General features: G+C 34.8%; 3 protein-coding genes across 5 annotated transcripts; 2 read left to right on the forward strand and 1 right to left on the reverse strand.

Annotated features, from left to right (window-relative positions):
- The first annotated feature begins 7,833 nt into the window (after positions 1-7,833).
- Positions 7,834-14,484, forward strand: LOC122296401 (branched-chain-amino-acid aminotransferase 2, chloroplastic). 3 transcript variants are annotated; one of them, XM_043106065.1, is made up of 10 exons: positions 7,834-8,084; positions 11,239-11,312; positions 11,564-11,735; positions 11,924-12,100; positions 12,241-12,372; positions 12,461-12,559; positions 12,649-12,765; positions 12,983-13,078; positions 13,942-14,054; positions 14,185-14,484. In XM_043106065.1, exons 1-10 carry the CDS (start codon positions 7,992-7,994, stop codon positions 14,297-14,299), a joined length of 1,188 nt encoding a protein of 395 aa, XP_042961999.1. In that variant the 5' UTR covers positions 7,834-7,991; the 3' UTR covers positions 14,300-14,484. The 3 variants fall into 3 exon arrangements, with proteins under 3 accessions (XP_042961999.1, XP_042962000.1, XP_042962001.1); XM_043106066.1 differs by lacking the exon at positions 7,834-8,084 and adding an exon at positions 10,129-10,386; XM_043106067.1 differs by lacking the exon at positions 7,834-8,084 and adding an exon at positions 10,957-11,026.
- Positions 14,485-14,582: 98 nt separating this feature from the next.
- Positions 14,583-19,697, forward strand: LOC122296400 (protein DETOXIFICATION 27-like). Its single transcript, XM_043106064.1, has 8 exons — positions 14,583-15,629; positions 15,734-16,275; positions 16,361-16,447; positions 16,556-16,612; positions 18,108-18,346; positions 18,428-18,546; positions 18,793-18,879; positions 18,975-19,697. The coding sequence occupies exons 1-8, from the start codon at positions 15,327-15,329 to the stop codon at positions 19,023-19,025; spliced, it is 1,485 nt and encodes a 494-aa protein (XP_042961998.1). The 5' UTR covers positions 14,583-15,326; the 3' UTR covers positions 19,026-19,697.
- Positions 19,698-29,052: 9,355 nt separating this feature from the next.
- Positions 29,053-30,100, reverse strand: LOC122297302 (protein DETOXIFICATION 27-like). The gene has a single exon (XM_043107325.1). The coding sequence runs from the start codon at positions 30,077-30,079 to the stop codon at positions 29,525-29,527; it is 555 nt and encodes a 184-aa protein (XP_042963259.1). The 5' UTR covers positions 30,080-30,100; the 3' UTR covers positions 29,053-29,524.
- Positions 30,101-72,089: the final 41,989 nt, after the last annotated feature.

A 72,089-nucleotide genomic window follows, 5' to 3' on the forward strand; every position in this document is an offset into this window, starting at 1 on the left:
AGGAGAGATCGAGACATCTAACCTCCTTACGATATTGCCATCTTGCTTAGACAATCTCAAATGTTTCATAGACACTTTTATGATATGACAAATCCAAAATATAATACTACTCCAGGCCGACTCAGGTGTGTTCGTCTTCCCATCAAACCTAGCTTTGCAATGTCTATCTCATAACTTCCAAGAAACGATAGATGGAATAAGGCCAAAAATGGTCCGAATATAAGAGGAGTTGCCAGCACGGTGAAAACAAAAGTTGACCTGCTCCTACCAAGTACGAAAAGAACCCATGTGCACACCTAAATGGACTACAGCCAAGGGCCAAATTTGTCTAGCAAGATCGCTTGTACACAAAATATGATTAAGATCCTTAAGATGACCCACGGAACAACAATTACATTTAGAGACCATGGGCATACCAGCCAACCTGATCTTTTCATCCACACTCAAACAATTATTAGTAGCTTTCCACATCAAAACATGAATTTTTTTGGGAGAGTAGCATGCCAAATCCATTAAGCCCAAGGTAAAGCAGGCGCTCTAACCCTTATACAATCCCAAGCATACTTAGTGTTAAACTTGCCATCTGTATCATTTTTTCAAATAAGGACATCTGCCCCTCCTTACGAGAAGTGAAGAAATGCACCAACTCCATAGCTTTCTGATGACCCACAAGCATTTCCAATAAAGGAATATCCTACCCATTATCAATATGACACTTTTTAATCTTCAGAAAAAGCTTAACAATTACCGAGTAATGATCATGGAAAGGGCATCTTCATCCCAAATTATCATACCAGAAGGAAATATTACCATCTCTCACCAGACACTGAGAATTAGTTAAAACAGTCGGGATACTTTTAACAATCACCTTCCAAAACCGTGTACCTTTATTAGAATCCACAAGAGACAAATGCTTACCTCGAACATATTTACCTCTGAAAAAGTCCGCCCATAAAGAATTTCCCAAGAGCAATTTTCAGGTGAATTTCATATCTAAAGCTTTCTGTATATCACCAAAATCACGAATACCAATCTCACATTTTTCAATAGTTTTACAAATATGTCTCCAAGATACCCATTTTTTCTTACCCTTACCCGCAGTATCACCCCAAAAGAAAGAACTCAGGAGTCTATTCAATGCCAACAAGACCACATTAGGAACATGTAAAACAACAAGTAGATGAGTGGCCATACTCGACAGAACATGCCTCAAAAGTATAGTTCTACCACCAGATGAAAGCAGTTTCATTTTCCACCCAGCAATTTTCCTTTTAACTTTCCCAAGTAAATCATCTCAATCACTTGTGGGGAGCTGTAATGCGTTTAGAAAAGTAGATAGCACTTTTTCCCTTACTAGGGGCTTGGCCCGACCAATCCTCATAAAGCTTCAACACTTGAGCCAAACCTCTTATAGACCTTTTGCACCATTTGCAAAAATAGCATTATCATCAACATACATGAGATGAGAAACAAGAGGAGTACCCCTAGCTTGAGAGAACTGCTCAATTTTACCATGATCAAAGTAGCATTGAAGAAGACGCGAAAGCACCTCCTGCATAATGATAAACAAATAAGGTGATAAAGAATCTTCCTACCGAAGACCATGATAATCTTTGAAAAACTCCAAGGGGGTGCCATTAATCATGACAGAGTACCAAGGCAGGGAAATGCATGCCTTAATCAAATCATAGACCTGAGGAGAAAAGCCAATTGCATCCATAACCTAATAAAAAATTCCAATCCACTCTATCATATGCCTAGGACTAATCCAATTTGATAACCACATTACCCCCATTGGATATTTTATTAATAGAGTGGATCATCTCTTGGGTTAAACTAATATTATCAAAAATACTACGACAAGGAATCAACGTCCCTTGCTCCTGAGAAGTCATTTTAAAAAGCAAACTCGTCAAGCGGGCCACAATAATTTTAGAGCAGACCTTATAAATAACTGAACAGAGACTAATGGGCCGAAATTTATCAAAATCAGAAGGCTTATCCACCTTAGGAATGAGAATAATATACGAAACCGTGTAGAACCTGGGAAAAGATTTAGTATGAAAGAACTCATTAATGGCTTCCAACAACTCATCCTTAATAAATTCCCAACAAACACGATAAAATTCAGAACCAAAACCATCAGAGTCAGGACTACTATCAATAGGAATACTAAAGCTAGCATTTTTAATCTCCTCCATCGAGGGATCCTGACAAAGAGAAAAATTGTCACCAGCAGCAATCACAGAGGTGACAAGATCACTTAAATCTGGTAAATTAACTCTGCGATTGTCGCCCAAAAATTATTGAAAGTAATCTACGGCAGCCTTACGAATCTGAAGGGGAGATTGTAAACAAGTACCATCCGCAAGACACATGTCACTAATCCTTTTATGTTGTTTAGACTTTAAGATAGCATGAGAAAATTTAGAATTTTGATCCCCATCTTTTGACCAAGTCTTTTTAGCCATATGAGAAAGCCTCATCCCTTCTCGCTTCTTCCAAGTAGAAAGTTCCAAATTAGAGACCATGAGATCATAATCATCCTCAACATTGAAACAATCCTGAAGTGATTATCTAACCTCTCAATGCGAGATTCAATATCTTTTATGATAACAGTAGTTCGTCCTAACACACGCTGATTCCACTCCTTTAAAGCCACCTTGACCCTTTTCAGTTTAGAAGAAAACTTTTGTAGCCCAAAACCAAACCCTGCTTGATTCCATACCTCCTTCACATAACTCGTAAAATCCTTGTGATCAGTCCACATATATTGAAAACGAAAAGGACTAGGGCCATAATTAAAAGGGTCTTCCCCCATATTGATCACCAGGGGGGAATGATCTGAAGTAGAACGATTGAAAACATGATAATAAACATTTGGAAACATGATAATAAACATTTGGAAACAAGTTAATAAAATTTGAATCAATGAAGCACCTATCTAATCTAGCCCAACTCTAAGCTAGACCACCTTGGCCATTGCACCAAGTCATCAAATGACCCTTAAAACACACATCCATCATGCCACAATTATGAAGACAAAGGTTAGACCACAATTATGATTTGAATCTTCTTTAGAGCATTATAAATTATATTAGAGTCGATTCTAATAAGAAACATAGAATTTGACCCGTGCCACCTATAATAGAATGATCTAATAAAGACTTTGAAAATTTAAAGTGGTAGATTGTGATTTCTATATTGAGTGTAAGCAATGAATGAGATTCCATATCACTTAGAAGGTATAATTTTTTGTTCTTTATGATGAATTTAATTATACTATTAATTTATGTCTTTATAATATAGAGTAATACTAAATACAGTTTTAGAATGTGTAAATCTCTCATATTTCCTTTGAAAAATAATGAAATTCACCATTAAAAAGTGAATTTTTTTACGTGGGTCTATAATATTTACTTAGTTTTTTGTGAAGGGAGTATATGAAACTTGTAAGGGTTTAATACTGTACAAAGTAAGCTCCAATATGACACAAATTATTGTTGAAACAAATTTGAGCAGATTCAGTAATTTGAAATAATAAATACGACTTTAAGGCATGTAGAACATTATCTTTAAGGTGATAATTACCCCCACTAAAAAGAGTTTGCTATCTGGTTATTCCCTTACAGAATACAACAAAGTCATTAACTGCAGATAACAATTCTAAAATTTTTCTTTTAAAGTTCCACTACAAAATTGTGTAAATAACTGAAAAAATGAGAGGATAGAATGATCAAATTCGTGGGTCTCATCCTCTATTTATAGAGAATAAAATGACACAATGTGAAATATCATGACTATTCACTTATAACATTTCAGCTGGCAACTACTGATTTAAAGGTCATGGTATTTTACTTAAAAACCAAGAGTCATGCCTAGCCTAGGTTTGGCGCCTCCTTAGGGTAGTGAGGGCAAGAGCCTCCTCAAGTGGTTTTTAGTTAAATTGATTTTCGAAGCATTGCACAAATTCAAAGTGTTTGTTCGGTCCATGTGAAAGGCCTTGGCCGATCTAGGTATTGTGTCTGTCCAAATCTAATACTTCACTTATTTCATAAAATAAATCAAAGTGTACTTATAAAATTTATGTTGAAGAATAATTTTGATTGAATAATTTCTGCTTGTTCCATATCGATCAGTGCAGCACAGTTTATTTATAAATAACAATTACATATTATTGTTTAACCAGGAATCCATGACTAAAGGTACACTAGAATAAAAGTAGTTTCACTAGGATTCCACAATTACACTCGTAGTACTGGAAGGGATCGACAAACACAATTCTAGAGCTACTCAATGTCTTCAGCACTTGGAACTCTTGGTTCAGTCTTGTTAATTGTGTTTGATGATGTTTCTGCTTCTCTAGGCTGATCTTGATCACTTTGAGAGCTAGGTTATTTCCTGGTTGACAACATTTCTCTTAACAGTTTCATACTTCTACCCTTTCATTGGAAGCAATAGATCTTTATCATTGAACCAATGCATTTTTTTTTGTAATAATGGTTCATAAAAATAAAAAATAACTCATATTCAATAAATTCACACATTTAATATCACAATTTATAATAACAATTATTTCTCTATAATGTCAGCTCTGATATGACTGACTCAAGTCGTGAAAGCTCGGCCCATTCGTGTTTTGAAAAATAACAAAATTTATAATTAAAATATAAATTTTTTTTTATGCAAATCTTAATATTTATTTAATTTCTTTTACAGAGAATATATAGAACTTGTAAAATTCTAGTACTGTACAATGTAAAGACAAGTTATTTATTTATAATTTAGGTTGCGTTTGATTCTTCTACCCTTTTCAATTCATCTTATCTAATTATTATATTTTTTTTAACTTTTAAAATAAAATATAATAAATAATTAAATTTTTTTAAATTTTAAAATATTATAATATTAAAAAAATAATATTTTAATAATATTTTATTTAATTTTTAATTTTCATTTCAATTTAATTTAATTAAACTAAACTCAACTCAAAATACACACGTACCCTTAGGCTCCGATATGGTTGACTGGAGTCTTTCTTGAGTAGTCGTGAAAGGGGCATCCATGCTTTTTAAGTACGTTTGAGGCCGTAGGACAAATTGGCATTATAGAAGGCTCGGACTGTTTGTGAGCAATTGGGGGAGGCCAAGTAATTTGTGATGTAACCGGAGTCGTTATATCGATTCGTCAAAGTGCCGTCCATCTTTTTAAAGTGTGCCTTACGATGGACAATTTGTGAGGGATTGCGATAGGCCATATTGTTGCCAACCAGCTGGAGCCCGGAAATTGGCAGAAAGTGCAATCCATCTGCAAGATTAATTGAGTGTTTCGTCAAAGGATTTAAAGTGCAGATGTGACAGAAATTATGATGAAGACAACACTACTCAATACTAATTTCAGGAATTACTCGAGAGCCACGATCAATCATTAGGGAGTACTTAACTGTTTTGTATTAGAAATGAGGAGTATTAAATACAAATTTTTAACGTATAAATTTTGTTTTAGATTATTTTTAGAGCTCGTTTAAATTTAGAGATCATCTCATTTTATTATAAATATTTTAAATTTTTATATAAAATATAAAAAATAATTTAATTTTTGTAAATATTAAAATAATAATAAAATTAAAAAATAATATTTTAATAATATTTTATATAATTTTTAATTTTTATCTAAAACTATCTCATCTCATCTTTAAATTCAAACGAGCATTTAGTAGAAAAATGAGTTATTAAAAAAAACTAATTTTCTATTTTTTTAATGATAAATTTACATTTTTTTTTTAAATTTGTATATTTAAAACTTATATATATATATATATATATATCATTATTCGTTTAAAATCGTAACACTGATTATGCAATGCATCAGCATGCAAAGGCAACATTATTATGTGCACGACTTGTCCATCATTAATTAATACATTTATTTTGGAATTCAGACTTCTTCTAAAATAAAAATAAAAAGGAATTCCCACTTGTTTAATGGAAGCTAGTGAAGTTCATACGGAAAGAATCATAATTAATTTGAAAAATATCAGAATTATAAAGATATTTTTTAATTAAAATATAATTCTATTGCATGTATATATATATCGTTTTCTTAAAGGGTCTATATTTCGTCACTGTCAAAGTTGCAAGTCTCTTTCTTTCTTCCAATTCGTTTGTTCGAAATTATATCCTTTCTCTTTCTGATGAATTAAATCTGTTTTTCCAGATGGTTTGAAGTTGGTCGTCCCAGCTTGAACGTTTGGCTATCTATAGTAAGATGGAATTGATAATTGACGTGACATTTTGTTTTTGGAGATCGATGGGAATCCCTCCCTAATTCTGCTCTACGGGGAAATTTCTTTTTCTTAAAAAACAATCGTGATTTATTAAAAAATAAAACCTAGCTATTTGACAATAATAAAGTTCTGTAGAAAGGTTATAATTCTAGTTATTTAACAAGAATAAACATTTGAAAAAGAACATGAACAAAATTTAGATTTTCAGATCGAAATGCTAAACCCGTCGAAGTTGGGTTCCAATGTAATTATTTTTTATTTAATGATTAAAAAAGTGTTTTTTTAATAATATGGTGATTTTTTTTAAATTTTTTTATAATGTTAAAAAAATGCATATAAAAAAATAAAAAATATGAAATACACTTATCAAGATCCAAATTTTGATCCCGACTGGGTGGCTGTAGCTTTACTCTTAAATTTTAACTAGCTATTTAGTTTTTCTCTTTCTGGATTTAAATTGCATGAAATAATGGATTTACCAATTGTTTAACTAATCTGTTTATGAACATCTCAACTTGAGATAAGGGCATGTTTGGATATTATGTAAGAATATTTGATAATTGTGAGAATTTGTTTGAGATATTATAAGATTATGAGAAAAAAGAAAAAATAATTGAATAAAAATATATATTTTTTACAATAAGTATATATTAAAGTTTATGAAAGTGGATAAAAAAAGAGTTAATAAGTTAATATCGTTCGAACATGATTCGTCTAAAACATAAATTTGATATGATATTATATCGATTATAACGTTACAATATTTTTTACGATAATTTATTTGTTTCCATTATTGGAGCCGCTTGACCAAAGGTCCGCATGGACCATGGTCCATAATTAATATTTGAAAGCACTAAGGAGGAAGGTCTCCGTACGCAACCCTTTTCTCAGCCACCTCAAGATGATTCGGACCTAATTTTGTCCTTAGCCGCATTACTCTGGAATCAAAGTGTGTCTGAGATCCTCTCTTCATCTCTTTCACAACTAATAAACTAATGGCTCTTAGCCTGTTACTAATGGCTAGTTCATGTTTCTGACGTGGAAACACACTGCCAAAATGGGCTAGTTTTGGATGTGCACTGCCACTGTCAGTGCCATGCCAGCTCCTTTCTTCCTATCCGTTCTTTTCTTAGATTGGCTTACTTGCTTCCCCCAATCCCTATCTCTTCCAGCTACTTCCCAATCTTCCTCTCCAAAAAGTTCCCGATTGACATTTATATATATAATAATATCTATCAGTCATAAAGTTTGTAAATTCTGTATATTTATTTAAATAAATATAAAAATTTATATAAAAAACTAATTTTTTAATAATAAATTTTACTGATTTAAAAAAAAAAAATACACAATACATAAGATTATAATTATATTTAATATTACACGTATACTAATAACAAAATATGGCCCTTTTTAAATACTATCATGTCCAGAAAAATTTATTCAAGTTTATGATTTTTGTAAAATAAATTACTAAAATAATGAAAAATCCATTCCTCTTATCTGTTCTTGTCCCTTTATCAACCCAGTTTGAATGCATTCTCCCCATAATTTCTTTCCCTAGCTACTTGGTTTTCTTGTCTGCTCCTGATCTCGATCACTTTTCGTTTATATCCATCATTTTCTTTTAGTTTTTGCATACCATTAATTTCCTCTGAGACCTCGAGCTCTGAATTTTGGTACTGCTGTACGTTTTTCAAGAGCAAAAATGATCCAAAGATGCACACGCTTTGGCAACAAGCTGGTTCAATCCTTTCGATCCGGTTCTTCTTCTCCTTCTCCTTCTTCTTTTTCATCAAAGGTTAATTACTTTTTTATGTAACTTGTCTCTTACATTATTACATCCTGTCACTACTTTTGTCTGCAACCTTTCTGTCAATTATTTATTATGGGTAAGTAATCTTAAATCTGTAAGTAGTTCTGAATAATATATATATGTATATGTGTATGTATATGAATTAATCTTGAACTCAAGATCATGCATGGATCATCTGAATACTAAACTGGCCGGTACGTAACAGTATGGGGTAAAGTGCTCGAGTTTAAAAAAATCAGTATCCGATCTCTATAAGGTCACCGTCCGTTTCCTATCTCCCGACCTTTTTTTTTTTTTTTTGCTTTAAAGCATTAACAGATTAATGATTATGGATATTCCATGTTTTCTCGTATGTGATCCTATCGAGATGTTTTTTTACAAGGAAACTACTGTTCTCCGATCGATTGTGACGTCTGATCTAACTTTTTAACTTTTAGAAAGATCGATGTATTCAATACAAATCTTGTCGAGGATAATATCGTTTTTTTCTTTTGTAAGAAAACATCTTTTTAATAAACAGACAAGGATGCAATAGGATCGAGTTGGAGTTTTCTAACAAAGAAACAATGATATGCAAGTTCTTTAGAGTATTTTTTTAAAAATTGTATCTATTATTATTCTTTTAATATAAAATATTATATTATAATAAAAATAATTCATATAAAAGAAATATATACCGAAACCATAAAGCAAAAAAAAAAAAAAAAAAAACCGAAAGGTTAGTCGATCCTCGACCCAATCTTATATTTTTTTGGACGAGCAAAGAGAGACCAGGCCGGCTTGAGTGATGGTTTTGATACAGTTTGTTAGATGCAGTGAAAATATGTTGGCATGTGTGTGCCATGCTTGCCGATGATTTTGCTGAATTTTTTCGATGAAATACTGCCAGATTTTCGACTTGGGTTGGCAATAGAGTGGCCGCTAACATGCATGTGGTGATCATGAGTACTTCTAGATCGAACATTTTTCTTTCAATAGAAAGAGACGAAAACCAGAGGATTAGGTTTAAAAAAAACCAGAAAAGAAGGGTAATTGCATGGAGAAGACAGACCAGCATATGCTGAGATTTTTTTTTTTTAATATTTTTTTCTTTCTTCTTCATGTTATCGTATTTAATGCGTTTTAAATGCTCTTAATAAAAACCTATATTATTTTTTAAACACGAAATGAAATTATACACATGTTTTTCATTTTTTTTGTCAGTCCATTTCTTAATTAATTAATTTTTTTAAAAAATAGTTAGTAGGTGCATGCATTTATTTGATGTATCGACCAACCCTCGCACGTAACTTATCGGTACGGCTGGTTGCCTGTTTCTAGATTGAAAATAATTAATATTATAATATTAGGATAAATTAATTATCTTGTTTATATCGATACTAATATATTAAGAGAAATAATTCATAGAATATGAATCCTCACTTTTAATTTAAATTATTAAATTCATCTCTTTTCATTGATTTAATTTTTTTAAATATATATATATTTTTTCTTCATTGAGAGATATTACACTTGGACGTTGAGTTGAGTTGAGTTAAGATGAATTGAATTTTTTATGAATAAAAGTGAGTTGATATGATTGAGTGAATTTTATAAAATTCACCTAAGATGAGTTTAGATGTATTTATATAAAGTTGAAATAGATTGTGGGTCTTATGTATTAAGAGATTTTGAATTAAGATGAGTTTAATAATTTGAGAATTATATATTTAAATATTAGATTCAACTTAAAATTAAACTAAACTGAGTTGATTTCAATTGAATCTAAATTTTAAAATGGGCCAAAAGACTCGTTTAGATACAAAAATATATGTAAATAATAATAAAACATTTGAGAATATTTTAGAATAATTACGTTTTCAAACGGTTCTTAAATATCCATGCCTAAGAATTAAGGTATTTTATTGTAACAACAATAATGCTTATTCAAGCCTATCTAAGGTAATAGTAACTGTCAAAATCAGATAATGAAATCTCGGCCAGCTTTCCCTCCTTCCGTTTTGGATAGAAAAAGACTACATCGGTGTTCCATGCTCGACATAGCCTCTGTATATATTTTGGCCCTTTCTACCTCCTCTTTCGCAGAATTCTATTGGCTCTGTTCTTAGATCCTCTGTTTTATATCTTTCTTGCAAACTCTCACCCATTCTTTATCCAACACTACTGCTGTTATCTTTCTGCTCATCAAATCCATCCCTTTTAATTGAATCTGGTTAACATGATTTCAAGGCGTGCATGCTTTCGCAATCTGCTTCAATCTCTTCGAACCAGTTATTCTTCGTCCAAGGTTTTGTTTATTACCTATTGACATCATGTTATGGTTTAAAAGATGCTGTTTTTATGGTTCTGATCTTCTTGACATATTTACAAGATTGTTTTGGGTTTTGTTTTTTTTTTTCCTACGTGTTCTTCATTGTCGTGTTTTGTTTTCTGGGTGAACATGTTTGATATGTGAAGTTAATTTCTTCTGTTTTCTTTTCATTCTTTTCTTGATTCTTCGATCGTGTTGGTGCTTTGTCCTCTTGCTCATTTTCTTTTAGCTCCTTTTCTGTTTCTTTCTTTCTTTCTTTCTTATGGATCTCCTTCTTTTCATTCCCTGTTCTTGGAGGATCGAAGGATGATTATCCAAAACAGGTAGTTATGGGCCAATACGTACCAATGGGCTGGACAATTTGGACATTCTAGGTATATTTATACTACAGGCCATTTGTGGCATCATCTACCTCGGATCATGTGGCGCCGACGTGTTGGTCTTGTCCTATATATCCTGAGATGAATTATGGTCCATATAATACCTTCTGGCTAGGCATCCAGATCTCTTATAAGTTTTTAATTTAAATATTTTCTACAGTTTAAAGAGATATAGACAAAGTTAAATTCTATAAAATTAAATACTAACGGTAAACAGTTTTCTTTCTTATTTCAAGGTTTGTAATTTTCCTCTAAATATCACTTAATGATCATTAATTAATTAGATCAATAAGAAGTAATTCATGCTTCCATCTATAATTCAAGGTTGTTCTTCAATAGTTCTTTAGTTCATTATCTTAGTGTTGTTCCTTGCTTATCGATATCGGTTGGATAACAAAGATTGCTATGAGATTAGGAGGAATTAATGATATATTTGAACATTTTGCAGATAGGAGATTACCATAGATTTGCATCTCAGGCTTCCTCTTCTCTGCAACAAGTATTCCAACCATCTACTTACAGGTAACTCTGCTTTGTACCAAATCAGTACTATTTGGTTCAACTTTACGCAGATGCTTTAGTTTATCTGCGTTTAATACTGTGCATGTTTTTAAATATCGGATCATAAATGAAAGTTTAAACCTTTTTTCAGGATGTTTTGAATGTTTTCTCCCTATTTTGTTTTGTTGGCTTTTTGGAATGGTGTTGTATGTCTCCTTTTATATTTCCTGCTTCTGCTCTCGGCTTGTCTTATTGTGCCCCTGCAATTTCAGCGATGATGAATACTCAGAAGTCGACTGGGATAATCTTGGCTTTTGCATGATGCGTACTGATTACATGTACATGACGAAATGCACTAAAGGAGAGTGTTTTGAACAAGGACAGCTTAGTCGATATGGAAACATTGAGCTGAGCCCTGCTGCTGGAGTTCTAAATTATGGGCAGGTATGCTGCAGTTGATGTTTGCTTCAGAATTTAACTTTATGGAAACAAAGGATGTCTTGTTTGATTGTTTTTCTTTTCAGAAAAAGGGTTTTATTTCATTGAATTTAGGAATGTTTAGTGCAGCTTTGTTTTACCCTGGACTTGTGTAGCCTAAATGAAACTTATAATCAAGTGAAAAATCTGAACAGGGACTGTTTGAAGGCACAAAAGCATACAGGAGTGAAGAGGGACGCCTTCTTCTCTTCCGTCCAGAACAGAATGCAATTCGCATGAAAATGGGGGCTGAAAGAATGTGCATGCCATCACCCTCCATTGATCAATTTGTAGATGCTGTGAAGCAAACTGCCATAGCCAACAAGCGTTGGGTAATCTCTCTCTTTCTTGAAGAAAATGCCCAAGATTTATGCTGCATTGGCACTTCTATTGTTTTCTGAGTTACTTCTGTCAGTGGAAGTTTAAACATATTTTTAAATATATGAATTTGTGGCATTGAATACGAAAACAGGTTCCTCCTGCGGGGAAAGGGTCTCTATATTTGAGGCCTCTGCTCATGGGAAGTGGTGAAATATTGGGTTTGGGTGCAGCACCCGAATACATATTCCTTATTTATGTTTCCCCTGTTGGAAACTATTTCAAGGTGGGGATATATGCACACGTCTTTTTTTTTTTTTTTGGTTTAAATTACTACTGATAGAAGTTTTCAAATGCTCTTGGTTTATAAACAGGAGGGTTTTGCACCCTTGAACTTGTATGTTGAGGAAGAGTTTGATCGCGCCTCTTGCGGTGGAACTGGAGGGATCAAATCAATCACCAACTATGGCCCAGTATGGGGGATTTGTGCTGTGATGAAACCTTGTGTGAATTAGGGTTTAACTGCATTGAAATGTAAAACATCATTTTGCTTGAAATGTAGGGTCTGAAAGCATTGACTAGAGCAAAAAGCAGAGGATTTTCTGATGTCGTATACCTGGACTCTGTGAATAAGAGGTTCATTGAGGAGGTGTCATCTTGTAACATTTTCATTCTTAAGGTATATCTCTTAAATTAATTTTGTTTCACAGTAAATTGTAAAGAAAGACAGCAGCATCAATTGCTGAAACTCATAATCAGTAAATTGAGATGAATGAACAGTAGACATAATTAAACAAAGTGCCAGTCAATTTACCAGAAAGTTTATGCACAATGATGGGTTTGTCATCTTCTTTTTTCTACTATTCTGATTCATGTTACGTATCCTCTGTATTCAGGGCAATGTTATTTCTACTCCTGCAGCAAATGGGACCATTCTTGAAGGAGTTACCCGCAAAAGCATCATTGACATTGCCCGTGGGCATGGTTACCAGGTGCTTTTCTTGCACCACTGAATCACAGCTTGAAACTAATTTTTAACTAAGCTTTGAAAAAATGCTTCTATCAAAGGGCTTTCAATTAAAAAGTTGAAAGGCCACTCCCCCAGTGTAGATGTAATGCTCATGCTTGAGTATGGGATCCCCTCTTTGTATTTTGCTCTTTTTATTTGCTATCATCAACTTACTCTTAACAGGGTGTGAAGGTAGGACTGGCATGGCCTGGCTGGGACCTTTTTGGGAGCCACCTTCAATAAAACGATGAAAATGTTAGGAACAATAAGAGACTAAGTAAAATAAAAAACGAAATCAATCACATACAAACACAAGCTTTATGTGATTTGACAATGTGCCTACGTCTATAGAGTTGCCGACGACTTTAATTAGAATTAAAGTAGAATACAGAGTGCAGCCGTATATGAATGGTGAATATTTATGTGGGAACACTAATTGGTGGCTATAGAAAGGTTTAATACAACATCTGGTAAATCCCTAATTAGAAGATCAGATCAGATTAAGAGCTAAAATGGGTCCAAAATTACTATTGAAAATCCAATTTCCTAATTTTTATCGGTCGGGTTATCAAATCGAGCCGCCATAAAACAAAACTAGGCTCACACAAAAAGTCCAACAGAGAAAAACCAAAAAAGTTTTAGGGAGAAAGGTTAACTTGTACTTCGTTTCAAAATTTTGAAATGGCAGGAATGATCCTCAATAAATTTTTGATCCAAAATTATCTGCAATTCGGATAAAGATACATAGACACAGGCAGTCAGTAGACTCAACAACATTAAATGCTGTCCGGGGCAAAATGCAGAGCATCATTGAAAATTCTAACGTCTGTGCGTAATCTGGGTCAGGTTGAGGAGCGTGTTATTTCCCTTATTGAACTGATTGATGCTGATGAAATTTTCTGCACTGGAACTGCTGTTGGCGTTGCTCCTGTAGGGAGCGTTACATACAAGGGTCAAAGGTAACGCTAACCTATGATTTGCTCAATGCAGAACTCTCTCTCTCTCTCTCTCTCTCTCTCTCTCTCTCTCTTGTTGCAGAATCCATGAAATACTGCACATTTCTAACTCATTCAACCTCTCCATACGCAGGATTCTGTATAAAACAGGCCCTCACACTGTGTCACAGGAACTTCACTCAACCCTTGAAGGGATAAAAAGGGGTCTGATTAAAGATAACAAAGGCTGGATCGTAGAGATTGATTAGATTGAAAAAGCTCTGTACCCACCACCTCATGGACCAAATATCAAATTGTGTAAAAAAGTGTTATTCTCCTGAACATAATATGATCATTTCAGTGACAAATTCACAAATCTAAGCATCCAAAAATGAAATTATATCTCCTCCAAAAAAGGATAAATACACATTATGTATTTGTTGTGGTTTGCAAATCAAGATCTTTTGTAAATTTTTCATAAATTGATACGGTTTCATATGATACGTTAAATCTATTTTATAATAAAAATAATTTTATAATCTTGTATATCATATTGAAGTGTAGATTTATTTTTTTATAAAATGTTTAAAGTATCTTTTTTAAAATTTAATAAAGCTTAAGAATTTCGCTTTCTAACAAGGGATGGTCGAGTCGTGTGAAGGTAGCAGCCGCGAACCAATGGCCACTATAAAAAGCAGCAAGAAGTGCCAACTTGATTTTTCTTGGTCCCACACCGGAAAAGGATACCACTTTCATCTGGCCAAAATACCAGTTATGTTATTTATACGTGGACCGTATCATAAGATTATGAATTTTTAAAATCTATGCTAGGAGAAAGAAAACTTTCATTGCAAAGTAAGATCGATAGATATCCTTAAAAATTACACCAACTCTTTCTGTATTGTGGAATTAAGAAATTTTCATATGTATAATAGCAATTCCCTCGTCTCTATCCCCCCTTATCTGTTTGATTTCTACAGTGGTAAAGTGCCTCATGTTAACATATAACTCAGCTGTTTTGATTATGAGATGATTTTTTATAAAATATTAAAGTTGAATAAAATATTACTAAAATATTTTTTTTAATATTATTATTATTTTAAAATTTAAAAAATTTAAAATATTTATTACATTTTACGTAAAAATTTTAAAAAAAATTATAATAAAAAATGGAGATGAAAACCTTTGCGAAGCCAACGTAATCAAGCTGAACTAGGATATTGGCGACCGTTTCACTTCTTGTTCAGTTCAGTTCCCCGTTGACTTCCTCGGCTAAAGCACGCGCAAAGGCAACTTATGGGAGTGAGAAAAGAAGACGACGAACCTCTGTTAGTGTCAGGCCCACAACAAAATGAACAACAAGAAGAAGAAGAAGAGCAAGAGCGACGTAGAGAAGGAAATGTAGGGGATCTGGTCAGACAAACATGGTTGGAGTCGAGGAAGATGTGGGCGATTGCGGGGCCCTCTATTTTTAGCAGGCTGGCAATGTTCTCCATGACCGTCATAACACAGTCATTCGCCGGCCACCTTAGTGACCTTGACCTCGCCGCAATCTCCATAGCCTCCACCGTCATCATAGCTTTCACTTTCGGCTTCTTGGTTGGTGACAATTTCCCTTATTTTCCCTTTTCGATGTGTATTACGTATCTATTTTTTCTGCAACATTGATAAGAGAATGAAAACTTGTGAGATGGGTGATGTAGCTGGGCATGGCTAGCGCGCTCGAGACGCTCTGTGGCCAAGCTTACGGAGCCAGACAGTACCACATGTTGGGTATCTACCTTCAGCGTTCTTGGATTGTTCTGTTTTTATTTTCGCTTCTGCTACTGCCCATGTTCGTGTTTGCTACGCCCATACTAAAGCTTCTCGGCCAGTCCGATGCGGTGGCGGACGAGTCGGGGGTGGTGGCAATGTGGCTTATTCCGATGCACCTGAGCTTCCCATTTCAGTTCACATTGCAGAGGTTCTTGCAGTGCCAACTAAAGACGGGGGTTATTGCTTGGATCTCAGGGGGGGCTCTTGCAGTCCACGTGTTTGTGAGTTGGCTTTTTGTATATAAACTGAGCGTGGGGATTGTTGGGACTGCTCTTACTCTTGATTTCTCGTGGTGGCTGTCTGTTTTGGGGCTTTTTGGTTACGCTGTATGTGGAGGATGTCCTCATTCTTGGACTGGTTTTTCAGCTCAAGCTTTGAGTGGGATCTCGGAATTTTTTAAGCTCTCTGTGGCTTCTGGGGTTATGCTCGCGTACGTGTTTCCATTCTCTTGCTTACTGTGTCTCCCTCTCATAGCATTGATTGCATTTTGAATGTGTTCGTGTGTGTGTGAACAGGTTGGAAAATTTCTATTACAGAATGTTGATTATAGTGTCGGGGTATTTTCACAAAACTGAGGTTGCAGTTGATGCACTTTCCATCTGGTTAGTTTAGAATTCCGAGAGACATCCTGTCTTTAGCTTCGTTTTCCTTTGTATTTCATATGCTTATTTCAATTTCTTAGTTTTTAACAGTTTATCTCTATTTGGCAGCATAACTATCTTTGCCTGGGAATCTATGATTCCTCTTGGATTTCTGGCTGCAACTGGGTAAGTTACTAGTTGTATCTCTTCCCCACTGTCCAATTGTAAAAAATATGAAGTATGTAAAACAGAAATATGAATTCAACTGGAATTGTGCAAAGGTGATGAGATATGAGAGGCATCATTTGAGATTCGAGAAATGCTGATTGAAGTGCCATAGATGCTAGTGTCGTCATCATTTTACTTGCCCATTACCATTCCTTTTCCCACTAAAATATAGTTGCGATCACCTTTCTATGTTAAGCCTTCTCTTCCCAGGTAAGGACACCAATTATATGGCCACAGTTAAAGGTTGTTATTCTCTCTTCATTTTTAATTTTATATGTCCATTTTAGGTGTGTTTTCAAAGGGACACTTATAAGAGTTGGGACTCATAAAAAAAATTGGAACAAGATTTGGGACTAGAAATACAATTTAGCTTAACTGAATTCCTAGTTGTTGTTTTCTTTTTTTTTTTTTTTTTTTTTTTTCGTGTCTTTTGGACGCACTTATGGAAGAATAAAAACGGCTGCCTAATAATCAAATGGCCTTGGGTTGATGAAAGTTTTCAAGTACTTAATGTCATAGCTTCAATTCCTAGTTCTTCCTCTACTAAAATAGTAGGATTTTGCAGATCATACATTTTTTTACCAAAAAAGGGAAGGTTTTATTGGCCTAATTTTTGTGTCTAATACAATTCCATTTGGACAAGTAGGTTAAATAGTGATTTTTTGTAACAGACGTAATAGTAATAGGATGTTTTTATTTTTATTTTTATTTTTTATTTTTTTGCATTAGTAATCAAGAATTTTAATGATGAAAGCATTAGGCATAGGAAATCCGAGTTTGGTGTTTTTTTTTTGGTTTTTTTTTTTTTTTTTTTTTGGGGGGGGGGGGGGGGAGGTTTCACAGGGATATGCATTTTACTATCATATTGAAGGTCATATATCATTCCAGTAGGGGCATATGAAAATTTAGGTGACTACAATGATAGTCCCTCTGTCCCCAATAAGATGAAATGCTTTTCTCTTTGGCCCATCTCAAATATAACACATTTTTAGTGGAAGCATTTATCTTTATAACTTCCCATATAACTGCTCAATTCGAACCCCTCTGGCATTTATCTGGTCTATTGCTCTTGATGTTTCACAGTCCAGATATAATTAGAAATTTGGCTCAATGTTTGGTACACCTTGTTTTTTTAAAAAAAGTAATGAGAGCCTTTCACTGTACATATATATATATACACATATACATGCAGTTACATCCTTTGCTTAGCTTAAATCCAATTTAGAGTTGCTAAATATGTTTGGCATGAAATAATAAATGAAAAATTCTTGAATAATACTAATGCCTCTTGATATCCTGTTTCACCATCTATTTGTGGGGATAGATGATGATTGAGGTAGAAAGCAGTCCTATCTTCCATACCATTGCCTTTTATTGACACCAAAGGGGAGGGAAAAAAGTCATCTTTCAATATTTTTTATTTTTTGACAATGTTATGTTTTCTTTAAATCAGTGTACGTGTAGCAAATGAGCTTGGTGCAGGCAATGCAAAATGTGCAAAATTTGCAACCACAGTCTCAGTGTTGACCTCCTTAGTTGTTGGACTTCTGTTTTGGTCAATAATCATGGGCTTCCATGAGAAGCTTGTGATGATATTTACCTCCAACCCTTCCGTTATTGCAATGGTCAATGAATTAGCAGTCCTATTGGCATTCACATTACTTGTAAATTGCATTCAACCAGTTCTTTCGGGTAAGATACTGAACAAGTAAGAAGTTCTGGTAGTTGCGAATGCAAACTCATGTTATGATTTAGTGTCGTGTTCCTTTTCAGGGGTAGCTGTTGGAGCTGGTTGGCAAGCTGTAGTGGCTTTCATAAACATAGGTAGCTACTACTTAGTTGGGGTCCCTCTTGCGGTTTTCCTGGGCTGGTTGCTACCTTCTGGGATTACGGTATGGGTTACATTTCACCAACACAATTAACATGTTAGGAGACATTTATTCTACTATCATAAACAAACCACACTTTTAGTTCTTGAATCTTTTATATATGTAGAAGCCTCATGTTGACGTCACCACAAATAAAAAGAGTTAAAAACTGCGAAGTGATGGTGACAGCCTATTCATCACTGCTATATCAAATGATCAGTTCTTCAAATATTATTTCTGTACTTTACATGCTCATAATTGAATGTGCAGAGTATCTGGGCTGGAATGATTTGTGGAACTGTGGTTCAGACATTGATACTAACCGTCATCACCCTGAGATTTGAATGGGAAATAGAGGTAAGAATTGACATAGGGATACTCCAAAAGCATTTTATTTTGTATTTTCTAAAAAATCTAATCAGTTTTCTCTGTTGTAAAATCATCACTCACAGGCACAGAAGGCGCATATTCATATAACAAACGAGGCAGCATCTAACAGCTAACCTCAACTCAACGAATGTGTAACTTATAAAGCCTGAGATGTCGTTCTATTTAAAATGGGAGCATTCTGTTCATCTATATAACACATGTTAAGATATACACTATGAGATCTGGTATTATAAAATAGAACATATTGCATATAACATGGCTCAATCTCACCCAATAACATTGAATCTAGCATAAAGCATCGCTTTAGAGAAGCCGGGAGAGATGAAGTAAGAAAACAGAGTGCTTAAGGTACAAGTGGCAGATAAAGGTCGTTGAAGGGCATTGTGGACAGCCTTGAGTGTGGCTCATGACTCCAGCCGTTTCATGGGCTCCAAGAGCTACCCATAGGCATCATGTTGAAGGATCCCCAGCAATGGCGGGCTGTGGATGGATCTGTTGGTGATGAGTGCATATCATCCCTTCTCATCAATGCCATTCTGGTGTCCATGGTAATCTTTCCTTCTCAACTTTACTTACCGGTATTGAGCGTGTAGGGGAGATATTGTACCATGCCTTACTTAAGATGGCATTGTTCTGGGCGTGATTAGTACTGTTGTTTGAGTTAGCATTGTGTTGTGGAGTTGTGGTTGAGTTGGTGTTCATCTTTGGTTGTGTTGTTTAGCCCTGTTGTAAGATTTGATCTCTTGGATTGAAGAAGTTTTACACGTGTTACGCTTTGTGGTATATTTCTAACCATATTTTTAATTAATACAATTATTTGCTTATCCCAAAAAAAAAAAAAAAATCAATTTTTTACATTTTGGTACATAATCTATTGATGTAGAGTTAGAACTTATATCCGTAGATCAGTCTAGGGGTATAACCGGTTCAGTTCGATCTGGTTTTGGACAAAATTTAGGACCAAACCGGTATATACCGGTTTTGTATTTTTTAAAACCGATTACGCAACGATTATCTTCCTAAACCGGTACTCCGGTTTTATCTATTTCTGGTCTAGTTTGGTTCGGTTTTACCGATTTTAATGTATTATATTATATATTATATAATATAGTATATTATAGTATATATATATTTTATGAAAATATGCTTCATTGCATTCATTCAATAAACGAAGTTACAACTGTGACTTATAAGTTAGGAGAACCAAACTATAAAATCAACTAATACAACTGCTCAGGAGCTTTCCTGCACACAAAGTGACGGATATTGTCTTAAACTTCTAAAACTCTCAAAAGAGAGATTAAACACTCTATATGACCAGAGACTGGATGACCCCTCCAACCTCCAGGGAGGCGGAATGCAGAGACAATTACTACGAATAAACAATCCAATAGCATATACCTATACTAAAATTAAATAAATAGACAACCCACAAAACAAAAACTAACAAAAACAATCCAACCACGAGCACGACATGAGTTCCAACGGTATACCCTCCACAGGTAATCAGCATCACGAGCCTCACAGCATTAGCACCCAGCTTGCGTACAGACCACAACAACCTCTACAGTGAAGACCGGCCGTACAATTACCGGTAGTAGCATCACCTGCCGATCTCAGCTCTTTGCCTCAGATTGAGACCGCTCAACAGCTCATCACCTCACCGTGGACTTTACAAGAAACAAACAAAACACCAAAACAAACAAAAAAATGGCAACAAAGGCCGTGAAAATACAAATAGAGCAAATACCAACAGAACAACGGAGTGAAGGGATGGAAGACACAAAAAACAAAGGCTGTGGTGCAAGAGTTGCTGGAGGAGAGCCGACGGTCAGATTATGCTTTTCCGGAATCCGAAGTCCCAGATAAACCAAATTTAGAATTGGCCGGTGGCTCCCCGGTAGAGCGTGGCAGCCATGCTGTGGAGCGGCCTAGACTTCATCCAGCGCATGTGGGCTACGCGTCACTTCGATTGGCTCTGCGTTCGGTGGACTTGAAGATAGGCAGTTGGTGAACATCCTGGCGGGGCGCGTGTAGGCGGACGATGGTTAGAAAAGCAACCCTGTCGGCACTCCCCCTTATTAGCCTGGAAACACACCTACAAAAGAAAGGAAAAAAAGAAAAACACAAAATATAGCAACAAAGAAAAGAGAAAAGGGAGGGGGAGGGGGAGGGGGAGGGATTAGAAGGATTCGGCTCCCACCTGCCCCCCCCCCCCCCCCCCCCCCCCCCCGGGGTCGAGGATCAGTGTCTAGATTTAGGGTTTTTTAGAGAGAAGAGAGAGAGACTAGAGAGAAGGGGTCCGCAACTTTGCGGCCTAACCTACCATCGAGTTGAGTCAATTCGAACAAGGGTACTCGAGCTTGCTTAACATGTTTATTCATCTAAGCTCAGTTCGAACTCGAGTAAAACTCGAATATCCTTATGCTCGTTAACCATTAATATTGTTCTAATTTGGCTCGAACTCAATAAAAAATAAACAAATGACTCAAATTCATGCTACTCCATTTTTATTTTTTTAAAAAAATTTCATAATCTTAACTTTTGATCAATAAAAAAATTTTAAATCTTACAAAATAACTCTAACCATTTCACTATTCAACCAAATAGTTATGATTAAAAAATTATTATGGTACAACTTTTTACAAAATAACTTATAGTTATAAATTAAAAAAATAATACATAAGATGAATGTAATAAACTAAATTATTTAATACATATAGATAATATAATAAATTAAAAGTTCTAGTTGTATGATATATTATGATACAAATTATTATATACACATTTTGGAAACATAATATATATATATTAAATAAGGTAAATTATAAATAATTTAATACTATATAATTAAGTATATAAAATAACTAAAATGTAATAAATATAACATATACTTGTATAAAACATATTAAGAGCTCGAATGAGTCAAGTTGAGTTTATATGAGTTTTGTTCACAAGTTTAAATTAAGTCAAGTTGAGTTTATACAAATTCTACTTTTTTAATATTTGAACCGATATTAATATTTACGACTATCTCATTTATTAAATTAACCAAGTATACACGAATTGAGCTCAAACATGTTCATGAGATGCTCTATTAATTTGTAGCCCTATATCTATCTATTTTAACGCCTTTGGTGAAGCTCCTATAAAACTCTCTCATTTTATATATTAATGCACTAAATAAGAAGTGATTTAGATTCTCTAGAATTCTTTTTTGGATTCAACTAGTTTGGATTTCAAACTCATTTCATTTAATCATCATAATTTTCTTAAATTTTTATATAAAATATAATAAATAATTTAATTTTTTTAAATCTTAAAATAATAATAATAAAAAATAATATTTTAATAATATATTTTTTTAATTTTTTAATTTTTATATTAACTTAATTTAGCTCAATATTCAAAGGTAAGTCTTAAAGTGGGAGAGAGACGTAAACTAAGTCACACAATATTTAATATTTATTGAGTATTTAATAGCATCTGAGAAATTATTTGCGTAGCCATAAATGTGTGGTCCGTGAGACCCTACCACTCTAGGCAAGAACTTCATAGAATCTAAACCCAAGATGAGAAATGTCACCTTGATTGGACAATGAATTTTGTAGCTTGCGAAATGTTAAGCAAACAATAATTTCTTTATCGTTTAAAATACATCGCATAACCGGTGTAAATTCAATGCTTACAAGTTTTTAACAAGAAGAATATATCTAGCATTAATAGAGAAGAATACATTATTAAAAAGAAGAATATATAATCGTGAAATATATAAATACTGTAGAGTTATTTTAAAAAAAAGTGAAATCTATTATTAAAAATTAATTTTCTTTTATGTGAATCTTATATTTATTTATTTTTTTAAAATGACTACGTGTTGTTTGTACACTTACGATTATAAGTATAATTTTTCTTAAATCTTCTTATATTTTACGAATTTAATACTGTTTTCTGAAATTAATAAACATCTCAAAATTGATAATCAACAGCTAAAAGAGATCCTAGGATAGACCATACGTAGGTTCATATAATAAAAAGTGCCAAAATTCATTGAAACCAAATTGAAGTTATTGTTTGACCTCCGATTCATCATCTTGTAATTGGTTAGGGCTTGACCATTTGTTCACACGCTGCTTGGCTTCCTCAGCCTGGAAATCGACCCACGTACGGATGGATATCCATCCCGAATGAGTAGCTGATTATATATGTTTCTATATGCATGCAAATGATGTTTATAAAGAATTTAATTATAATTAAGGAATTTAATTATAAAGACTACGTACCTGATAAAACAGGTTGAACGCTGTTTAATGGTATAGTGACAGCCAACAACAGAGAAAGCTTATCGACTTCTTGTACCACATCAGTGTTAGAACTGAATATATATGTGATCTTGTCATGGAATATCATGGTTAGCGCACAGAAGAAGACACCAATAATAGATGATTGTGTCACTAAGGCTATTGTTGCGAATTTTGCTGCTTTACCATTCCCAGCTCCAAGCTCATTGGCAACCCTAACTCTGTTTATAATTTAACAAGACATGGCTTTTATCTGAATACCATGTTATGAGTGGAGACAAAACACTAGTGGATTAGTGGGTTGTGCATTAATGAGTGGAGACAACAATGAGTGGAGACATTAGTGGGTTAGTGGGTTATGCAACCCACCCACCATTATCCTCTAGTTTAATCAACCCACTTCCATAGTTTAATCAATCCTCTAGTGCATTAATTGATGCAACCCACGGATTGCTCTCCTATAAATAGGAGAGCTTAATTGTGCAGAAGATATGAAGAAGAGAAGGGTGTGTGCAGAAGAAAGAAGAGTGAATGCAAGTGGGTGAGAAGAGAGAGAGTTTACAGAGAGAGAATTTGTTGTAAAAATCATTTCGTAGTGAAATCACAACAGCTGTGGACATAGGCAATTGCCGAACCACATTAAATTTTGTCTCTCCTTTCATTTAGTTTCATCTCTGTCTCCGACCAGTCCCCAACAACTGGTATCAGAGACACTAGGTTCTGTTTGTGGGGTGGAGTTTTGGTGTGGTAGTGTGGATACGTACAGTCTAAGGAGGTTCTGTCTAGGAGATTGGAAATTTTAAGTGTGTCTATTGTGACCCTCCAATCTTTCCTGGGAACTTACTTAGTGAGGTACTATTCATTTCTACGGTAAAAAATTCAAGTTGCTCAAAATCAATTTTTGACAACTCCAGGGTGTTCCTTGCATCAAGACGAATCCGTTGCCGCAAACGGAATCGGAAACGGAGGTCGGAGGAGCCCACACGCGCCCCGAGAAGATTGGCGCATGCATATACTGCAACTCACGTGTCCCCACGCGCACCCAAGGTTGAGCCGAGCCAAGCCGAGCCGAGCCGAGCCGTTGACTGGAGCCGAGCCGTTTGACTGGAGCCGAGCCGTTGACTGCCACTTGTCGCACTCTGGTTGGCCGAAACTGTTTTGGCCTATTTAAACTCAATTTTGATCCAATTTTGACGATTCCGGACTCGTTTTCAACTAATTCGAGTGTTTCGGACGCAACGGTGATCTTTGTTTATTCAAATTTGAATTCATTTGTAAAGTTATGGCTGGAGAAGAAGCTAAAGGTGCTGGTATCGAGAAATTTGACGGTACAGACTATGGCTACTAGAGAATGCAGATAGAGGATTATCTCTATGGGAAGAAACTACATCTTCCACTCCTAGGAAGAAAGCCAGATGACATGAGCAATGAAGATTGGAGTCTCCTTGATAGACAAGTGTTGGGAGTCATTCGACTAACACTGTCAAGATCAGTTGCACACAATGTGGGAAAGGAAAAGACTACGGCAGACTTGATGAAAGCTCTATCAGACATGTACGAGCAGCCATCAGCCAATAACAAATTGCATTTGATGTACAAGCTATTCTACTTGAGAATGGCAGAAGGAACTCCAGTTATTCAGCATCTGAATGAGTTCAACACCATCATCAATCAATTAGCTTCAGTGGGGATTGAATTTGATGATGAAGTACGTGCACTGATTGCTTTGGCTCAATTGCCAAAAAGCTGGGAGGCCATGAGAACAGCTGTTAGCAATTCTTATGGCAAAACAAAGATGAAGTATCAAGAAATTCGGGACCATATTCTTAGCGAGGAAGTTCGCAGGAGAGATACAGGAGAAGCATCAACTTCCAGTTCTGCCTTAAACCTCGAGACAAGAGGTAGAGGAGCTAGTAGAAGTTCAAATCGGGGCAGGTCAAAGTCCCGAAGAGGCAGAAGTAAATCAAGGTCTGGAAAACAAGTACAGTGCTGGAATTGTGGCAAGATTGGCCACTTCAGAAATAATTGCAAGGAAGCAAAGAAGAAGATTGAGCATGACTCTGCTAATGCCACAACAGAAGATCTCCAAGATGTCTTACTCCTTTCAATCGACAACTAAATTGAATCTTGGGTGTTAGATTCAGGAGCCTCATTCCACACTACAGCACACCGAAAAATCATGCAGAATTATGTCACTGGTGATTTCGGAAAGGTGTACTTAGCAGATGGTGAAGCGTTGGAAATCGAAGGCATGGGAGATGTATAAATCAATCTGCCCAATGGAAGTGCATGGTTGCTACAGAAGGTGCGACATGTTCCCAAGCTCATGAGGAACCTGATTTCTGTAGGACAACTTGATACTGATGGGCACTCGGTACTATTTACTGGTGGCACGTGGAAGATAACAAAAGGAGCTATGGTAGTAGCTCGAGGCACAAAAACAGGTACTCTATACATGACTTCAAGCATTAGAGATACTGTTGCAATTGTTGACGCAAATGCCAACCTATGGCATCAAAGGCTTGGTCACATAAGTGAGAAAGGAATGAAAGTACTATTATCCAAGGGGAAGTTACCAAAGTTGGAATCAACTGATTTCGACATGTGTGAAGGTTGCATTTTTGGGAAACAGAAAAAGGTTAGTTTCTTGAAAAATGGCAGAACTCCAAAATCTACAAAGTTGGAGTTGGTGCACACAGATTTGTGGGGGCCATCCCCAGTCGCTTCTCTTGGAGGATCGCGGTACTATGTTTCTTTTATTGATGACTCAAGCAGGAAAGTATGGGTTTATTTTTTGAAAAATAAATCTGACACATTTGACACTTTCAAGAAGTGGAGAGCCATGGTTGAAAATGAAACAGACTTGAAGTTGAAATGTCTGAGGTCAGACAATGGCGGAGAGTACATCGATGGAGGGTTCAAAGAATTCTGTGCTGCAAATGGGATTAGATTTGAAAAGACTATTCCCGGGACACCGCAGCAGAATGGCGTAGCTGAACGCATGAACAGAACTCTCAACGAGCGTGCCAGAAGCATGAGGCTGAATTCAGGATTGCCTGAATGTTTTTGGGCTGATGCAGTTAACACTGCAGCCTATTTGATTAACCGGGGACCTTCAGTTCCCTTAAAGTTCGATCTACCAGAGGAAGTCTGGAGCGGAAAGAAGGTAAATCTTTCCCATTTGAAAGTTTTTGGCTGTGTATCATATGTTCACATAGATTCTACTGATCGTAACAAGTTAGAAGCCAAATCCAGAAAATGTTTTTTCATCGGTTATGGTGATGAAGAATTTGGCTATCGATTTTGGGATGATAAAAATCGCAAAATCATCAGAAGTAGAAATGTGATTTTCAATGAGCAGATTCTGTACAAAGCTAGGTCACAAGCTGAACCTGAGGAGCAGCCAAAGAAACCTGAGGTTGTTGACTTTGATGTTACTCGAGTCAACACTGATCAGAACGGGGATCAAGAGAATGATGATCCACAGATCGAACAACGTACACCACTCACTGTTATTCGAAGATCTTCAAGGACAATTAGGCCACCACAGCGGTTCTCACCATCTCTATACTACATCTTGCTAACAGATAGTGGTGAACCGGAAAGTTATGATGAAGCTCTACAAATTGAAGATTCGATCAAGTGGGAGAAAGCCATGCAAGATGAAATGGAGTCACTGATGTGAAATCAGACATGGGAGCTAACCAAGCTTCCAAAAGGCAAGAAGGCTTTGCACAATAAATGGGTGTACAGAATTAAAGAAGAGCACAATGGTAGCAAGCGCTACAAAGCCAGAATGGTCGTGAAGGGGTTTCAACAAAAGGAAGGTGTCGACTATACAGATATTTTCTCCCCAGTTGTAAAGTTGACCACGATCAGGCTAGTGTTGGCAATTGTGGCTGCAGAGAATCTACATCTTGAGCAGTTAGATGTGAAGACTGCATTCCTTCATGGTGATTTGGAGGAAGACATCTATATGCACCAGCCACAAGGATTCTCAGTGAAGGGAAAAGAGAATCTAGTTTGCAAACTGAAGAAGAGCTTGTATGGCCTAAAACAAGCTCCGCGACAATGGTACCGAAAGTTTGACAACTTCATGTGCAGTAATGGATTTACAAGACTACAGGCTGACCATTGTTGCTATATGAAGAATTTTGACAACTCTTATATTATCCTACTGTTGTATGTGGATGATATGCTCGTTGCAGGATCAAGCATCGAGGAGATCAATAAACTGAAGAAGCAGTTGTCAAAGCAGTTTGAGATGAAGGATTTGGGTGCTGCAAAACAAATCCTTGGCATGAGAATTATTAGAGACAGGGCTAATGATACTCTGAGGCTCTCGCAGGAGGAGTATGTGAAGAAGGTGCTCAGAAGGTTTAACGTGGACAAGGCGAAACCAGTGAGCATACCCTTAGCTAGTCACTTTCGACTAACTAAGGATCAGTCGCCAAAGACGGAGGAAGAGCAAGAATGCATGAACAGAATTCTCTATGCATCTGCTATTGGTAGTCTTATGTATGCCATGGTCTGTACAAGGCCAGATATTGCACAAGCAGTGGGAGCTGTGAGCAGATACATGAGTAATCCAGGAAAGCAGCATTGGAAAGCAGTCAAGTGGATTTTGAGATATCTACAAGGCTCTTCAGATACGTCACTATGCTTTACGAAAGCAGGTTTAAAGCTACAGGGATATGTAGACGCTGATTTAGCAGGTGACGTTGACAGCAGAAAAAGTACTACTGGATTTGTGTATATGCTGGGTGGTACAGCTGTATCGTGGGCTTCTAAGTTACAGAAGATTGTTGCTCTCTCAACTACAGAAGCGGAATACGTTGCTATAACTGAAGCAGGGAAGGAAATGGTTTGGTTGCAGTCATTCTTGGAGGAATTGGGAAAGAAGAATGAAAAAGACATTCTGCACAGTGATAGTCAGAGTGCTATTTTTCTTGCAAAGAATCCAGTCTTTCATTCCAGAACGAACACATACAGTTGCGATACCATTTTATCCGATCTCTTCTCGATAGTGGACAACTGATACTTGAGAAGATTCGAGGAGCAGAGAACCCAGCAGACATGCTCACAAAAGGAGTTACTGCTGACAAACTGAAGCTGTGTGTAGCTTCAGTTGGCCTCCGTACTTAAAGGCATGACTTGAAGTTGCTGTGATGGTTGCTATGAAGATATGTAGACTCATTTGTCTCCAAGTGGGAGATTGTTATGAGTGGAGACAAAACACTAGTGGATTAGTGGGTTGTGCATTAATGAGTGGAGACAACAATGAGTGGAGACATTAGTGGGTTAGTGGGTTATGCAACCCACCCACCATTATCCTCTAGTTTAATCAACCCACTTCCATAGTTTAATCAATCCTCTAGTGCATTAATTGATGCAACCCACGGATTGCTCTCCTATAAATAGGAGAGCTTAATTGTGCAGAAGATATGAAGAAGAGAAGGGTGTGTGCAGAAGAAAGAAGAGTGAATGCAAGTGGGTGAGAAGAGAGAGTTTACAGAGAGAGAGAATTTGTTGTAAAAATCATTTCGTAGTGAAATCACAGCAGCTGTGGACGTAGGCAATTGCCGAACCACGTTAAATTTTGTCTCTCCTTTCATTTAGTTTCATCTCTGTCTCCGACCAGTCCCCAACTTACCATGCATGCATGCAGTGCATAAATCAACTTAAATATGTTAATTGAAAACGTACTTACACTTCTTTGCAATTTTCACTCTCCATTACATACGCATTTCTTTTATTTTTGCATGTTTTCCTCTTCCGTTGGAAATCAGTATGTGTTTGTGTGTGTGTGTATAATGGTCTTTTTCATTTTAATTCTTGTCGTCTTCACTAACACTTTACCACGCATCACCTTGTGTGATTGAGGATCATGACAATGTTTACGATTAATTAGGTTGAACACTAAAGCAAGGTGTTCTTTAATTTGTACCCGGTACCAAAAAAGAAGGCCAAAGGAACTCTCATCTCCAACGCATTGATCGTCATGCTGCAAAATTGAATCCAAACAAGCAGAGGAAAGGGAGTTATGGAAATTGGCACTTCACATCCAAGAAGCGATATCGATAGTTTACATATAACCAAAAAGAGATGAAAAAACAGGTAAAGAGAATGTCATATAGACCAGATTGACAAGGCATCCACAGCCAGAGTGGAATTCTGCAAGTATCCTGTCATCAGAATCAGTATTCTATAGTACCAATTCTCCAAGCTGCGAGATTGCCAAAAACATCCAGATAATAAAAAAATCAACAAAATTAAATGGAAGGACGTCGAAGAAACTATGGATACAGAGCCTAAGTAGAGAAATACCAAAGCATGACTCCAGAAGCAGCAGAGAGTTTGAGAAACTCCCAAAGTCCAGAAAAAGCTTCCATGGAGAATCCAGACCAAGTCAGAGGACACCCACCACACAGTACAGTATACCCATACAACCCAAAAACCAAAATCCACCAGGCGATGTCCAACGAAAGGGCAGCACCCACAAGCCCAAAATCGAACACATAAATTAAGAGCCAACTCGTTAATACATTAACAAGTAGAGCCGCTAACGAAACCCATGCAGTCACTATGTTTTTCCGTTGGCACTGCAAGAATCTCTGCAATGGAAACACAAACGCAAAGCTAAAGTGCATGGGTATTAGCCAACAAGCGACTACCCCTGTCGACTGCGCCACGTCGTCGGACTGTCCTAGGAGTTTCAGAATCGGAGTGGTGAAAATGTAAACAGGTAATAGCGGGAAACAACAGAGGAAGAGCACAATCCATGACCTTTGCGTGTATATTCCCAGCATATGATACCTCTTGGCCCCAAATGCCTGCCCGCACAGCGTTTCTAATGCGCTTCCCATCCCTAACTGACCTCCAAAATCAATGAGAGAGAGAGAGAGAGAGAGAGAGAGAGAGAGAGAGAGAGAGAAACGATTTGTGCGCGCACACAGATTTTGAGCAGTTACCAAGAGGCCATAATTGAAGCCGACGATTACAGTGTTGGCAATGGAAATGGCAGCGAGTTCAACTTCGCCAAGATGGCCAACGAAGGCTTGGGTGATAACGTTCATGCTGTAGGAAACAAGTGTTGACTTTTGTGACTTTTTTGTAATCCTACACCGGTGGGAAATAAGAAAGAAGCACAATTGTTAGGTTATAAATAAGAGGCTTAGCCTCTTAGTTTAAGTGTACCAATTGAAACCTTATCTAGTAATTTTTGATTTTAGTTAAATTTCTCTATTAGCCTTTTGTAAAAAAGGAAGAGGTGTAAAGTTAAAGTTTTACTAATGGGGTAGCTTTGTAGGTGTGGTGAGGAGAAAAATTGTGTGATTGTAACAATTTTTTACATAGTGAATTTTCTTCTCTGGGTCTGGTGATTTTTTCTCCTGTTTTGAAGTTTTCACGTAAATTTTTTGTGTTGTTATTATTTCTCTATTTTTCTTGTTATTCCTACAAAGGGTAGATCCTAGGGGGGTGAATTTGGAGGTCCAAATTCCCAACAATTGGTATCAGAGCCACTAGGTTTTTTTTGTGGGGTGGAGCTTTGGTGTGGTAGTGTGGATACGTACAGTCTAAGGAGGTTCTGTCTAGGAGATTGGAAATTTTAAGTGTGTCCATTGTGACTCTCCAATCTTTCCTGGGAACTGACTTAGTGAGGTACTATTCATTTCTACAGTAAATTCATCAAAGCAATATTAGTAAGTATGCCTTCAAATCTTGTCAAATTTGAGGTGGAGAAATTTGATGGGAGAATCAATTTTGGCTTGTGGCAAGTACAGGTCAAGGATATCTTGATTCAATTAGGATTACACAAGGCATTGAAGGGCAGACCAACACTTGAAGTCAGCACTGGTACTAGTGTGACTGGTGAAAGGAGCAGATCTAAAATGAGCGATGAAGATTGGGAGAATTTAGATTTGAGAACAACAAGTGCGATACGTCTGTGCCTGGCTAAAAATGTTCTTGCAAATGTGCATGGAATATCTACGGCAAATGAACTCTGGGAAAAACTTGAAGAGTTGTATCAGACAAAGGGCGTCTCAAATCGTGTGTACCTGAAGGAGCAGTTTCATACACTGCGGATGAGTGAAGGTACAACTATTTCAGATCATTTAAGTGTTCTCAATGGCATTATTGCTGAGCTAGAAGCTATTGGAGTTAAAATTGATGATGAAGATCAAGCATTGAGACTCATCTGGTCTCTTCCATCTTCCTATGAGCACATGAAGCCTATTTTGATACATGGGAAGGAGAAAATAATTTTTTCAGAGGTTACCAGCAAAATCTTTTCTGAAGAGAGAAGACTAAGTAGTGGAAGTAATGTTCTACTTGAAAACTTAGTGATGGTAGCAGTTGGAAATAGGAAGATGAAGAACTCCATGAAGAAGAAAGTAGTCTGCTGGGAGTGTGGACAATCTGGGCACGTCAAGAAAAATTGTCCAAGAACTGGAGCAGGTTCGGCAAGTGGCTCCAAGTCAGTAAATGGAGATACTGATATTGATGCTAATATTGTGTCTCTCTCCATGTAAGATTTCGATCTTTAAAAAGAGACATGTACATCCTCATGGCATGCCACTAATTTCCAAAGTTGTCATGATAGAAGATGTGTTAATATTAGCGGGTCTACAAGTTTGCACACAGGCATTGGTTTGGCATTGATGCAGGGTGTGTGGTGAAAATTCATGTCGATGGCTGATGAACTTCCAGGAGAGCCAAACGTGGAAGTTATACCATAATTTTCAGCAAGGTTATTTTCAACATGGGCCGAAGTGAAATGCTTGGAATTGGTTTATTCTAAGTGGGTATGCTTTTATGGTGAAGCATGATAGCAGAAGCTATGAAGATCTTCATTGCGGTGGAGCTTGGCTGTGGGACCAGTCAAAGTCACAAGGTGGAGATTGTTGACTTTTGTGACTTTTTTGTAATCGGTGGGAAATAAGAAAAAAGCACAATTGTTAGGTTATAAATAAGAGGCTTAGCCTCTTAGTTTAAGTGTACCAGTTGAAAGCTTATCTAGTAACTTTTGACTTTAGTTAAATTCCTCTATTAGCCTTTTATAAAAGGGGAAGAGGTGTAAAATTAAAGTTTTACTAATGGGGTAGCTTTGTAGGTGTGGTGAGGAGAAAAATTGTGTGATTGTAACAATTTTTTACATAGTAAATTTTCTTATCTGGGTCTGGTGGTTTTTTCTCCTGTTTTGGAGTTTTCACGTAAATTTTTTGTGTTGTTATTATTTCTCTATTTTTTTTGTTATTCCTACAAAGGATAGATCCTAGAGGGGTGAATTTGGAGGTCCAAATTTCCAACAACAAGGCGGCTGCAGATGGCGGGACCCACGACTTTCCATAGCTTCTTGGTTTCTATCCAGATCCTCGTTGCAAGTTCTTTACTTTCTTCGTCATCTTCGAATGCTACTTTTGATCCATCGTCCGGGGAGGATTCCGGTACTACTGGTGTTGTAATAGCCTCATCATCATCTCTGTTGGCGATGCTTCCCATGACAGAATTGGCAGCAGTACCTTCCTAATGGGCAAAGAGAACGAGAGGCGGATTAGAGAGAAGGGCATGAAAGATATATCGAAGCTGGATTTTTCCAAAACGCTCTTGGGGCAGTAAATTATGGGCTCTTGTGCCACAGATTTATTAATGTCGTCTAGGTCCGTAGGAGTTGGTGCCCCGAAAAAAAAAAAAAAAAAAAAAGAAAGATATTGAAAAGCTAGCTACCATTGACGATGATCGTCAAGAAATCCATTGAATATGAGCGCTGGTGAGAAGCCTGATATGCCTTCGGATTACGCTCATGTATTGTTTAATGTGGCGGGCCATTAATTGATGTGGTATTTAATTAATTTTCTATATATAATATGTTGCGCAACAAAAAAAAATCTACCCGTACATATGCGCGGAGCTCGTGCTACGATTTCGAAAGAAGATCAGATCATAGACATTTAACAGGTCACTCGATCGGGTAGATCGAAATACAAACTTATTTTTCTTCTACATGCTATATTTATATATATATATATATATATATATATATATATGTGTATATGTATATGTGTGTGTGTGTTTTAATACCTTCTATAATTATTTTATACATTTTTTTATAATATATATGGCCATGGTTTTAAGTTTTGAATATTTTACTGCCATTGGCGTCACTATTTCTCTACCATGACTACATGTAGGTGTCCTTTTTCTTTTTTTTTTTCTTTTTTTAAGAAAGTAACTATTCATTATTAATAATAATATAACTATTCATTAATAATAATAGTCATACTACAATACATTAATTATACATAATAAGGTGGGTCTTTCCACTTTGAATCTAGTAAACATTCATTAATAATAATAATAATAATTAATTAAGGGTATGCTTCCAGTTACATTGTTAGATGTTGCCTATTGCATAATTATATGTGCGAATTGATTATGAGATCGATGCATTTTAAAAACATCCCAAGACTCAAAATTGCTCAACATTAGTCTTGTGTCTCTGATGATGCCTTTTGCAATCCAATCTTGAGTTTTTGTTGCTTCCTTTAAAGCTGCTATAGTTTATTAGGAGTCTCCTTCCACTATGATGTTTTTCAATTGTTTGCATTGCGCTTCTTTCACTCCTATGTATGCTACCATGGTTTCCCCTTGGTTTGAGTTGCAGTTCCTTGAGTATTTGACTACTATGAATGAGATATCTATGTTATGAGATTTGCATATTGCAAATGAGGCACTGCCAATTGCCCTTATTGCAACTTCAAAAGTTATTGACACTTTTATTGGGGGAGGAGGAACCCAATTGGTTTTTTGCTCTTGTTCTTTCCAGTCCCATGGACAACAGTGGTCTCTATAAAACTGGTTGACTCTTAAATCAAATTGGCCTATAGAAAGACTTTTGGAATTGTGAACAATCTGGTTTGTATAGAACTAAAGGTTATCCATAGCAATCGCAGCAAATAACTAAAATTTATCGATATCAGCTTCATCAATTTGGAGTTTAGTCTCAAGGTCTACGATACATATAATCCAGTTGTTAACATCTTGTCCTCCGTAGGAAGAGATATTGAGAGGCTAGGGGGATTGTCTCCACATAACTCTAGAGTATTGGCAATCTAAAAAGAGATGAGAAAATGGTTTCTTCTGCAGATTTACAAACAAAAAAAGCTAAAAGCAGCCACAAAATCTACCTTGTTTGTCCAGCTTAATGAATCCACCTTCATTTTTCATCGACGCGTAGAACCTAGGCAAGCCTGTGCCACCCATGCATGCATAATAGTTTAGGACCCTGCTAGCAGGCGGTCCAGCGTTTACGATCGGGAGTATCGCTTGTTAAAATATTTTTAATTTTTGATTTTCTTTTATAGATATTTTTAACATTCTTAATCATTAATAAAAAATTAAAAAAATATATAACTTAATTAATAGTCATTTCTTTAATTGTTAAGTAAGATAATAGAATAAAATAAAATAAATGAACGATAAGATTAAAGAGACAAACTCACATAATTCAATTTGCATTTTCCAGTAGTGTAAGGCTGCCCTAAACACCTACATTGCTATCGAGGTAGTGAAGCTTCTCACTTCTCAGTAACCATGATATATAATATATATATATACAAGTACAACAAATTGTGACATTATTGCGATGCTATCTGATGTCATTTCCTAGTATTGTGACAAACAAAACAAAGTAGGGGTGCTACTCACACCATACGGTGTGGGGTAGATCCCCCCGCCCCCTGCCCCCGCATGGGGTGGATGGGGAAATGTTTTCCCGTCCCCTGCCCTCAGTGTACGGGGGCGGGGTACCCCGTCCCGCATGACGGGGTACGATGTGTGGGGCAATCCGTCCGCCCCCGCTTTCTGGGCCTTGGTCCCAGAAGCAATTTCTGGACCATTTTGGGCCCAGAAATCTCAGCAATAGGCCAAAAATGGCCCACAAGGTTATATTTTTGGCCCAAAAAAAGCTTGTAGACCATTTTCATTTTTTAGCCCATAAAATTATAAGTAAAAAGAAAAAAAAAATTTTAAAAACCAGATTAAAAAAAAAAGTGTTATGAATGGTAATTGATTTTATGGCTAATAAAAGTTACTAATCTAAGAGTCTAATAGGTAATAAACTAATAATAATAACAAAGCTATTACAAAATTGAAAGGCTAAACAATTACAAAATTACAAACATAAAAGTGTCCAAGGGACATTATATCAACATTACAAATCATTGAATATAAAATATGAACAAATAATTAAAAATTGAATATTCTAAAGAGACTTGTCAGCTGTGGCTTGTCTGAGTCAAGGGGTGTGACAGTTGGGGCGACCCGGGCTTGAGCACATTTTTATGTTGCAGAGGTGCTAGACGTCTCATGTGTTACTACAAAAATTAATATTAAAATTAATAACGATGAAATGGAAATGAATATAAATAAATTAAAATAAAAAAATAAAAAAACATTACTAGGTGGTCCAAATCCAACTGATCATCACCCTCATCAGTCTCCTTAAAATCTAAAATATCTAGAACATGAATATCCTTTCCTATCGTCTAATTCTGTGTGCATATCAATGCCTCTACAGTTGTAGGAGACAATGAACTACGAAAAGGGGCCAATATACGACCTCTGGTACTAAAAGTTGACTTTAAGGCAACGGTGCTAATAGGGATGGCCAAAAGACAGCGGGCAATCTCAGAAATGATGGGATATTTCTTTGAGACATTCTTCCACCATCCTAATATATCGAAATTATCATCATCATCTTAGACCATATCCACTAACAAATAGTTGTCTAACTCATAAACGACCTCCGTAGATTGATAGACTAGTGTGGGATTTTGTACGAGAGTCTTAGTCCACGGCATTCTGCGCTTCTTTGTAGGAAGCTCGGTCATGGTGTCTGTAGAAGGCGTTGGGATCGGTGTATGTGTCTTCGATGTAGTACCACCCTTAATTGTATTAAACTCATCATACAATTTTTTCATGGTATCTCGGGCCAATTCACCAATAAGTTCAGTCCATACCTGATCGTAAACAAGTCCCAACCCATATAATAAGCCTGGAACTTTCAGACGGGGATCAAGAATAATAGCCACATATAAGAAAATATCCATTCTAGTCAAATCTCCCCAATACTTGTCATATTTTAACATCATAGTTACTGCCATCCCCCTCATCCTTTCATTGGAACCCTTACGCATATCTTCTAATTTTTCTTTTACCCTACATATTTGTTGACAAAACTCATGGGATTTAGGTACAAAGAACCAAATATATTCAATGTGACATCATAAAATAATCCAAGAAAATCAACGAAAGTAGAAACTACCACCCAATCATCATCATTAGGCTTTCGTGATCCCCCTGTGCTCATCAAAGTATTTGACATATTGGATGTCTTCATCACCCAATAACAAGCCTGGAACTTTCAGACGGGGATCAAGAATAATAGCCACATATAAGAAAATATCCATTCTAGTCAAATCTCCCCAATACTTGTCATATTTTAACATCATGGTCACTACCATCCCCCTCATCCTTTCATTGGAACCCTTACGCATATCTTCTAATTTTTCTTTTACCCTACATATTTGTTGACAAAACTCATGGGATTTAGGTACAAAGAACCAAATATATTCAATGTGACATCATAAAATAATCCAAGAAAATCAACGAAAGTAGAAACTACCACCCAATCATCATCATTAGGCTTTCGTGATCCTCCTATGCTCATCAAAGTATTTGACATATTGGATGTCTTCATCACCCAATAATTGAAAGGTTGCCTTATATTCTTGGCCGCCTCCAACATCAAGAAGGTTGAGTTCCATCTGGTAGGAATATCAGTATAAAGACCTTTCTTCGATGTTATGCCCGCAGCCTTTGCAGCAACATTGAATTCTCCAATCTAGAAAGAGAAGACCTCACCCATTTCACAGACATTCTAACTAGTGCAACCGAGTTATCAAGATCTTTCAACCCCTCAGTCACAATTAAATTCAAAATATGTGCAGCACATCTAACATGCAAGTATTCACCACCCAAGAATGTCTTATTTGCATCTTTAAGATAATTTTTTAAATATCCGAAGGTGACATCATTAGACGATGCATTATCAACTGACACAGACAAAACCTTTTTCAACTCCCACTCCTTTATTGCAGCCTCCAAGGCCTTCCCAATCGTCTCACCCTTATGATCAGTTATTTGATAAAATTTAATAATTTTTTTTGTGCAGAACCCAATCAGCATCAACAAAATGCACAATCAACGATATGTAATTCATATTTTGGATAGAAGTCCAAGTATCGGTAGTGAGGCAAATTACCAAACCCGCCAATTGGCCCCTCAAAACATCTTTATCACGGATGTACATATTCTTAATATCCTTTGCCACAGTGTGACGAGAAGGAAGTATAAATCTCGGTTCTAATTCTTGGACAAATTCTTGGAACCCTTTACCCTCCACAAACTGAAAAGGCAGCTCGTCCATGACAATCATACGAGCTAACTTCCTTCTATATTCATCGGGGTTATACTTCATATACCCCTTCAATGTTGGCCCCCCGGCCCCACTACTCCCATCCGCCATTTTAAAATTTAGTCTAGATTGACCATTTTCTACTAAGGATTTTAAAATTGAACTTTTATTGCATTGTTCATCTAGATGGACCTTCAGCTGGGATGTACCATGTTTTCTATAGTGACATCCATACATTTTCCCACAGTGATTACATTTAGCTTGTGGGTTGTTGGGGTCACCACCCTCTAGTTTTAAAGTGTTGCCAAACTATGGATACAGGTTTCTTACCTTGTGTGGGCTTCGGGGCAGGGCAATGTGTACTCGTTATAGGGGTAGGAGTAGGGTTAGGTTCTGGAGTAGGGGTGGTGGCTGGGGAAGGCGATCTATCACTAAAATCCGAAGACATTCCTGATTCTCCAATAAAAAAAAAATCAAAGTGTAATCCAACACAATCATAAAAAACTGCATACATCATAAAAATAATTGGGTTTCGGATTGGAACCCCAAATAATTTAGGGTTCCAATCCGAAATCCTAAATCAATTTAGGGGTTTCATGGATTGAAACCCCTAATTCAAAAACCGACTAGTATTCAAATCTGTCATCGAAAATATGCTCTAGACATTCTACATGATTATGGTCTACTTGGTTGCAAGCCTACTTCAATTCCTATTGACCCAAACCTCAAACTTTCCAAGGATGAAGGCAATCTACTCCATGATCTAGCTTTATACCGAAAACTTATTGGGAGACTTCTTTATTTAATCATCACCCGACTTTATATCTGCTAATCAATTCATTTGCTTAGTCAGTACGTAACAATCCCTCGTGTTCCTCATCTCCAACCTGCTTACAAAGTACTAAGATACATCAAAAAGTCTCCAGGTTAAGGATTATTTTTTGCCTCTTCTTCATTTTATCAACTCACTACCTATTGTGATTCAGATTGGGCTTCTTGCCCTGACACACAAAGATCCATCACTAGATATTGTGTTTTTCTTGGACACTCTCTTATATCTTGGAAATTCAAGAAACAAATGACTGTTTTAAGAAGCTTTGCTAAAGCCAAATATCTATCTATGGCTGCTACCTCTTGTGAAATACCTTCTTGTTGATCTTACCATTTCTCACTCTCAACTTGCTCTTCTCTATTGTGATAACCAGGATGCTCTACATATTGTAGCCAACCCTGTTTTCCACAAATGTACCAAACATATTGAATTAAATTGTCATCTAATTCATGATAAAATTCAGGAAGGCATTCTCTCGACTGCTTACACTCCGTCCAACTCTCAATTAGTTGACCTTTTTACTAACACTCTTCCCTCGCCTCTATTCTATTCCTTTTTACTCAAGATGAGAGTTTCTGACATATACCCTTCATCTTACGAGGGCATGTTAAAATCTATACAACAGTTGCCAACAAAGTGGCACAAGTTAGCCACTCAATCCACGAGCTCCCATAGCTCACCAAAGACTCATTAGCAGAATCTAGAATCAGAGGAAGCTTCTAGAATGGACCCAAATAGCTAAGTTGTATAGATGAACTATAGTTTTGTTAGAATCAAATTCTTTTCCCATGCATACATGTAATTTAGTATATATATGTAAGTTTTTTTACACTATAAGACACGTAAAATCAATATATAGAAATCGATTCTTCAATTCTTTCATTTTCTCTGTTTTATTAAATTTTATTAGTAGGCTCTGATACCATAATACTCCTTTTTTTAATCTTCCATCGCCTCTAGATATCATTTACCTAGCTAGGACAAACAATCTCAAGCTGCTAGTTTTATCTTGAGTAGTATTGGGACTTGATCATGTTTTTATGCATCCAATATGCACCTTTACAGTGGGCTAGCTCTTAAATATATATATATATATATATATATATATATATATCAATACTGCTCGATCATGTATCAAGTTGGAGCACAAGCTTCTTTTTCTGCTACATAATACTTTATAAAAATGGAGATCGATTTAATCTCATTTGAATAGTGAAAGTATTTCATTTCATCATTACAATTTTTTTAAATTTCTAATCAATAATAATATTAAAAAATTATATTCTAGCAATAGTTATTCAACTTTCATCTCAACCAATTTCCTCTCAACTCACTATCTAAATGCACCTTATAATGTGGATGACATATGTTTTTCTTGTGCGAAGAGTTGCATGTCATTTGTCACAATCAAGTTCGGACATGATCTTGTGATCATCATTAGATGTTTAATTAAAGAGAAGTTAGCAAAAAGGTTTTGCTTCTTTTTAAAGCGACATACATACAAACATACATACATACATACATACATACATACATATCTTTATATTAGTAAGCAGCAATAAGTAGGCAGGAGTCGTATAACTCTTCCTGCCAATTTTCCCCTGTTTGTCATTTTTCTTTCCACTTTTATTCTTGTTTGTCTGGTTCAATTCCCATCTGTTTCAATTTTCTAGTTTTGTCACTCTTCAATTTTCTGGAACATCAATATACAATATTTTATCTTTTTACATTTATGAACTTATCTCTGCTTTTCACTGTCGCCTTCAATTTCTGGAACATTAGCCCACGTTTGAATCACCGCTTCACTTACTTTCTAGCAAACCAACCCCTTTCACCGCCTTCATATTTTTGTCTCAATCAGTTTTTGGACTGAACTTATCTTCTCCCAGTGCTTCTATTCACTTCTTCATCTTTCCAGTATCTTCTACTCAGACCAATTCACTACCTAATCCACTATATATATCCCAACTACCCAACCAAGAAAAATAAAATAGAGGAAAATATTTTCAAGATTAAAACCAAGGAATGGCCACACTAGCGCTCAAAACTTTGTCATAACGAAACTGACTACCACTGATATTGTTCATCAACTTGCTACTGATATACAACACTAGTGGCTTAGATAACCGTACAACACCATCTGCATGCATGAACATAGAGCGATGGAGCCCTTCCCTTTCTTCATGACCACGCCACCTTTTCAAACAGGACTAAACCAAAGAGGACAACAACAACTTCACCTACAACTGCGACAGCCACACCTTCTACTACATCCTCGAAAACAACTTTTGCAGAAGTCATGAAATGAAAGAAAAATTACTTGTTTGGGTAGAGATCTAAAAGCGACGAAGAAAGAAAGGAGATTTGAGAGGCATGTGTAGAGAGCCATAGAGCTTCTGGGAAGTTACATACCCATATACACGAATTTTTTTTTCACAAGCTTTCAGATCATTTCAGGAGAGGAAAAATATTTACAAAACAGAGGAACCAAAAACTGGTTCACTTCCATACAAACAAAAGAACCAAAAAATAAAAAAAAATAAAAAGGAAAAAATTGGAAGAACATCACACAATGATATTGGAACCAAAAAAAAAAAAAAAATACCTTCCAAAGTTAAAATCCCAACCTTTCAGATTCGCAGGATAAACACTATATCACCAAAACAATGATACCCATATACACGAAGTGCCTCAATAGAGATAAGAGATAAGAGATTATAAGTTCTTCAAGTTAGATCTACGTCTAGGTCTAAAAACAAACATGCAAAACTGAAACCCATAAATTTTTTCACAAAACAACCAAGGCAAAAAATAAAAAATAAAAAAAAAAACCACAAAAAAATGAAAAGATTAGAATGAAATAAGAAACTTCATTTCACATATATGAGAGCCTCGGTCCCAAAGTCCATAAAAAAAATTAAAAAAAAAAAACAACAAATCTACCGACGGCAAGCAAGAGTAGAAAAATAGAACCCACAACGTGGCCGTCTGTTGGGAAAGAATCCACAGTGGGGGAGAACCGATGGGGACTAAACCCACGATGAGTGAAAGAGAAGAGAGTGGAGGAAGAAAAATGTAGAAATCCTATGGGAGCTGCTACGGGGTGAGTAAGGGAAGAGAGGGGAGGAGATGCTACTTCAAAAAGAAGAGATAAAAGAAATGAAGAGAGAGAAAATATTAACCGTTGATATAAAAGAATCGATGGCCAAAAAGTATGAGCGGTAAGAAGAGAAAAAAAGCAAAAATAACATTACTTGGCACAGGACCCTAGAATCAAAGTTTAAAATACAAAAGTAAAAAGTTAAAAAAGTAAATTCCTGACACTGATTTCAAAAGTCAAAAACATGTCTACCAATCCATCCCAAATTCCAATGAAAGAAAAAACAGAAAAAAGGATAATTATTTTTAATGAAAAATGATAGGGTTACTATTTCACTACTATTCATTAGGGATGCTACCCCCTAGGGCGGGGCCACCTCCACCCCACCCCCCGCCCCTGCATGGATGGGGGTGGGGTACCCTGTCTGATAACAGGGGTGCGAGGGTGGACCTGCCCCTGTCCGCCCCCCAGCTTTTGTAATTGGGCCCTTGGCCCATTGAGATAATTTGGGCTATTTTGAGCCCAAATAAGTTTTTTGGGCTCAGAATGACCCAGAAACACAATCCAGACCTGTTTTTAGACTAAAAATTTAACTACAACTATATTTATATATTAAAAAAAACTGAAAAAAATTAGGAATACAAATACTAATTACTAAATTTCAAGTTGAAAAACTTCAACGGTCAATCTAATACTATTAGCCAATTAATTACTAAGTAACTAAAGCATGCACTAAGCTATTACAAAATTACAATGATAGAAATTACAAAATCGTGTCAACTAATAAACAATTACAAAATTACAAAGACATAAAAATAATAAATACTACAAATTGCACCATTAATGATTAAGATTACAACTAATTATAAATTAACAAAATCATAACATTAGGAAGTTTAGTCAATTTTGGGTGGCGGTGATTCACTGAAACATTCCATTGTGTTGAGATATGGGCAGAGAAATTTAAGATCATAAATCCTGCAATAATAATAAGTTAAAAATAAAATGAATTAGAATTATCAATATAAAATTTTAACTTATAAATTAAGGGATTAATTGTGCAAACCATGAGCAATGGTGGGTCTAGAGTCTAATATTAAAGAAGTCATACTGCAGCGGAGATAGCTGTAGACGCCATCCCAGGTATCACTACAACAATTAAATTTAAAATTAATACCAATTAATTTTAAATAAATAAATAAAAATAAGATTATTGAATTCAAGTGACATTACCAGATCTAGGTGCATCATCACCCTCCCCCTCGGCATTGACATGATCATAATCAATAACATCCAGAACATGAATTGGACTCCCTGTGATCCAATTTGAGATGCAAATCAAAGCCTTAACAGTAGCAGGATCTAATGAACTCCGGAATAGATTCAATACGCGCCCTCCGGTGCTAAAGGCCGATTCCGAGGCTACGGTGCTAATAGGGATGGCCAAAATATTGCGGGCTATTTGTGCAAGGATGGGATACTTAGGGGCATGTACCTTCCACCAAGTTAAGATATCAAAGTCTCGTACATATGGTTCAAGATATAGCCCAAAGTATCTATCTATCTTTGACTTAGCCTCTATAGTACTCCTCGTTAATGGGTTCTCTTCCATCCTATCAGCCCAGTCCATTCTATGTTTTTTCTCAGCCTTGGCATCTGGAATTGGTGGGGGGATAGGAGAAGGTGCCGTAATATTACCACCCCGCAAGATGGTAAACTCATCAAATAATCTATCAATGTTTCCCTAACCCTTGATGCAATATGCTCCACCCATACTTGCCCGTAGGCAATACCCAATCCATATACCATGCCATCCACATTAAACCAGGAGTCAATAACAACAGCCACATATAACAACATATTAGCCCTATCGAAATCTCCCCCCCCCCCCAAATACTTGTCGTTCACCCTCATCAACAATGCCATCTCCCGCAACCTAGTGTGACCGCTCTCAATAATCTCATCTAATTCTTCTTTTATCTTACATATGTGTTGACAAAAATGATAGGATGTAAGATACAAAGAACTAGATAAAATCGTGGTAATCTCGTAGAAAAGCCTTAGAAAATCTACGAAAGTAGATACAACATCCCAGTCCTCAGTCATAGGCTTCCCTAATCCCGCTTGATCTTTAAAATATTTTACATTTTGGATGTCTTCCTCATCCAATAAGGCAAATGCCAACTTATACTCTTGGGCTGCCTCCAACATTAAAAATGTTGAGTTCCATCGCGTAGTTAAATCAGTACAAAGCCCATTCTTTGATGTTATGCCCGCAGACCGTGCAACAACCTTGAATTTCTCCAATATCGTAGGAGAAGATCTCACCCATCTCAGAGCAGTCCTGACCTGAACAATAGAGTCATGAAGATTTTCTATATCATCACTAATAATAAGATTAAGAATATGTGCGCGCTGCACACCTCACATGCAAATACTCACCACTCAAGATTGTCTTATTTGCCTATATAAGAAAGGTCTTAAGATATCCCAATACGGTATCATTAGACGATACATTATCAACTGTGTATGTCACAACGCGTGTCAACCCCTACTCCTTTATAGCGGCCTCCAAGGCCCTCCCAATCATCTCACCCTTGTGATCGGTAATTTGACAAAATTTGAGAATTTTCTTATGCAATATCCAATTTTCATCAATAAAATGACAAGTCAAAGACATATAATTAAAATTTTAGACCGATGTCCAACAATCAGTGGTGAGGCAAACAAACTGATCCGCCAAGAAACCCCTCAACTTCTCTTTTTCAGATCGATAATATTTTTTTACATCTTTTGCCATTGTGTGACGAGAAGGAAGTTGAAACCTTGGTTCTGTGTAGTGACAAAAAGCTTGGAACTCTTCCCCATCCACAATTTGAAAAGGTAGCTCATCCATGATGACCATACGGGTTAGGTGTATCCTACACTCCTCAGGATCTCACTTCGTGTACCCCATCAACTCAATACCCCCACTACTCCCATCCTCCATTTTTTTAAGTCTAATTTCTAGCCTAAATTGACTCTTCTCTTGTAAAGATTTTAGAATTAGACTTTTTTTACATTGCTCTTCTAAGTGTACCTTTAATTGCAAGATGCCATGTCTCCTATAGTGGCATCCATAAATTTTACCACAATGGTTACATTTGACTTGAGGATTATTAGGATCATGACCCTCTAATTTGGTGAAGTGAGACCAAACTATCGAAGCAGGTTTTTTGTTAGGCTTGGGGGCAGGGCAAGGGGTAGAGGTAGGGGTACCCTCAATTGGGGTAGGTGTAGGGGCAGAGATACCCTCGATGGGGGAGCTCGCACTAGAATCTGTCGGCATTTCCATTAACTCAAGCACACAATAAATCTGAAATTATAGTAAATATGAAAAGTATTAATATCCAACCAAAGAACCAATATTGTTTGATATATTGTTCAAATGTTTAAAATTTTCCCCCATAATAGCTAGCAAAAAGTAGAGCCCTTTTGTCAAAACTAAAATTTTTAATTTTAGCCAAAAAACTCATATACCCAGCTCGAATGGGAATGTTCTAATAGAAAAATAGAAATAAAATATAAATGATTGAATAAATGCAATAAGCTTTAAAATCTTTAGATTATAAAAATCATAAAACTAAACTAAATAGTAAAAATATTATAAAAAAAAGTAAAAGGAAAAGCTGTAAATAAACATAAAAAAAACAAATAAGACTTCAAAACGAAAAAACATCTAGAAATTTAACAAGTAAAGAAACAAAATGAAAAATAAAAAAAATTTAATAACACATAAGAAACTGAAAAATTATATGAGATAGGCATGTCAATTGTCAACACTTATGTTAAGTCTTAAATGGAAATATTATATATGAAAGTACCGAGTACTACTATAAAATATATGTAAATATGAAGATTTACATTTCTTACAATTCAGACAATAACTCTTGGGCCTAAAGATAGACACATTAAATAACCGACCTTATTTTGTAATGAAGAACAGTAATTTAATAAACGTATTGAGTTTGGATTTTGTTGAATAAATCCGGAACAGGTTGTCTTCCAAATCTTTTTGTGCAATACTAGCTGGAAAAATTATAGTACACACACACACACATACACACACACATATATATATATATATATATATATATATCTTCCTCACTCCCACCTCTCCACTAATTTTTATATGTAATAAACAAATAATACCAAGAATTAATTAATTTAAATATACAAACAACCGGCGTGAGGAATATATATAAATTCATAATCACTTGTGTTTGAAGTTTGTAAAATAACTTTCACAACTTCATACACGCAGACATGAATAATTAAAATTTACAATAATTTTTGCCCTAAAAATGCAATTAATAGGGCAAAAAAATTAGACAACCTTCAAATAACAAAATGAACTCAATAATTAAATTAAATTTACAGTAAAATCCAACCACAAAAATCAAACCAAAAGGATTTTATAAAAACAAATTTACACAAAATCAAAACACATTCAATCGGATCCAATTCACACATTTAATCTGATCACTCATCACACACATGCACATTCAATCCTCCACAGCAGACAATTCACAATCCCATCCTCCATCTCCATTAATCTCATCCTCCACTTCATTCCATAAAAATTTAAATTTAAAAAAAAAAGAAAAAAAAAGAGAGAGACATACTTACTGGCCGGCGAGACTCGATGAGGTAGATGCAGTGGCAACGGGGGGGCCGGCCAGATCTGTTTGACTGGGGGGGTTTAGTTTTAGGTTAAAATTAAACCCAAAACGGTGCTGTTTTGGGTTTACTTTCTTTAAAAAAAAAAAGAGAGAGAGAGAGAGAGAAGAAGAAGAAGAAGAAGAAACTCAGGTGCCAAAACGATTCATCTACTAAGGATTGTTTTTAATATATATTATATAATTATATAAATATATATATATATACAGGGCGGGGTGGGGGACCACCCCATACCGCCCTCACCCCCGCCCACAACCCCATATACGAGCCGGGTAAACCCCGCCCCTTTGTTGCCGGACGAGGTAGGCGGGACAGCGTGTAACAGCCCGCTAGAAATTCAATTGTGAAATTTCTATTAACTTTAAGAACCTCATGAAAACCCCATAAGTTTTCACGAATCCATTAATCATATAGGTTTTTGTCTAACTACATAGTTAGTGTTATTATTTACTATGGTATCAGAAGTGTGTTTTTGATTATTGGAGATAGTTAGAAGTGACAAAATGTATTATGGTTTGTGCCATTAGACTCGGAGGGTTATTTAAAGTCTTATGGCGCAATAACATTTTTTCATATTTTCGGTCAAAACGTCTGTTTAAAACTGTAGATATTATTGGATAAAAAGAAATATCTTGAGGTAATTTTCATGAATATTATTGGGTAAAAATATCTTGAGTTGATTTTTGTAGATATTATTAGGTAAGAGAGTCCTACACTCCACTCTCACTCCGGTAAGAGAGTCCTACACTTAACTCTCACTTCGGGTAAGAGAGTTCTACACTTAACTCTCACTCCAGCCTCATCTCTTCCGTATCTTATCCACAAATATCTCCAGCCATCCCTCCCACGAAATTATCTTCATTTATGCTTTCCATTGAAAGAATACCAAACACTCTCTCTCGGACAGCTTTTAGGAGTTCTTTTGCACACCCATTTCGAAGCTTTTATAAGTGTTTTATCATAAAGTCTCCTTCATATAAGTTGTTCCTTTTTGAGTCTAGTTTACATGGATATCTTATTTGCCCCATTTGAAGATCATTTGGTCAGTCAAATATTGTATAAACTATAGAAAGGTCATTCTGGGAGGTAAACTGGAGAATATGTTATAGTTTGGAGTTTTTGACCAAGCTAATGGATAAATATTGGTCCGAAATTTTTATGGAGTATTGTTAACATGTATATATGACTATTGGTTGAGGATTTTTGCATGATTAAAGGTTTTGATGAAAGATTTTCTTAGATTTAGAAACTTAGAAACTGGAAGAGGAAAAACAGTTTCTGTTTTGAGAAAGTTTAACTCTTTGGTGGTCTAAACCTATTCTAATGACTTTGATAATTTTATTGGAGGATCCTAAACATCTTATATACATGTTATATTATTATTTTGAAGATAATTGATGTTAGTTTCAAAGATATGAAATTTTATGCAGAGAGATATTCAGATAAGCCAAAGTGTGGATATTCTTGGCTAAATTTATGTTTTGGTTAATTTCTAACCATGTGATCTTGAATTAGAAGCTTATATATATTTTAGGACATCTTTTTAAACCATGTGATGGTTTGGTTTGAAGATCATATATTTATAAGTCATAGATCAAGAGATTTATCAAAACTAGTTGAGGAAAAAGTTTCTGTTTTTGGACAAGTGTAAAACCAAAAACTCCAAATGTTATTTTGTGATTTTGGTGACTTTAGTTTGATGATTTAAAGCATGGTTGATGTTAGGATGATATTATGAATATGTTAGAAGTAAGATTTGATTTTTGAAATTCTTGGATTTGTTTTGATTTAAGGTCAAAACTTGTGATTCAAGTGCTTGGATCTTTTTACAAAAAAAAAAGTTTGGTGTTAATTATTATCTTTTTCTAAATGGATGTTTTAAGTATGGTTTTGAACTTAGGATTGGAAGATGTTTGTTGCAAAATTTTGGTTTAAGCATGAGTTTTGAAGTTAGAAAGAATTGCAACAAAAATCAAGGGAAATGGCCTATGGATGTTTCGGCCATAGTGTGTTCTTCATAGTTGTGTTTTGTTTTAAATTTTTCTGAGTTGATATTTAAGTTTAGGACAAAATTGACATGAGGAATGTAAATTTTAGAAACTTTTAGAGTTAGTATGCAAAATCCTTAAGTTATGGGTAAAACGGTCATTTTCCCACATGTAGAGAGTAAAATGAAAATTTTACTCTTTAAGTTAGTATTTTCCATATTTCAAATTATTAGTGATTTAGTTCTAACTTTTAGAATCACTAATTACAGTTCCTCGTGGTCGCACTTGAAGTTTTATAAGAAACGCGGAGATCGAGGTAAGTTAGCTTTTAACTTACTAGCAGTCTACTGTGTATGTGTGCTAAGTAAAAGAACTACAGTGTATGTATGTATGTTATCATATGTGTCATGCCATATCAAGTTATTATGTAATTGTCTATTATACAGAATTTATTCTGTCATCAATTTTTATCTGTTACATAATATATTCTGTTATGTATTACTGTACATTACAAGTACGTCATGCTAAGTATGTCATCTATTACATGTAAGTCAAGTCATGTAATATTCATTGTTGCAAGTATGTCATGTTAAATATGTTGTCTATTATATGTTATGCCATGTTACGAAATGTTTCTATCTCAAGTTGGTCATGTATTCTAAGTTATGTTCAAGTCACGTTATGTTACGTCAGGACTTCAGTCCTTTCGTATTCCAGTCACATTTCATCCTGAGTACATTATGATGTGTAGAATACATGTGGCCACAACAATTGTGGAGTATGTATTTTTCATGTTAAGTCAAGTTTGTGTAGAATACATGGGGCCACAACAACTGTGGAGTATGTATTTTTCATGTTAATTCAAGTTTCAGACAAGTTCATGCTAAGTCAAGTCCAGTTCATGTTTCAATTTAAGTTATGTCAATTATGCTATGTTGTACGCTAAGTTATTCTTTAATTACTTATGAATTTGATTATGCATTTATGCTTTTACTGTCATCCATGCATCATTAGTCTGTGTGGAAGTTTTTTGTTAACTTGCTGAGATTTGTAATCAAATCTCACTGTGGTAGTCCCAACTACCATTCCCCCCGAATGGTAGATCTTGTTACAGGACCTGAAGGAGGATCAGGAGCTGACCAACTAGACACAGTCGATTGAACGACGGTGCGTCGTTAATGTTAATATAGTAGTTAAATTACTACTTGTACGATGGAGTTGCATCTCCAGTACTATTGGATCATAACTATTTTGGAATAGTGTTGTGACCTTAGTTATTCAATAAATCTTTATGTATGAAGTATGTTTTAAGTATTGGGATATTTTCAGTTTGGTGCATAGTATTGCTAAAGAAAAAAAAAATTATCCGCTGCGAATATTGCATAATGTTAGATGCATGTTAGGATTATTGCATCTTATATGTCATGAACGGGGGCAAGTAACCTTGTGTTGCATGTCTCGACGCTTCAAATGTCCGTCCGATCCCAAACGGAATTTGGGGGCGTCACACAGCAGGGGCAGGGCCCCACTGCCCACCCCTACTATTCATCTACTATTCTTTTTATATTTGAATTTTTTAATTTTTAATTTTGCTTAATAATTAAAGATGTGGGTATTAGTAAACTTATATATATATATATATTTTTAATTTTTTCTTAATAATTAAGGATATTAAAAAAATACTTAAAAAAATATAAATAAAAAAAAAAAGTGAAATGCACTTAAGTAGTAGATTGGTAGTAACAGGAGAATAACCCTATTACTACCCATTTTTAGGAAAAGCAAAAACGATGGTGATGTGATCATGTGAGAGTGTATGCTTACTACCTACGAAGATTGTCATCATTTCAAATTTTAATTTCATTTAAGATATAATTTCCCAGCAAATCCTTCCTTCAAATAGTATATCACTTTCATCCCAACTAAACTTACAATGATCCCAAAAAGAAAAAACAGTAAAATACAGGAAATGCCTCATTATCAAAATAATACTACAGAACAAATATCCACAAAAGTTATACAGTAAAAAAATTTACTATAATTTTTAAAAAAATAAATTAATAACTTTTATTCTTTTGTCAAAATAATTAATATTAAAAATAATAGTATATTTTATAGAGAAATATTTGTGGTTTAATATTTTTTACAAGCAATATTTGAGAACATGATATAAAGAATAATAAACTATTTGACATCAACTGACTGAATAAATGACTTCAATACATCCAATTTAGGGATAAAAAATTATATGAGAAATATTTAAATATATATATTTATATATATATCATATTTGGAAGCCAAACAAATTTAATAAAAATTTAATATTTTTTTTTGAAAATATATAAATATTTTTTGAAATATATATTTAAATATATGGTCTAAAACATATTTGGTAAATATAGGTAAAAGTTTTTCGATTTTAAAAAAGGCTTTCATTACAATGCCATAAGTGGAAACAGTTTTATTAATTTATTTAAACTATAGTACAAATGAAAATTTTCAAAAATTTTATTATTTTTTTAAAAGAAGTTATTTATTAATTTATTTCATTTCTAAAACACACTATAAGAAATAAAAGAAGTTTAAAACATTAATTAATTTTAGAAACACTTCTGAAAGTAAAATATTAATAATAACATATTATATTTTAAAAGTATTATGAACTTCTAATATAATTCATTCTGAAAAATTTTAATTATACTATCTCACCTATTATTATTACTCTTAATAGTTAAAGTCAAATATGTATGTTGTATGTTACGTATTTATAGAATAAACAAATAACATTAATTTTCAATTTGAAAAATATAACGTTTCAATTTAAAAAAATATAGCGTTTCAATTCATATTTATTATACGATTAATTTTATCCAACAATCAAAAAATTATTTACATTTTGAAACAATGTATTTAAAGAAATTATTAAATCAAAATCTTTAACAAAAACAAAATAATATTTAAGTATTTGCAAATAAAAAAAAATACTAAAATCAACTATCATATGAACTTCATCCCAACCAAACTTGCGATGATCCCAATGAAAAAAAAAAGTAAAATATAGAAAATGCCTCTGTTACAAAAAATAATACTGCATAACAAATATCCACAAACATTATACATCGAAAAAATTTACTATAATTTTTTTTAAAATAAATTAATAACTTTTACTCTTTTCTCTTTTTTAAATAATCTTTTCAGAGTCTTAGCTGTAACAGCCCGTTAGAAATTCAATTGTGAAATTTCTATTAACTTTAGGAACCTCGTGAAAACTCCATAAGTTTTCACGAATCCATTAATCGTATAGGTTTTTGTCTAACTACATAGTTAGTGTTATTATTTACTATGGTATCAGAAGTGTGTTTTCGATTATTGGAGATAGTTAGAAGTGTCAAAATGTATTATGATTTGTGCCATTAGACGCGGAGGGTTATTTAAAGTCTTATGGCGCAATAACATTTTTTCATATTTTCGGATAAAACGTCTGTTCAAAACTGTAGATATTATTGGATAAAAAGAAATATCTTGAGGTAATTTTCGTGAATATTATTGGGTAAAAATATTTTGAATTGATTTTTATAAATATTATTAGATAAAAATATCTTAAGTTGATTTTTTATAGATATTATTGGATAGAATATTATGAGATAATCTTTTATAGATATTTTGGGTAGGAGAAAACTACACTCAACTCTCAACTCCAGCCTTATCACCTCCCTTATCTCGTCCATAAGTATGTCCAGCCAGCACCCAAGAACTTATCTTCAATTATACCTTCCAATAAAAGGTTATCAAACACTCTCTCTCGGACAGCTTTTAGGAGTTCTTTTGTACGCCCATTTCGAAGCTGTTGTAAGTGGTTTATCATAAAGTCTCCTTCATATACATTGTTCCTTTTTTAGTCTAGTTTACATGGATATCTTATTTACCCCATTTGAAAATCATTTGGTCAGTCAAATATTGTGTAAACTATAGAAAGGTCATTCTGGGAGATAAACTGGAGAATATGTTATAGTTTGGAGTTTTTGACCAAGCTAATGGATAGATATTGGTCCGAAATTTTTATGGAGTATTGTTAACATGTATATGTGACTATTGGTTGAGGATTTTTGCATGATTAAAGATTTTGATGAAAGATTTTCTTATATTTAGAAACTTAGAAACTGGAAGAAGAAAAACAGTTTCTGTTTTGATAAAGTTTAACTCTTTGGTGGTCTAAACCTATTCTAATGACTTTAATAATTTTATTGGAGGATCCTAAGTATCTTATATACATGTTATATTATTATTTTGAAGATATTTGATGTTAGTTTCAAAGATATGAAATTTTATGCAAAGAGATATTCAAATAAGCCAAAGTGTGGATATTCTTGGCTAAATTTATGTTTTGGTTAATTTCTAACCATGTGATCTTGAATTAGAAGCTTATATATGTTTTAGGACATCTTTTTAAACCATGTGATGGTTTGGTTTGAAGATCATATATTTATAAGTCGTAGATCAAGAGATTTATCAAAACTAGTTGAGGAAAAAGTTTCTGTTTTTGGACTAAGTGTAAAACCAAAAACTCCAAATGTTATTTTGTAATTTTGGTGACTTTGGTTTGATGATTTAAAGCATGGTTGATGTTAGGATGATATTATGAATATGTTAGAAGTAAGATTTGATTTTTGAAACTCTTGGAGATGTTTTGATTTAAGGTCAAAACTTCTGATTCAAGTGCTTGGATCCTTTTACAAAAAAAAGTTTGGTATTGATTATTAGCTTTTTCTAAATGGATGTTTTAAGTATGGTTTTGAACTTAGGATTGGAAGATGTTTGTTGCAAAATTTTGGTTTAAGCATGAGTTTTGAAGTTGAAAGGAATTGCAACAAAAAAAAAATCAAGGGAAATAGCCTATGGATGTTTCGGCTATAATGTGTTTTCCATAGTTGTGTTTTGTTTTAAATTTTTTTGAGTTGATATTTAAGTTTAGGACAAAATTTACATGAGGAATGTAAATTTTGGAAACTTTTGGAGTTAGTATGCAAAATCCTTAAGTTATGGGTAAAACGGTCATTTTTCCACATGTAGAGAGTAAAATGAAAATTTTACTCTCTAATTTAGTATTTTCCATATTTCAAATTATTAGTGATTTAGTTCTAACTTTTAGAATCACTAATTACAGTTCCTCGTGATCGCACTTGAAGTTTTATAAGAAACGTGGAGATCGAGGTAAGTTAGCTTTTAACTTACTAACAGTCTACTGTGTATGTGTGCTAAGTAAAGGAACTACAGTGTATGTATGTATGTTATCATATATGTCATGCCATGCCAAGTTATCACGTAATTGTCTATTATACAGAATTTATTCTGTCATCAATTTTTATCTGTTACATAATATATTCTGTCATATATTACTGTACATTACAAGTATGTCATGTTAAATATGTTGTCTATTATATGTTATGCCATGTTACGAAATATTTCTATCTCAAGTTGGTCATGTATTTCAAGTTATGTTCAAATCACGTTATGTTACGTCAGGGCTCCAGTCCTTTCGATTTCCAGTCACGTTTCATCTTGAGTACATTCAGTTTGTGTAGAATACATGGGGCCACAACAACTGTGGAGTATGTATTTAACTGCATTGTGATGTGTAGAATACATAGGGCCACAACAACTGTGGAGTATGTATTTTTCATGTTAAGTCAAGTTTGCGTGGAATACATGGAGCCACAACAACTGTGGAGTATGTATTTACACGTAGAATACATGGGGCCACAACAACTGTGGAGTATGTATTTTTCATGTTAATTCAAGTTTCAGAATAAGTTCATACTAAGTCAAGTTTCAGATTAAGTTCATGTCAAGTCAAGTTCAGTTCATGTTTCAATTTAAGTTATGTCAATTATGCTATGTTGTACGCTAAGTTATGCTTTAATTATTTATGAATTTGATTATACATTTATGCTTTTACTGTCATCCATGCATCATTAGCATGTGTGAAAGTTTTTTTGTTAACTTGCTGAGATTTGTAATCAAATCTCACTGTGGTAGTCCCAACTACCTTTCCCCCCGAATGGTAGATCTTGTTACAGGACCTGAAGGAGGATCAGGAGCTGACCAACTAGACACAGTCGATTGAACGACGGTGCGTCGTTAATGTTAATATAGTAGTTAAATTACTACTTGTACGATGGAGTTGCATCTCCAGTACTTTTGGATCATAACTATTTTGGACTAGTGTTGTGATTTTAGTTGTTCAATAGATTTTTATGTATGAAATATGTTTTAAGCATTTGGGATATTTTCAATTTTGTGCATAGTATTGCTAAAGAAAAAAAAAATTATCCGCTGCGAATATTGCATATTGTTAGATGCATGTTAGGAACATTGCATCTTATATGTCATGAACGGGAGCAGGTGATCTTGTGTTGCATGTCTCGACGCTTCAAATTTCCGTTCGATCCCAAACGGAAATTTGGGGGCGTCACATTAGCTTCTCTAGCATATATGTTCATGTACAAATTTTTTAGGTGTTTCAGCCTCTTATTAAATTCAAACGTGATCTTGAGGCCAATATTGCTTTCAACGTTCTTGATCAACTAATGTGCAAGGGTGGATATTTGTTCAATAAGATACCAACAAATTCTTAAGTTGCTGGAGAGTTCAACCATCTAAAAAGGAGCTCTTGAATTTTAAACCTTCTGTAAATAGTAAATTTGATAATTTGGAGTGGCTTTCATAGCTTTATGGTGAACAAAAGAAAAGATGGATAATAACAAGTGATAAAAGGGCATGGGAAAGAAGGCTCCGTAGGATCTGATGTTTTGAACAACTAAGAACTGTATAATCTTGTTTGTCAGAAAGAAACTGGCTTGGCCACTACTCCATGCAAGCTAGAACTCCTCAAGAATGTGCTGGGTGAGAATGAGAGATCCAAATTTTGCAGTAGGTCTATGCAAAATAGGATTTGGAAAGGAGAGGAACCCCAAATTTTCATAAGTTCTTTATTATGTAAAAATATTACTTATTTTTCAATAGAACTCTATGCATGAATTATTTAGAATAGCAATCAACTGTATCTTTTGCGTACTGAAAATAGAGGGTCAATGTAGGGGGCATACTAAGCTTGCTATTATCTTACCAAGTTAAGGTATCATTCCATTTTGCAGCATTAGGCTTAACACCTTTGGCATTCTTAAACGCCTAATTGCTTTCAAAGGATCATGGAGGAATATTGAGCAAATTTGAAAAATTCTATTAATCATCCCCACATACTATACACCACATTTTTTTTTATTTTTTATTTTATTATATTTTTCGTAAACTAATTGAATTCTTCTACTCATCATTTATATACCATATATTTGATAAGAAAAAAAAAATATGGTGTGTGGGGATGATGAGTAGTAAAACTCAAGCAAATTTAGCCTGGATGGCAAGTGCCTAAAGAAGCGCAAGTTTTATGTTTATAACCATTATTTTCTTGCACATTGTTATTGTCGAGATTGTGTCCCCATAGAACTGGCCATTATTTGTCGGAATTGTATTTGCCACCTGGTATGACTACAATGAGAATTTTTTATGTTATAGTTGCAAAAACATGACTATGTCACTACCATGGTAAAAATTTTCTTTCATATTTTGAAATTATAAATTCTCACGTCAAAATTAAAATGTGCTAAATGTAAATACTAACAAATAATAATATCTTTATTAATCTTAGACGTCGAGTATATTTAGAGGTATATGATGATACCGAATCTACCATAGTCGTAGAGTTCAGACCAATAGCAGAAGAGATCATCAATTGCACCATAATGGATCTCTTAGAACATGAAAACGAGGTACAATTGCCTTTATAAATTTGTTTAAAAATTTTTTTACATTACTTATTTATATGTTTCCATCATTACAGGATCACCTTCCATATTTCCAAAATATAGCATCTCAAATTTCAACTAAAGAATGAATGATCATGTTGGGTGCACAAATAAATAAATATGGCGAATTGCGCCAAAACAAACTGAGTGTGCTCTTTGTTAGTGCCATTCCTGAGATAGTAAGTTGAATGTTTTAAATACGTCCTTTGAAACTTATCACTCTTGTAATATAGTTAATGTCGTTCCCAAAACAATAAGTTGAATATTTTAAATACCTCATTTGAAACTTATCGCTCTTGTAATATATACTCTAAAAATACTTGTACATAGTTCTGACTTGGTTGTTGTAAGTCGTTGTATTACAGTTATAAACATTATGCAGGTTGTGTGTATAATATGTGTTGTAAACAGAAAAAAAAAATCTAAAAATATAGACAATATTATGTCCGTTTATAGCTAAAAATTTGAAACATGATTAAATTCAGGAATGTTGGAGTTATGAGACTTAGCAAAAATATCAACTAGGCACATGTGCATAGCACATGCTTGCCATGAATTAAACATTATAATTAGAACATTTTAATTGCTAACATTAACAAATAATAATTTATTCACTACTGTTAGTTATCGAGTTTATTTAAATGCATATGATGACAGCGCATCAACACCAGTGGTCATTTTCAGATCCATAGTAGAACAAATTTTAGATTGTGCAACAATAGATCTCATAGAACATACAAGCAAAGTAAAATCTATACATTTAAATATGTTCAAAAAATTTAAGATGTTACCTCTTTATATGTTTTCATCATTACATAAACATTTACCATATCTAGCTTGAGGATGTTGCAAAATAAAATCCAAGGTAATGAATAGATGATAGTTTTGGGTGCACACATAAATGAATCTGGAAGATTGCACCAAAATAGGCTTAATGTATTGTCTGTCAATAATGTGCCGAAAAGAGTAGGATGACTTTTCAGACGTTTATTTTGAAAACTTTTAGTAATTGTAATGTATAAATACAAAGTATTTATATGTAGTTGTAAATATGTTTGTGGAAGTTTTATGTTATAGTTATGAATATTTACAGATAATACGTATAATGTTTATTATGAGCATAAATAAATTTTAAAATATAGATTAAACTCTACTCGTTTATAGTTAAACTTGAAAATTTTGGATTTATGAAACATAGAAAAAAATATCAACTAGATATACGTGTATCGCCCATGCTGCTTTACTAGTATATATACACCTATGTGTCTGTATACGTATGTATAAGTAGCACACAAAATAATTATTGTCGTTAGCATTTTGCATGCATTAATGCATGGCCGGTGGCACTACCGTGTAATTAAAACATGAAATAACACCAAATCCTAATAAAATATGAGTACTCCTAACTACTGACTAGACATTCGCAAGCAAATCGTAGAAAGGGTCCAAACACATGACTCTTTGCCGTCTGACTTCTCTAAGAAGGGTTCGGCTTGGGTCCTGTTATTTTTAGAACAGGAAATCTCCTGTTAAGTAAACCGACGTCGTGTAGAGGTTCTCAAATTACTTGCTTGTGTATGTGACGCCCCCAAATCCCCACGCCTGAATACGGGGAAATTGAGACGTCCGGGTGCCGAGTGTGTGCAAGGCAACAGATGTGTACAGAGAAACACGCAGCGGATAACGAAAGTCATAACTAAGTACCAGAATTTTTCTTAACGTAATACAAGCTGTTTAAAACATACATAGATAAAATATTACAAAACACAAATACAGTTTTAATAAATAAAAAGATAGCATCAGCAACCCGGCGGAGCCGCATCCTCGGGCTCAGCCTCCTCCTCTTCGTCCTCTAACTCTGCACCAAAAGCTACGGAACCACGAATGGTACCGCAGGTAAGTAAAACCCAAACACTACCAGATAAAAACACATAAAACTCAAATAAGATGCATGAACCATGCCCAATGCACAAAGCCCATAAAACCCAAGTTTTCCACACACGCAAAAAAACCCGTTTGGCCCAAAACATATCCTTTCTGAAAAACACGCCAAAAGTCACATTTGGCCGCCAAAAGTCCATTTGACCCAATATCTCGCCAGAAGTCCATCCGGCCCAATATCTCGCCAGAAGTCCATCTGGCCCACACCAAAAGTCCCATTTGGCCTCATAAACCATTATCCAATTTTAACCGTATGCACCATGACCTCCCCTAGGGGTCATCCGCACACCCTGGCTCCAGTGTCACACCGCAGAGTACCACCACGCATGTGACACCTAACAAGCGATGCCCAGTTCCGCGCCCCGCGCGTGCGTAGCCAAGCATCCTCTAGCCCTCGCCAGCGAAGGGCCACGGAGTCGGTGAGTAGGGCGATGCCCGGTTCCGCGCCCGGCGCGTTCGTAGCCAAGCATCCCCTAGCCCCGCTCCCGTCATCTCTCTCGATAACTCAGGGGACATCACTCAGTTTATTCCGCTCCCGAGTGACCAGAGGAGCTCCACCGAGATAATAACCCATCCCGGCTTGGGCTCGTGATACACACGCACCCGCAATATACTTACGCCAATACACAGGCTTTTCACATAAATTCACAAACACACGTGCATGCACCATGTAATGCCATAACAATGCATAATAAAATAACCAACCAACTTAAATCAATTAAACAGACAACTCCGTCCTCCATCCATCCGACCCCCGAAACTCCTCGGACTCAGTCCGGAATCAACAACCAACAACAGTAAATAATTGAATGAGCAATATATATTAAAATCTGAAAATAGGGTTTGGAAAATACTTACAGCGCTATATGGCAATTTTAGAAAACAAGCGGCGTTGCAAACTGCGCCGGAAAAGCAACGTCACAGTGAAAATTCACTGTGGCCGTGGGTTTGAAAAACCCACTTTTGAACGGGGACAAACTAGGACACGAAATTGATAGGGGGTGGTCTAGGGATGGTTGTGAAGCTATTGGAAGTGACGAACGGCCGTGGGTGGCGGCGGAATGGCCGGAAATGGCCGGATTACCCAAAACGGAAACTAAGCTCGTAGGAGCTGTTCCGGTGGTCGTTGGAGGCCGGAAATGGGTGGGTTAGGACGGCAAGGAGTCGGTGATGAAGTGGTGAAGAAATGGTGGCCGGAGGTGGAGCGACGGCGGCGGATCGGAGCAAAATCCGTGCGCCCTTCTTGGAGCTTTTCCGGCCAAACGGCCGGCCGGTTGGGGGTGGGTTTTGGAGGGGTGGTGCACCGGAGGGAGAGGAAGAGAATGGGACCGGTGGGAGGCCGAACGGTGGCCGGACGGCGGCGGTAGGGGCTGGAGAAGAGGACGCCGGCGTGAGGGAGAGAGAGAGAGAGAGAGAGAGAGAGAGAGAGAGAGAGAGAGAGAGCTCGGGGGGGTCCGGATCGGGGAGAGAGAAAGAAAAAAGAAAAAGAAGAAAAAGAAAAAGAAAAAAGAAAAGAAGGGAAAAAGAAAAAAGGAAAAAGAGAAAAAAGGAAAATGATGTGAAAAGAGATGAGGTCCAGTCCTCACTCCGGGAAAACGAAACAAGCCAAAAAGATTAAAACCACAAAACAACTAAAAGAAATAAAACACAACCTCAAATAAATTAAATTAAATCAAAAACCAATTTTAAAACGTAAATAAATTAAAATAATAAACTAATATATTAATTAAAATAAAAACAATTATTTCAGCGAAAATACACTTAAAAGCGGGTCATCACAGTGTAGATATATTTCCTTTTGGCGCATACAGGAACTCGTTTGACATACACTCAAAATATTTCTTTTTGGCACGTACAGGAACTCGTTTGACATACACTCAAAAAAATCTTTTTTCGTTTTTAGATACACTTGCCACTAAACATGTATATATTTATTATTTTTCTTAGTTGAACTCGTTTGACGTAAAGGTAAACTACCTCATCGCACAGAGAAGAACATGCAGCAAATACTTGAGATATTGGAACATTGGCAAGAACCGATGTGTATATATCTCCTTGTTTTTTCCATACACTGGCCACTATGATTGAATATATCTCATCTTTCTTATATGCTGGCCACCGAAACTCATTTGGAACACTGGCAAGAACTAACTGCAAAATTATGGATTGGCAAATGTGAAGTGGGATATCTGATGTTATTTGTAATATAGTGTTATTTATGAAATAGTCTATTGTTGTTATCAATCTAGTTGAAACTGTAGGACAGGTGTTTGTAAAAAGTACTCTTAGAATGTGAAGTGGGATATCTTCTTCTAGTTTGTAATATGCTACTCTCAAAAGTGTAATTAGTAGTTATATTTATCAAGTTTGGCATTCCAGAATTCAGTTTATAAACAATACATTTGTAAAACTTGTGCATCAATGTACCAATACTTGATATTTTCTCCAATATACAAAAAATAGCCTCAAAACTACTTCATCGTATCCTTCAACCAAGCATAACCATATGTTGTCTAACTGCACATACTTGAGTTGTAAACATATTCTCTTGGAGAAAATGATATGGTGAAACATAACTTAATCTTGGAAGAAGTCCCAGATACTTGTGTCTTGAACATTTGCACTTGCATGAGGACATGATTCACTCATAGTATCCTGTAATATTCCAAATTAGGTTCCACAAAGTCATAATTATTCAACGAAGCTGAAGATAATATTGTTAGTTTGGGTAACATAAAAAATTACTCAATACTAACCAAAAAACAAAAACGTTGGTTTTATGAAGAGTACCTGATATAGTGATGAAGGGTAAATATTGTAAGGGTCATTAGCATTTGCAGAATCAGGTATATAAAAATCCTATTTCATTTACTCATGATCAGTAACATAATAAAATTTCCTTTACTTGTAAAATCACCTTAAATGAAAATAAAAAAAGAGAAGTGTAAGGAATAATACCTGGTATGGATGACATGGAAACAATGGATTGGAACAATCAACTCCACTAACTTGCATAGATGAAGTTACACTCTGACCAAATTTCATGTTTACAATCACTAAATTAAGATTGTATGTTAAAGAACATATATAAATTTAAAGTAGAGTGTCAAGATTTGTACTTGTAAATGTTTATTTTCTTGTTGAGGTTGGCCGTTGCTACTTCTTTTCTTTCTTTTAGCATAAAGTGTACACTGATTTTCTTGTGAGGGACGGTGGCCGCTAATTTTTTTCTTCTTTTTAACCATCTCAAGGCAACTTTTGAATTAACGTCTTCCTTTACAACCTTGCTTTTTCTTAAGACCCTTAACACTTGTGGTTGTAATGTCCTCTAATAAATGTTGTTGAGAATCTTCAATTTGGCAAATATCAGATTTTTTTCTGAATATATCTTCAATCTTTCCACTCAACTCCTTATAATTTTCCAATGCTAACATGTATGCTTCTTCACATTCAGCCGCCCGACTAATAAGCTTGACATACAAAGGGCACAAAGACTTATATCGAGTTGTAACTTCCAAATTAGTGTCTGTTATGATATCATGTCCATTGAAGTCTTGCACACTCTCATTTTTTGCTCTTTTGTCCATCTCTTAAGGATGTATTTTTCTGGAAGTACTTTAATATCCATAACATCAAGAAGTTTTAAAGCATGACTACACAAAATCCCACACCTTTCAAACTTCCTACAACTGCATGAAACATTGTTTTCCAATGAATTCCATATGACTCTACGATCTTTAGGCTTCCCATATATTGAGACTACATATTCATGAGACAAGTCTCTTTCACCACGCTCTTTAACAAAAGCTCCTTGAAACTCTTCATATTGCTTTTGAAATTTCAAAAATAATTGAGAAGTGTATGTATTTGCTGCTTGCACCAACATAGGTGATGCAATCTTAACTCTTGGTAACTTTTGCCTCAAGTTGTACTCCGCTTGCAACTCTTTGTAGCGTTTAGCATTGAGTAACCTTTCAAAATGTGTGAAGAATTTTACAATATCATAATCTGACTATAAATAATCCTTTAGATCAGAGTTCAAACTTTCACTCAATTGTGTGGAAGTCATTCCTGCAGAAAATGACATCTTCACATATGCTTTTGCCCATTTTTCTTTCAATTCAAACAAATGTTGTAGCCAAGAATTGTCACATACATTGTACTTATGAAGCATAGAATCCCAAGCACTGAATAACACTTCCTCCTCTTCATAAATTTTAAAACATGCACTAAAATCAATTCTAAAGCCACCCTCACCTCTTAATAAATGACCAATATGTTTCATAGCATTTTGCATTAAATGCCACTTACAAAGCCGATGATAGGTACTTGGCATTACCATTGAGATAGCTTTTGCCATTGCTGGATCTTGATCAGTAAATATTGTCTTTGGTTTTTTACCTGACATTGCTTCAAAGAAAGTTTCAAACAACCATTTAAATGACTCTATGGTCTCGTCATAAAGAAGTGCAGCACCAAAGATAGCAGTCTCTCTATGATGATTAAACCCAACAAACATTGCAAGTGGTCGATACTCCTTGTTAGTCCTATATGTTGTATCGAAAGAAACTACATCACCAAATAAATTATAATCAACAATCATTTGGGCATCTGCCCAAAAAATATTTGTTATCTGCTCTGCGACATCTAATTGTACAGCATTATAAAATGAAGGATTCTCTCGTTTTTGCTTTTGGAAGTATCTCAATAAAATCCCTGCCTCGCCATATTTTAGCTCTCGTTGTCGTTTGTTATGAAGATAATTCTTCTGATCTTGCTTGGTGTAACCAAGAGCATCTTTTCCACCAACTTGCCTACCCATGAACTCATAGGAATCCTTCAATTGTATACCACTATCATCTGCCAAATCAATTTCCAGTGCTTGTGCTTTTGAAATCTTTCGTTGTGATGGCATCATGTGAGCACATTGTGGAATATGGAGAGTATGATTATGATTGAGCTCAATACTATGAATGCAATATTTTTGTTTTTCTTTATCATGTCAAATTATCACATGTGCTTTGCAGCCTGTCCTTGTTTTAGCTCGCTCATATCTTTTTTGTCTATCTCTCTCGCATTGGGCTCGAAGTCCCTCTTTACAACACACGAATTTTCTTGAAGTCACCAAGCCATCTACTTTTCTTTTATTATACCACTCTCTTCGAATACTAAATCCATAGTTCCTTCCATACTCATTATAGAAGTCGTATGCCTCTTGTTCAGAATCAAACTCAAGTCCAAGCTTTGGTGTATGATCTATAACCAAAGTTTGATCATTATTGTTGATTATCTCTTCCATATATATTACGGTCTGTGAAAAATTAAAATAAGCATCTAAACTTTTAGATTCACATCAAGTCCTTGAAAGTGACAAGTACTTATCCAAAAGAAAATTTAAAAGTGATTGAAAACAACAAAAACTCTGTCAACACGTTAGAAAGACATTAGTAAACACAAACTACAGAAATATAGTCGGTAAAAAGGGCAAGCACAAGCGACAAGAAAACCAAATAATGGCTTTGTCGTAGAAAATGGAAGACCAAACTGGATTTAAGGAAATAATATGCAGAGTAAAAATGGAAGAACCTTAAAGAGATCAACTCAAATATAAGGAAAACAAATAAAATTAAAAGACTTTGAACAGAGCAAAAAATTAGATTTACATTTATAAATAAAAGAGTGAAAAGTGCAGAACAAAGGAGATTTACACTTACCAATATCTCAAGTTTTTGCTGCTTGTTCTTCTCCGTGCGAGCAAGTAATTTATCAGAAAGGAAAAATGATTTTTATGACTGTATGTCAAACGAGTTCAGCTAAGAAAAATAATAAATATATATACGGAACACTGGCCAGTGTATCTAAACTTTTCACATTCTCGCGCCAAAAAGAAATATATCTACACAAGCAAGTAATTTGAGAACCTCTACACGACATCAGTTTACTTAACAGGAGATTTCCTATTCTAAAAGTAACAGGACCCAAGCCGAACCCCTCTAAGAAACCTTTAAGGTACCTAAAGTTTAAAAAATTAATAAACAAAACAGATGGCACCTAATTTTATATAACAACTCAAAAGGCAACCCACGCAAGGAACAGAAGTAGTGCTTATTATTCTACAATAAATAAAAATGTTTTTTTTTTTTTTTTTTTCATATAATCATCATCTTCTGATCTCATAATTTGATTGATAAATAAATTTTCAATTGCAAAACCCATTAAGAGACCTTTCTCATGTTTTATCCAATTGAAAGCTTGGGCCTTAAAATCATGACAACATGGGCTATCTAGCTCGAGCTAGGATGTTATATGTCAGACTCTAAACAAGGGTCTTTTTGAGTAGAAAATAAAGCAGTGAGGATGCCATTTGAGATGGCAACAGGTACTGATCATGGGCCTTTCATGTGTAAAAATTTGGTGTAGTTCCTTTATTGCTGCTGACAGTAGGCCAGGTGGTGTATAATTTTATGATCATCGATCGTGCGTGGAAGATGAAGAATGGAAGAGAGGATGACGGCAAGCTTGATTGTTGCAAATTGGAAAGTAGTGGAGAGGAGATAATACTGAAGGAGTAACCAATGGTCCAATTAATATTGCTTAGCAAGGGGGCTCCTTAAAATACGTTTGAAGTTCCTATTTCTACCCGATATTTACTAGAAAATGCCATATATAAGTTAACGTTTTAAATTTAAAAAATTTTACTCACTAGCTCTACACAACACACACAGTTTGTTAAGGAAAAACAAAAAAAAAAAGGATAAGAAATAAAAATTCACATCAGCAAGTTTATGGCATAAGACTGCTTAATAGAATAACTCTTTAAATATATATAATAATTTACAAGAGCATTGAATGGTTGTAGAAAAAACAAAGAATTAAAAGATGAGTTTTTTAAAATTTGTGTTACACCCATGAATTGTCAACTATGTATTGAGAAGAATATGATAGATGAAAACAAGAGATTTGCCTAATTAAGGGATGAAGTTGCCGCTAAAAAAATAAAAAATAAAAAAAATTAAGGGATGCAGATGTGTGAAACCTTCAACAGTCGATTTCTCCCGAAGTTGCTGTTACCCGGTTGCATATTAAAAAAAGAAAAAGGAAAAGCACTTTTTAATACCTTCCTAGTTAAAAACTAAATTTACCCTCGTGATAGAAATTTGCCATTTGCTTTCAGCAATGAGAAGCCACTTTTTTTTAGTTAAAGTGTAAAAGAGTAAAAAAAACAAAAAAAAAAAATCATGAGGGATTCTTATAAAGTCAAATGATGTGCTAGCTAGGAAACAAAGTTTCAAATCCTCCTTTTAACAATAAAAATTTTATAACCAGATATTTTTACATTCTTTTTTAATTTAAAATAATTATTTTAATATAATATGTAAAGACGATATAAAAATAACTATACGTAAAAGAACTTTTTAACATTAATACTAGCTAAATACAATCCTAAAAATGTAAATCTCACACATTTAAAAAAAAAATAATAATAAAATCTATTATTAAAAAAATATTTTTTTTATGAGTCTCAAACTTATTTATACTTTAAAAAGAATATGTAAAACTTACATGGTCTAAGAATATTGTAAATATCAGAGAATAAACGTTCAATCCATGCTGCCATTATTTTTTGGACGACTAGTACTTTCATGTGGTTCTACTTTCTACTGATCAATGATCTTGACGAAGAAAAGGCCATGTCAACCTCATTATATAATAAGGAAAATGATATATTTATTTTTTATTAATAATTTGTGTACAACTGTATAGTAGAATTATATTATTTTAAATTTTATTTTGACTTTATTAATAATTTGATGTGTTTGAATATAATAAAAAATATTATTATATTTAAAATTATTTATAAATTATATATAAGTTGGTGGTGTATGATTATCCCTATAATGATAATGTTCGATCTGCCTAATTCGTTGACCTCTTATAGATGAAATGATTAGATGTCGTTTTATTTCTGGCCGGCTAAAGATTTATATCTAGCGGCCGTACGTCTTATAGAGTAGACATGCACTATGTTACAGATTTGTGTCATGGAAAAGACAAACTATATAAAGCTATATATATATATATATATGAGTGTCCCCACTAAGGATGGAGTACTCGAGCTTTAATATTTGTCTGTAACTAAGTAAATATTAATGGCGGTTGTGCAAATATAGGATCGAAGTATTTTGGTAATTATTTTTATCATATGTTCTTACAAATATGTACGTGCATGCACACCATTTTTTACGTGAATAAGCGTAAATAAAAATCAACAGGCATATTTTTTAAAAAAGAAATATTTATTACCTAAACTTATTTATTGTAATTTTCACTTATATAATATTGCGTAAGAAACAATGAAAAAATAATAATTTAACTGAGGATAAACAGTATTTTTCTTTCTACAAACAAGGTGATCAGCTTGTCTTTGGTAAGAGCTAGGGTTAAAGATGGTTTAAGAATCCGCAAGTGAATCAAGATTAATTTCTCGAAGGAATAAAGATACAATTTTTAAAAAGATTGATTATTAAAAAAAATATATTTTTTTATATGGATCTCAAAATTATCTATTATTTTTTAAAAAGAATGCATGCGGAGAAATTATACACTATAAATATCATTTATCAGAAAGTTACAGGTTTATTGTTTTCCTTCTTGAAATTCCCCACAACCATTTTCCAACCCTCAATTTATTTTGAGATATGAAACAAAAAGAAGCCACATGATCTTGCTTAATTTATTGTTTGTGATTCAGTCATGCACTTTGTTTTTACATGATGCATCACTACAAAAAAAAAAAAAAAAAAAGAGTTTTTACAACTAAAATTTTACAACCAAAATTATTATTTTCGATAAAAACGAGTAAAATTTTCGTTAGGTCGCAAAAAATCATTTTTCTTATAGTGCACTAAGCGTTTTTAATACGAGAAATGATATTTACATGATTGCAATCGTGTACTGCACAAGTGCCGTATAATCTATTTTTTTTTAAATGAGTAAATATATATATAAGAGATCCACATGAAAATAAATTAATTTTTTTTCAAACGATTGCGCAATACTTATACGAATACTCTACAATTGTATGTAGCCCTTTTAATAATATTAGAGTGATAAGAAGCCATGGAAATAGTGAGACTATAATAGATGGCAGAGAAAGTACCTATGTCAAGTGGTGAGGATATCTAATAATTTAGAAGAAGCGTATGATATCATGTGTCATAAGTTATTTTTTTTATTTATTTTGGGATTAATTCTGTTTGCCAATTAATAGCCATCATGGTGAAGTTTAGTACTGTGGAGGGACCCGTGCAAGAATTTAATAGTTTGTAAATGATCATATAATTAATATTACATGACATTTCGAATTTCAAAATTCAAATGAGTACTGCATGTGAATTATCTAAACTTCTTTTAGTTTGTTGCCATCGTAGCTAACAAGGAATGCCAAACTCAATCAAACTATATATAATTGCAATTAGGAAGAGATCCTCGGCATTGATCTATAAAGGAAAACCTGTAAAGGGTGTGGGAGACAACTTAAGCCGGAGTGGACTAATTAAGCATGAAAAGGTAGATCAATGTAAATTCATGTCTTCCCTTGACTCCAAGGATATAATATTACAAGTGTTGGATATAAATATATATGTTTTATAGGCCAGAAAAGATTAGTCACGGCGACGACTCAATCATGAACTCGTTGGGATAATGGGGGAGGAAGGAATAACCTGTGACTAAGGTTGTGTTAATTGGTTGCTTAATCAAATTTAACACATCTCAAACCAATCATGGATGAGACTCACAACTTTTTTAAATTTTCATAATAAAATTAAATTCATCTCAACTTACTTCATACATTTTAACTTAAAAGGTTAAAGTACTTATTCCAATTTAAAAACGTTAAACCGATTTCAATGGCACGCACAAAATATTAATATTCACAATTTAATCCACTCATCTCAACATCCAAGCGTAAAGTGTCATGATGGGTGAGATTCACATGATAAAGGACGATTAAAGGATAAAACTATGTCAAACGCATCGTATGGGTTCAAGAATAAAGTCAACTAATTGTTTTCTTCTAATATTAAGATCAAGTTGATCAACTCGTAGAGATAACCCTAAAAAGGTGTCATCAACATGAAAACCCAGCTAATTGTATCCCGACAAGATACGAATCTATAGAAATAAGTTAAAACCAAAATACTTGTGCTGGATGAACGCTATTAATGGTGAAATTGTATGCAATCAAGAATAGATATATATTGTTCATACTATATTGATCAATACCTAATATTTATATATCTTCTTCTTCTTATTTATTTTCTAAGTAAGCGAGTAAATTTTATTAGAAAAGTAGAAAAGATGATACATGAGAAGGGGGTGAGGTTTCCCCACAATCACCCTAGAACAATAACAACAGTAAAAAAAGGTGGGAAAAAAAAAATTTTGCGACCAATTTTTTGGTCTTCACCTATGTCCTATCAAGAGGATGCTGTCTCAAAACACGGTAATAAGTTGTTCTCAAAAAGTTGCGAACAATGGAACTACCTCATCGCTGGTGGCGGTAGAACCTTCATTGAAAGTGGTGAGAGTGGCGGGTGCACTGTTGTTTGTTGTCTTGAGATTATTTTGGAGAGATCCGCAGTCCCATCTTCCATATCCCTAGTTAGGAAAAACGATAATATAGTAGAAAAGCACAATATCGGATGGACTGATCTGCAGCTAGTGATCATCTGCATTCCTCCACTCTAGTGATGGTGCTAGGTAGCCATGCGCCAGTAGGAAGGAGAATGGGTTAACCCAGATCTAAAAGATCTCGATAAGACAAAGCTGCTGGTACGACTCATGTAGCCGTCAGAGGCATCATAGCACGGCGGCGTGTGAAAGTCACGCGCAGCAACAGGCCACGTGTGAGGACAATGTGCTGAACATTTTGGCATGGCTTTGCTCCGTCCTAGTAGATTGGTGGCTGTAGGATGGGGTGCTACGTTGCATGTAGGCGGATGGTGATTGAAGAGCCTCAGATCTGACCAAAACCAAACTGTTGGAGAGAGGAGGGAAAAAAACATTTGAAAGTGTATACATAATATGAAAATAAAAAAGAGAATGAAAAGAGGATGAAAGCTCCAGCAACAGCTCTCACTAAAATGTGGATTTCTAGAGAGAATGAAGACTCTCCCTCTAAGACTACCACAACGCACATATATATCTTCTGTTTGTCTCTCTTGTATGGATATTTTGTAGGATTCTAATAGAAATAAGTGAAAATGTTCGGCCTCAATAAATGACTATTAATACGTTGAATAAGAAAATATTTTAGTGCTATAATTAAAATATAAAATCATGAAAAAATTTAATTATAAGTATAACTACATATTAATATATACATTAATTTAATGTGATTGGTTAAAAAATAAATTTTATTTAAAATAATATTAACTTAAATTTTAAATATGGAATAATCAGTATTGATATGCAAATTAATACGTGACTTTACTTGTACGAAACTAAACTCAAAAAACATATAAGATTTTGCATTGAATAGATTAAAATATGAAATTATTGATTAGTTTCATTAATACGAAACTAAATAGAATGCAATTTTTGTATAATTTGATAACATTTGCCCTTATCTTTCATCTCAAATATTCTTGTCAATAAAGAACCAAAAAAAAAAAAAAAACCCTAAAGTTATAAGCTGGTCATGAAAACGATAATATTTTGTACTGATAGTCACAGATTTAGTACAAAATATAATTTTATCTCATCAACTAAATGAAGTAAGTAACTATATATTTTGTCTTTCATTTTTCCTATTTTTCAGTCGTTACTCATGAATGTTACGTACATATCTAGTATTTGCCTATTAAGAAAAATAAAGGAGCGAATAGGAAATTACTTTTGTACATAAATTTTTGTTTACCGTCCATAAAGTCATTTTCCACTTTTCCTCAATTTTTTTCTTTTAGGAACAGAAAATTTCATTAATATAAGAAAGTTAAGAGATTTATCAAACTAAATAACTTGAGAAATAAAGCCTACCAAACAATCCCACCACATTGAAATATCCTCAACATTCTAAGCAAATCGGACGGCAAGAATGTGAATAACCCGATTGCCTTCTCTATAGACATGTTGAAATTAGCACTCTGCATATAGTCCTTGAAACTTTCTGATTTCACACAGTAAAGGATCTAACAAGGTAGCAAATTCAAGTTTATTATTGAGCACTTGTACAACTATCAAATAGTCTGACTCAACCAACAATTTTTGGATTCCCATGTTAGCACATAGATATAGAGCTCGAAAAATAGCTAACAATTCAATAGCTTTAGTAGTGTTTGCTTCAAACTTGACTTTGCTAGCTACCAATAGAGCATCACCATTCCCATCCTAGAACACTAAGCCCACACCTGCTCTATTGATCTCACCAAAAATAGCACTATCATCATTCAGTTTCAAACAATCAGTTGGTGGGGGCTTCTAGTCATAATAAGCTCGAGCCTAAAGGCATTTGTTTCAGACCAATAAATGCCCTTTGAACAAAGAGAGCATAATCAATAACTTGTTGCACTGCTATACTTTTCTACTCATGAATAATTTGATTTTTCCTCCACCAAAAACCCATGCAATAGAAAATAATGTGGCTAGCTCTCCATCCTGGCCCTTCTCTAACATTGCTAATGCTACCTGCATTATAAACAAATTTTTATCGAAATGTTTTATCAAAGGGACATATGAAAACAAGCTGGAATGTATGGCTTAACAATAAAATAAGACATTCGTTGTGTCTTCAATCTGTTGCTTGTAAAAATAGCAGGATCCCTCAATATTAACATGCTTCTTAAGTAGATTATGTTGTGATGGTAGTCCCTCTTTACATGCCCTCCACGCAAAAACCTTCATTTTATTAGGGACTTTCATTTTCCACAACGCCTTCCATGGTGACTGTTGTTGACATCCATTTGAACATTCCCCTCTACAACCATTCAACTTCTCCTTAAAGAACTTGTAGCAGCTTCTCACACTAAACTTTACACTTATTTCTTGTGATCAAATCATCTTGTCAGGTTGCTCATCTGGATAGATCATTACTTTCAAAATATAAGCAACCAAGTTTGGATTGAAGAGAGCTCGAAGCTGTTCTACTTGCCAACATTTAGTAACAGGGTCAATTAATCTATCCACAGAGCTTCTGTAAACTCATCAGAAATCAAGATCTCTTCCTTCATCAATGATTGGTGATTGGAATCCAAGGGTCCATCCATAGCTTAGTAGTTTTACCATCCCCTGTCCTCTCTATACAATCCTGGCTCAACAAATTCTTAGCCTCCCAAATACATCGATAGGCAAAAGAAGGTCTTTTATCTAGACCAACATTCAAAAAGACTCTAGGAGGGAAGTATTTTGCCATGAACACTTTATGGATCAAAGAATCTGTCTCCTGCATATTAATCCTCCATCCTTGCTTGGCTAACAAAGCCAAGTTAAAAAAATGCAAATCCTTAAAACCAAGTCCCTCATTTCCCCTTCTACTCACACATTTTTTGCCAACTTATCCAATGAATTCTTTTTTCATCCTTCTTCTAGCCCCACCAAAACTTTGCTATCATAGCTTCCAATTCTAAACATAGACCAACTAGTAGAAGAAAACTAGTCATTGAGTAAGTTGGAATTGAAAGGGCTGCTACCTTGATTAATACCTCTCTCCCACCTTGTGATAGCAGATTTTCCTTCCAACATTGAAGTTTCTGTCAAATCTTTTGCTTTATTTCACAGATGACTTTTGTTTTTTATCTATCAACAGTAGGAGGTAGGCCTAAGTACTTTTCATATTGTTGCACTCCAATTACACCCCATAATTGCAATAACTCAGCTTTTCTATCAACTGAAACATTGCCACTAAATATCATAGTAGTTTTCTCTATATTAATTTTCTAACCAGAAGCATG

Source organism: Carya illinoinensis, chromosome 15, assembly GCF_018687715.1.
Source record: "Carya illinoinensis cultivar Pawnee chromosome 15, C.illinoinensisPawnee_v1, whole genome shotgun sequence".
NCBI classification, from domain to species: Eukaryota; Viridiplantae; Streptophyta; class Magnoliopsida; order Fagales; family Juglandaceae; genus Carya; species Carya illinoinensis.

Coding starts and splice junctions, on each gene's coding strand:
- LOC122296401 (XM_043106065.1), top strand. CDS start 7,992: ATGATCCAAAGATGCACACGCTTTGGCAACAAGCTGGTTCAATCCTTT. Junction 11,313..11,563: donor TTCCAACCATCTACTTACAG/GTAACTCTGCTT, acceptor CTGCAATTTCAG/CGATGATGAATACTCAGAAG. Junction 14,055..14,184: donor GTTACATACAAGGGTCAAAG/GTAACGCTAACC, acceptor CTCCATACGCAG/GATTCTGTATAAAACAGGCC.
- LOC122296400 (XM_043106064.1), top strand. CDS start 15,327: ATGGGAGTGAGAAAAGAAGACGACGAACCTCTGTTAGTGTCAGGCCCA. Junction 16,276..16,360: donor GCTTCTGGGGTTATGCTCGC/GTACGTGTTTCC, acceptor GTGTGTGAACAG/GTTGGAAAATTTCTATTACA. Junction 18,547..18,792: donor TGCTACCTTCTGGGATTACG/GTATGGGTTACA, acceptor TTGAATGTGCAG/AGTATCTGGGCTGGAATGAT.
- LOC122297302 (XM_043107325.1), bottom strand. CDS start 30,079: ATGGGAAGCGCATTAGAAACGCTGTGCGGGCAGGCATTTGGGGCCAAG.